Here is a 72,089-nt window from a genome sequence, read left to right as displayed (position 1 = left end):
AACTCAAAAACCTCAGCTTTATTGCTGGCCTGTATTTATATAGCGCTTTACTAGTCCCTAAGGACCCCAAAGCGCTTTACATATCCAGTCATCCACCCATTCACACACACATTCACACACTGGTGATGGCAAGCTACATTGTAGCCACAGCCACCCTGGGGCGCACTGAAGTGACCACAGAAACCGGAGAACAGGAACACACAGGCATAATCTGAGGGTACGACGCGACACCGAGCATGGGAAAACACAGGGCTTAAATACACAGGGTAGTAATGAGGGAATGGGCCAGGGAAGGGAGACACAGCTGGGGGAGATCAGGGCTAACGAGACGGGGGACCTAAGCTGCACACACTAACATAAGATGAAGACTTTCACAATAAGACAGGAAACAAGAAGTACTAAACCAGATGCAGACATGACAGTGAGAGACAGACTAGACACTGAACAGAAACTGCAATACACATGAGAACCCAAAACCTAAGAACTGATCCCTCACCAAGAATAACAGAAACAGATCCATAATGATAATAATAAACAAAGCACCAGAACATCAGAAAACAATCCATAATGCAAAAATAAACCAAAACATAATAAACTCAAAATACTGGGTCCAACGGTCCCAGAACCGTGACACCACAGGACTGTAAAACATGATTGTTGGGCTTCATTTCTGTACTGAACAGTCATTTAAGATTAGCTAGTAAATAACATGTCTGTGAAGGTTCTCAGTCATCCAGGTCATCGTAGTCAAAGGAGCTTGCAAAGAAAAGCGTCTGGACTTCTTTAAGTTACTTGAAGACGTTTCACCTCTCATCCGAGAAGCTTCTTCAGTTCTAAGGTCAAATGGTGGAGAGTCCCAGATATAAACCTAGTGGCAGTAACCCCCCACAGAGGGACAAAAGGACCCCCTGATGATCCTCTAATCGCCTGAGCCAAGGTGTGAAACTGGGTGTGGGTCCCAATCAGCCAGAGTTTCGGGTGAGTTCATTGTGAAACCTGGCCCCACCTTATCATGCGAATTCCTGAGATCAGACGGACTTTACGGACTTCCTAAAATCCACAAGGAAGCTGTCCCACTCAGACCCATAGTCAGTAGCATAAACTCAGCCACTTATAACATTGCTAAACACCTTGCTACCATCCTTGCTCCTCTCGTGGGGAACACCCCACACCACATCAAGAACTCCACCGACTTCACCGACAAGGTCCAGAAACTTACCCTGGATCCAGATGAAACCATGGTGTCCTTTGATGTAGTCTCTCTCTTCACTTGCATACCCACCACGGAGGCCGTGGAGACTGTCAGAAAACGATTACAAGAAGACAGCTCCTTGGAGGACAGGACCAACTTCACACCCGATCAGATTTGCACCCTGTTAGACCTCTGCCTCACTACTACATATTTCAAATATAACGAAGGCTTCTACAGACAAAAACATGGCTGTGCTATGGGCTCCCCCGTGTCACCTATTGTAGCCAACCTTTACATGGAGGAAGTGGAAAGGAAGGCTCTTGGCTTTTTCAAAGTAAGAGTACCCAGCCACTGGTACAGATATGTAGACGACACCTGGGTCAAAATCAAGACACAAGAAGTGGAATCCTTCACTGCGCACATTAACGCTGTGGATAAAAACATCAAGTTCACCAGGGAAGACACAAAGGACAACTGTTTGCCTTTCCTGGACTGCGCTGTGCACATTGAAGAGAACGGCAACCTCAACATCGAAGTTTACCGGAAGCCCACACACACGGACCAGTACCTCCTCTTTGACTCCCATCACCCTCTGGAACACAAACTTGGAGTAATTAGGACCCTACACCACCGGGCAGAACATGTTCCCCCTAAGCCTGAAGGAAAAAAGAAGGAACACACACATGTAAAGGAAGCACTCAAAACGTGCGGCTATCCTAAATGGGCGGTCTTAAAATCAGCAAAGAGGCACAGAAAAGAAGACCAGACACCAGCGAGGGAGGATAAGAAGGACAGACGCAACAACATTGTCATCCCCTATGTAGCCGGTGTATCAGAAAAACTCAGGAGAGTTTTCTCCAAGCATGACATCCCGGTGCATTTCAGACCCAGCAACACGCTCAGACACAAACTGGTTCACCCGAAAGACAAAACGCCAAAACACAGACTTAACAATGTGGTGTATGCTGTACAGTGCAGCGAGGAATGCCCAGACCTCTACATTGGAGAGACCAAACAGCCACTTCACAAGCGCATGGCACAACACAGAAGAGCCACCTCCACAGGACAAGACTCAGCAGTCCGTCTGCATCTAAAGAATGAAGGACACTCTTTCGAGGATGCCAATGTTCACATTTTGGACAGAGAGGACAGATGGTTTGAAAGAGGAGTGAAAGAAGCCATCTATGTCCACTGTGAGTGACCATCTTTGAACAGAGGCGGGGGTTTACGACACCAACTCTCTGCCATCTATAATCCAGTTTTGAGATCCCTTCCCAGACGCCTTAACGCCCACTCACATCCTGGGCCATCTGATCTCAGAAATTCGCATGATAAGGTGGGGCCAGGTTTCACAATGAACTCACCCGAAACTCTGGCTGATTGGGACCCACACCCAGTTTCACACCGTGGCTCAGGCGATTAGAGGATCATCAGGGGGTCCTTTTGTCCCTCTGGGGGGTCACTCCCACTAGGTTTATATCTGGGACTCTCCACCATTTGACCTTAGAACTGAAGAAGCTTCTCGGATGAGAGGTGAAACGTCTTCAAGTAACTTAAAGAAGTCCAGACGCCTTTGACATTTGACCACAAGCAATCTTTTCTAGTTTGACGCCGTCTTTGTAGCCAGAAACCAGCTCTCTCCTCGGCTTCCTTCACTACACGCTTCCCCCACGCCAGTCTCCTCCGTCACTATAAAGGGGAGAGTCATGAGCTCCATCACCCTCACCTGTGCCGTCCAACGTCCCGCCACCAGCCTCCACTGCAGCAGGCCAGAGACCACACCCCTGCCACAATAAGTAAAAGTATATCCTTGCTGTACCCTTAATGCTAAATATGCTAAATTAACCGCTGCTTTTGCCCCTTTGGGATTATTCTTATGTCACTGCAATGTTGACCTTTGACCTTCACATTAGAGAGATGGGCAGACATAATTAGTGTATGAATTTTAAAGTAACAGGTAATAAAGAGAGTGTAGCAAATGTAGTCAGGTTTATTACTCTGTATCACACATGAGTGCCCGAGGGAGGCGGGGCTGACTGGGGAGACACAGGAAACAGAGAGACAGGGCTGACTCGACATGAAACGATGAAACGTGGGACACGGGAACAGAAACTAAACACAGGCTGAAATGAACACTGAGGGAGGGAGAACTAAGATTACTGAGAGCCTGATAAATAAGAAGAACAAAAACTAAGAAAAACAAGAGTCAAAGAAAACCAAAAACACAAAGCATTGGGCCAGGACCCACTGCTGTGACATTTATATGTGATAACAACATTAAAAACTGCTCAGATGTTGAAATCTTTCTACGTATACTTTAGGTTCAGCTCTCCAGCCTGGCATTTGGTTAAGCATGATTCAAACATTTGATTTTGTTTAACTGGTTTTAATTATAGTTACTTTTTGTGAACATTTGTTGCAGCATTTAAAAATACATCATTTATTTTCAAACTTTTATTTGATTTAGAGCATCATATTTGACCAACGTAAATGTTTTAATTTCATATAAAATAACTGAAGCAGTGAACTAAATATCTGAAATCTTTCCTTCCTTAAAAGTTATAATCCTACTTAAGTTATAGTGCAAACGCTTAAGCAACAAATATACTTGATGCTAATTAATTAATTGCGGTCACTTCTGTCTTTAAACAAAATTATATTTTCCAGTTACAGAAATCATAAAGTCCAAACTAAAGTGCTACTGTTGCTATATGCATTTTATATAAATCATGGATGATGGTCCTGACATGAAGGAAGAGAAAGTTACAGGTTCCTTTGACTTTGTCTCCGTGCCTTTGGGGGATTTTCAGAAGGACAGATGTTTCTGTTCAATTCTTAAATCAATTTTTTCAAACACAAACACTATTTTAAAGCTCCTAGAGAGTAAAATATTAATGATAATTATAATTAGAGATGGCACGATACCACTTTTTTATGTCCGATACCGATACCGATATCATAAATTTAGATATCTGCCGATACCGATATGAATCCGATATAGTGTTTTTTAATCAACAAAACTGTTTTTTAAAATATCTTGCTGCATTTTGCAAGTCTGCAAGTTCATACTCAAGTTTAAAACAACAACTACACTAAAGCTATTCTGTTATACCTGTATACAAAAAAAATATTTCATAGTTCAGCAATACTGATCAATCTAATAAACTTAGACCTACACCATCCTCCCTATTCTGGTATTTTAAAGAGTACTTAGCGTAAATATTAAGCAACTCCCAGCAACAACAAAAATAAATAAATAAAAAATAGGGAACCACCCCTCACGCGCCACCTCATGATGCTTAATCGACGTAATCAACCTTAATTTGATGCAGTGTGAAAGAAAATGCACAGAAATCAATTATTTTTCAAGAAATATTAAATAGATTCAACATCTTTCTTCAACAAAATTGCAGACTGCACAGATGGTACCTTCCCAAAGTAAAAAGTACATCAAATTAAAACTTTGGGTGTCAGATAATTATTTATTAAAAGCTAGACATTTTAAATGAGAATAAGAAAGAAAAGTATGTCTTTGTGCCCCCCTTTCCCAGTTAATGCCCTATCGGCCCCCCTGGCTAAACTTTGCTAGATCCGCCCATGCACAGTTACCAGCCGTCAGCTACGTAGAAAAAGATCCTGGTGTAGAAAGTAATATTTAAATAAATTGTAACAACAGCTTATCAAGCTTAAACGTGCTGCTGTTGTTCAGCCGCTGGTTTCCTCTTTCTGGTGCAAAGTGGACCAAAAACAAATGAGAGACGGACTCGCGACAGAAAAGCCGATCAGCTGATCATTTAAGCAGTTTCACGATTGAAGTAGCAGCCCGAGAGCAGAGGCAGTCGCTCGTTAAGCTTAACGTGGGAATGCTTTACAAACATTCAGAGATGGACTTACACACTTGCTTTACTTCTCTCGGGGATAACTTTGTCGGAGATGAAATGCCAAGTTGCTAGCGAAGCTCCACATGCTATCCAGACCACCGACAGGTCCCGCATGCCACAGCCGCTCTATCACGTGATGCATACTGCTCCGACGTGCTAAAGTTCTGAGGCGAGTTACGGCGTGTTGCAAGTTTTGTGAGGTGCTTTCGTGATATTTAATGGATCGGATTACATTTTTTATTTTTTTCCGATATCCGATCCAGTAATTTAGGTCAGTATCGGACCGATACCGATACGTAATATCGGATCGGTCCATCTCTAATTATAATAACAATAATAAAAACATATGCTCTCAGATCCATCAAACCAAGCAGCAGAAAGAACAATAACTGAAGAGAAAACTTTAACCTTGTAGACTTCATTATGTTCCAGCTGCTCTACAGACGCTGTGACCTCGAACTTAAGCAGGTCATAACGTATGTGCAGCTCAATAACTTCATAATCAGACCCTGTGGTATTTAGGCAGCAGAACAACTAAGAATAACAACTACAAATAATGTTTTTAGGTTTCTGTTGTACTGCAAGGTTCTGTACAGGAGAACCAAACCAAGAGCAAATATTACGTCTCATTTACACCTGAGCACGAAGAGCCATCAACATTTAGCAAATTGAATCATCTTTGTTTAGATGCAAGAAGAATCATATAGAAATGAAAAAGTAGAAATAGAAATCCAGAGCAAAGATATCCTCTAATTCAGCGTAGCACATGTGCAGCTGCTGCGATTCACGTAAGCATTCGGCTCGTCGCTGTTGCAGATTTTTCTCTCGCTGTTCTGGCTCACAGCGCTGCAAACACAAAAATAAATATCCCCAAAGGTGTGAAAGGGAGCTAATTAGTAAGAGTATTGTTACTCTCCGCAGGAGTAGTCCAGCAGTAGAAATCAGTCCAATAACAAGGTGTGTAACATCTAGCAGGGTGACAGAAAAACCCAGGGTAACTTCTAAGGACCTCAACGTCTCTCTCACATTGTGTTTTTTAAACATGCTTCCATTTGTCACTTCAGTCTTTACTCTGAAATACAGGAAGAGAAATCATGGCTGAAACAATTTCTCATGAAACCAGGGGTGTGGTCCAACAGTCAGTTTGGTGAGGAAGGTTCCTAACTGAGAGAAGTGACCCAGAAGTATCTGTGTAGCAGCCACAATGAATCCAGATCATGAGCTTTATTAACTGATCAAAGTCTCTTCTTTCATCTTCTGTATCATTCAGTTTGCATTGGTAATGCCCATTATTGTAATGCTTTTTTTAAGACGAGCAAAACTTTATTTGACTTTGGGTTAGCTGGGATAAGTGATGGATGGAGGGAATTTTACTTCAGCCACAGAAATCCTAAACAGGAAGGAGGAGCAGAGTTACAGTGGATCACTATCCAGCAGGGAAACAAGGTTTATTTCAATTTCTTGGCCATGAGTGAGATTTACTGAGTGGGCAAATTAGGGAGACGACACCATCAGATCCCGAGCCCTCCATGTGTTAATCAAGAGACGGCTGCTGTGCTACATCCATAAATAATGAATAAATTAGGAGCTAAAGCTGAAAGGACAGTTTATTTGTACCATCTTCACGTGAACACATTCAAGAACATCACAGATGAAGAAACATTAAAAACTTCCACACTACATAATGCAAGAAAAATAATTTTTCTTTCAGGTGGTTTCAGAAAAACAGAAACATCAAACATCTCCAAGACTCTCTCTGAAAGAACTAAAAACCTTTGTTCTCATGGTCCAATCATGAGTGAACTCCCCGATGAAGCCTTGTGTGCTAAAACATGTCAGAGTTTTAAAGGTTAAACATGAGTTTCCAAAACGTTTTGCTGGAGAACAATGAACTATTGGACTGAGTTTCAATCATTTACAGACGAGCAAAACCAGGACAGAGAAAAAGGACAAAACTGACTCAGTAAAACAACAGAAAAGAAGATCCCATGTAGATCTGTATTATGTAGAAGTTCAGCCCAGCAACCAGTTCAGTTCAACACAAGTTTAAATGATTCTATCTGAACTCTGTGGAGCCTGATCTCAAGCTTTTTGAGTCTGACACAGAAACCAGAGGACCTTTCTGTGTCTTCAGATTCACTGTGATCCAGTGATGGGAGTGATTTCAGCCCTGAGTGATCGCGCTGATGTTTGCACAGAGCAGACAATGAGGTGAATGTTTGGGCACATTGGTAACAGTGAAACAGTTTATTAGTAACGTGGGATCGTTTGTGTGCAGAGTATGAACTGAGATTCCTGAAGCTCTTGTCACACTGGTCACAGCTGTAGTTTCCTTCCATGTGTGCACGTTCATGAATGTTACGACTATGTGAATGTGAGAAGCTTCTCTCACAGTGTCTGCACTTGTGTGGTTTCTCTCCTGTGTGGACTCGTTTGTGTGATTTAAGCTGACCTGCAGTGGTGAAGGATGACCCACACTGATCACAGAGGTTCTTTTTAACCCCACTGTGAATCAGTTCATGTTGTTTTAAGTGATGTGATGTGGTGAAGCTTCTCCCACATTCTTTGCAATATTTCAGTTTGTCTCCAGTGTGTCTACGTTGATGTAGTTTTAGGGTCTTTTGCCGACTGAAAGTTTTTCCACAGAGGTCACAATGAAAGTCTTTCCCACCACCACAGTGATGACAGGGTTGAGAACTGGATCCATCTGTGTCGCTCTGCTTCTAAACAAAGACACAAAGACAGTGTAAGTCAGTCCTTCAACATTTGTATCCTGAACATCGCCTGAAATAAAGAGCATCTCTGCAGACGTCCAACTACATTTGACTGTTTCAGTTAACACACTCAGTTTACTGGGCTGCAATAACTACAATACTACCACCATAATACTACAGTAATACTAAAATCATAACTGAAAGGAAAATCTGAATAATCACTCAGAGCTGCTTTTCCATGCAGTAGAATTGCTAACATGCTAACACAGTTTAATGAGCAGAGTTGTTCCAAACAGTCAGGCTAAAATGACGAGATAACAATATAAATACATACCTCACAGTAGCTGCACTTGTAGAGTCTCTTTCTGGTGTGGATCTGTTGGTGTCGTCTCAGGTCATGTGGAGATTTAAAAGTCTTCTCACACAGGTCACATTGATAAGGTCTCTCCTCAGTGTGGGTAAACATGTGTCGTTGTAAGTGTGCGTCTGTTGTAAACTGTTTGCCACACTGTTCACAGCAGTACACATCATGTCTGGTGTGAATGCGTAGGTGTTCATTTCGGCTCCCTCTCCGGCTGAAAGTTTTTCCACAGATGTCACAGCTGTATGCCTTAATTCCAGAGTGGGTAACTAGATGCCTCTGTAAGCTGCTACTGCGAGTAAAAGCTCTGCCACACTGATCACAGCTGTATGGCTTAATTCCAGAGTGGGTAACTAGAGGCTTCTGTAAGTGGCTACTGTGAGTAAAAGCTCTGCCACACTGATCACAGCTGTACGCTTTAACTCCACTGTGGATGAGTTGGTGTGTTTTTAGGGAACGCTTCCAGGAAAAAGACTTTCCACACAAGTCACAGCTGAACGGTCTCTCTCCAGTGTGGATGACCTGATGCTGTTTTAGTGAAGCCTTCTCAGTAAAACCCTTCCCACACTCGTCACAGCTGTATGGCTTAATTCCAGAGTGGGTAACTAGATGACTCTGTAAGCTGCTACTGTGAGTAAAAGCTCTCCCACACTGATCACAGCGGTATGTCTTAATTCCAGAGTGGGTAACTAGATGACTCTGTAAGCTGCTACTGTGAGTATAAGCTCTGCCACACTGATCACAGCTGTATGCCTTAATTCCAGAGTGGGTAACTAGATGCTTCTGTAAGTGGCTACTGTGAGTAAAAGCTCTGCCACACTGATCACAGCTGTACGCTTTAACTCCACTGTGGATGAGTTGGTGTGTTTTTAGGGAACGCTTCCAGGAAAAAGACTTTCCACACAAGTCACAGCTGAACGGTCTCTCTCCAGTGTGGATGACCTGATGCTGTTTTAGTGAAGCCTTCCGAGTAAACTCCATCCCACACTCGTCACAGCTGTATGCCTTAATTCCAGAGTGGGTAACTAGATGCTTCTGTAAGCTGCTACTGCGAGTAAAAGCTCTGCCACACTGATCACAGCAGTATGGCTTAATTCCAGAGTGGGTAACTAGATGCCTCTGTAAGTGGCTACTGCGAGTAAAAGCTCTGCCACACTGATCACAGCAGTATGGCTTAATTCCAGAGTGGGTAACTAGATGCCTCTGTAAGTGGCTACTGTGAGTAAAAGCTCTGCCACACTGATCACAGCTGTATGGCTTAATTCCAGAGTGGGTAACTAGATGACTCTGTAAGTTGCTACTGTGAGTAAAAGCTCTGCCACACTGATCACAGCTGTACGCTTTAACTCCACTGTGGATGAGTTGGTGTGTTTTTAGGGAACCCTTCCAGGAAAAAGACTTTCCACACAAGTCACAGCTGTATGGCTTAATTCCAGAGTGGGTAACTAGATGACTCTGTAAGTGGCTACTGTGAGTAAAAGCTCTGCCACACTGATCACAGCTGTATGGCTTAATTCCAGAGTGGGTAACTAGATGACTCTGTAAGTTGCTACTGTGAGTAAAAGCTCTGCCACACTGATCACAGCTGTACGCTTTAACTCCACTGTGGATGAGTTGGTGTGTTTTTAGGGAACCCTTCCAGGAAAAAGACTTTCCACACAAGTCACAGCTGAACGGTCTCTCTCCAGTGTGGATGACCTGATGCCGTTTTAGTTTAGCCCTCACAGTAAAACCCTTCCCACACTCGTCACAGGTGTGTTTTTTCTCTCCCTTTCTTCTGTGAGGTTTGTCGGCCTCCTGAGAGCGCTGACTTCTGGCTCCATGTTGGTCCTGCAGTGACAGAGATACAAACAGAGGCAGTGAGTGAAATGCAGTCGTGGAACAAACTCAACCTTCAAACTCCATTAACACTAGTTTTAAACCTGAAGGTGGAGCGTGGCACCAAACACCTTAAAGGTCTCTTATCCCCACCTGCTAGTAGTTCTAACACATTACATCCAACCTGCTGTTAAAGATAATTCATGACTGTTCAAACACTAAAATCATGCACACACACACACACACACACACACGCACACACACATTATTTTATAATTTAGATTATTTTGTTGTTTCCTATTACATATTTCTATAATTTGTATAGATTTATACAGAATTATTCAGTGATAATAAATCCTATGTTTGTTTATTCTAAAGGAACCCCGTTAGCTTCCACAACAGATGTTGCTCGTCTTCCGTCAAATACTCACATAAAATATTACACAATAAAGTGGATTCAAGATATCCACATAATTTCACTCTTACATCCACAGTGAGGTTTCACAATTGTTCAAATATAAGCAATCAATAATTATAATAATAATATCAATAACATTGAGGCACATTACACAAATTTCAAAAACAAATCATGTCTTACAATATTTACAACAACTAAAAGCTCTGTAAATCGGCTTTTAAGTGTTCATTGAAGTTTTGAATAATTCTCTAATTTTTTAAGGCAACTTATTCCACTTAAAAGTTGCTCTAAATGTAACAGTTTTACAAAACGTTACTTTTAACTCGAGCATTTACTAAATTGCAGTTTGTTGAAAACTGTGTAATATGATGATGTATTTCATCTGGATACTGCAGCTGAGCAGAATAAATCTGGTGTGTTTAACAGAATTGCTTTCTTTAGAACTACAAGTAAGCCATAGAATATTTTAGCCTGTACAGGAAGCCAAGAAAGGTTATTATGCATTTTATCAATATTAGTATAGTATGAACATCTTCACACTAATCTGGACGCCTTATTCTGGACTAACTGAAGTCTGTTAAGATCTGTCTTATTAGCTGCTGACCAAATGATTGAACAATACTCCAGATGAGACATTACTAGTGCATTAATGACATCTTTCATAATGAAGAAGTGATACACAAAGAGCATTTCATAGCCATAGCTATGCCTTGTCGGCAGAGTTATGTGACATTAGTGATGTTTGTACTTTCAGCGTTAACTTGGTTTTAAAGCCTTTAAAATAGTCGACCTTAATCTGACAGACAATGTGATGATTTTGTGGATAATTAAAGTCAGTCATATATCCACAAACACAACAAGCTGAAAGTCAGTGATGCTGCTCGGTTTGCAGTCCTGAACATCACGGCACAAGCAGGATTCACTGCACTGTTAATGTTAGCTGTGTTATATTGCTGCCTCTGTTCGGTGGTGTCGAGCCAAACGGACTTTAACGTGTGTTTGAACGAGCTGACGGTTCACTCGTTAAGCTGAAAGAAAGATGCTTTAATCACAGCAGTCACACATGTGTCCACTGCACCATCTGGAACTCTTCTTGTTTACACTCGTAATAACACAAACACTAAATCCTGCTTCTCTGGTGCTGTTGTGTAGCAGTGTGTACACCTGAGACTGTCACCTGTCTGTCTGTCCTGCACTCTCTCTCTGTTTCTTTCTCTCTGATTGTGGAATAAAAGTATGAACATGTGTTTATAAGTTACACTTGTGTTTGAATCCTGCAGCTTATCACACATTTGATTTCCATGTGTGACGACTGCAAGTGTCCAGAGTGAGGACAGACTGAGGGAGCCACTGCTGCACATCATCTGTGAGGCTTTGCAGACCTGATGATCCACCAGGACAAACTCAGCAGTGTGTGAGGAAGAGGAGGAGGAAGAGCCAGCAGCAGCTGACAGATGGAGAGAATAGACAGACTGTTCCCTGTTTGTGAAGGACTGCTAGGAAAGTTTAACATAACTGTCTGTGCTGAATCAGTCTTATTAGGTAATGTTCAAATAATGTGATCATCCCAGTGTTTTCAGTGTGGGAGAAAGTACTCAGGGCCTTCAAGTTACACACTATGAAAGGCAGCAACAAGTTTAATGTTCAGAAACCTAAAGTCTGTATCAGCAGCAGAATGGAGCTAAAAATAAATGTTGGTTTCAGTTCTATGAAGCTTTGAGTATTTTGGATCAGTAGCTGCTGTGTTTGTTGCATCATATTGCTGTAACTGTTTATATGCTTTATATATAACTTTCTGCAGCCATTAACAAACACCAGAATAAACACCCCGAGGCTGCTTTTATTGTTGCTGGCGACTTCAACCACACCAACTTAAAGACAGTCCTCCCCAGATTCCACCAACATGTCTCCTGCCACACCAGAGGAGACAAGACTTTAGACCATGTGTATTCCAACCTGGCTGGAGCCTACAAAGCCACACCCCTCCCCCACATTGGACAATCGGACCATCTCTCCCTGTTCCTCACACCTAGGTATTCACCACTCATCCAACGTGTGAAACCTGCTGTGAGGACAATTAAAGTGTGGCCAGAGGGGACAGAGGCAGTGCTCCAGGACAGATTTAAAAACACAGACTGGAATATGTTCACCCACACAGACCTGGACCAGTACGCCTCATCTGTACTGGATTACATCGCCGAAACCACAGACAGTGTCACCACCCAGAAACGGATCACCATGTACCCCAACCAGAAGCCTTGGATGAACCGGGATGTTCGTCTCCTCCTGAAGGCCCGCAACACCGCCTTTAGGTCAGGAGATGCACACGCCTACAGCACAGCCAGGGCTAATCTAAAGAAGGGCATCAAAAAAGCCAAACACCATTACAAAAAGAAGGTAGAAGGACACTTCTCCAACTCCAACCCCCGACGCATGTGGCAAGGACTCCAGACCATTACAGACTACAGGACCACCAAACCCTCCCCCGCATCCTCTGATGTCTCCTTCCTCAACGAGCTCAACAACTTTTATGCTCGTTTTGAGTGAGGGAACCCCACAACCACAACCAAAGCAGACATGACGCCAGACCACCAACCTCTGACTCTCTCCCCCACCGATGTAGGAGCGGTGCTGAGCAGGATCAATGTCCACAAGGCTGACGGTCCTGATGGCATCCCCGGGCGTGTTCTCAGAGCATGTTCTGGGGAGCTTGCAGGAGTGCTCACAGACATATTCAATCTGTCCTTGGCCCACGCTGTGGTACCGGCCTGCTTCAAATCCACCTCCATCGTCCCGATACCCAAAAACTCCAACCCATCTTGCCTCAATGACTACCGCCCAGTAGCACTCACCCCCATCATCACTAAGTGCTTAGAGCAGCTGGTCCTAGCACACTTCAAATCCTGTCTCCCCCCCACCCTGGACCCCCACCAATTCGCATACCGACAGAACAGGAGCACAGAGGATGCAGTCTCCATCGCACTGCACTCTGTCCTCTCACACCTGGACAACAACAACACCTACGCCAGAATGCTGTTTAGAGACTTCAGTTCAGCATTCAATACAATCCACCCCTCACAACTCATCAGGAAACTGACAGACCTGGGCATCAGTTCCCTCATCTGCAAATGGTTACTGGACTTCCTGACCAACCGCCCCCAACATGTCCGGCTGGATAACCACTGCTCATCTACCATCACAATGAACACCGGTGTACCACAAGGCTGTGTGATGAGCCCTTTCCTCTACTCCCTCTTCACCCATGACTGCAGACCTGCTGATGGTTCCAACACCATCATTAAGTTTGCAGATGACACCACGGTGATTGGCCTCATCAGTGACAACGATGAGGCCGCCTACAGGGAGGAGGTGGATCGTCTGGCTGAGTGGTGCGACACAAACAACCTGCTGCTTAACACCGAGAAGACCAAGGAGCTCATCGTGGACTACAGGAGGAATGCTGACCCACATCCACCCATCCACATTAAGGGGACAGCTGTGGAGCGTGTGAGCAGCTTCAAGTTCCTGGGAGTCCACATCTCCGAGGATCTCACCTGGACGACCAACTGCTCCAAGCTGGTCAAGAAGGCTCACCAGCGCCTCTTCTTCTTGAGGACTCTGAGGAAGAACCACCTGTCCTCAGACATCCTGGTGAACTTCTATCGCTGCACCATCGAGAGCATCCTGACCAACTGTATAACAGTCTGGTACGGGAACTGCTCTGCCTCGGACCGGAAGGCATTGCAGAGGGTCGTGAAAACTGCCCAGCGCATCGCCGGAGCACCACTTCCTGCCATAAAAGACATCTACAGGAAGCGGTGTCTGAAAAGGGCTGGGAAAATCATCAAAGACCCCAGTCACCCATCACATGGACTCTTCACCCTCCTGCCCTCTGGGAGGCGCCACAGGAGCCTCCGGACTAAGACCACCAGGTACCGGAACAGCTTCTTCCCCACAGCTGTCAGACTCCTGAACTCTGCCTCCTGACATCTGACCCACGTTAAACTCATGGACTGAACATACACACACCCACAATGGACAACTGTACCCTCAAACACACAATAATAACATGGACTGAACCACCACTCACAACCACTAGCACTTTATATAGCCTCTGTAGAAACTATCTACACCCTCACTTATCTTAACTGCACTACTGTATAGCTCTGTGTAAATAATCATTCTGTACATTCAATAATCTTTAATCCTACAACTGTTTACAACTTGCATAGTTCCCATTTCTGTATAGCTGTATATCTCAGATTTCTGTAAAGTTATTTATTTCATATTCTGTATAGTTTTTCATATTTATATCCTGTTCATAGCCTGTACATAGCTTGTACTCACTACAGCCTGTACATACTTATAGTTATAGAATATTCACAACATACTTCATACCGTGTACATTATAACATACCATAATAGACCCATTTCTGTAATATACTTACATATCTATACTATTGCTAATATATATTGTAATATACCTATATCACTAAAGCACTTCTGGATGGATGCAAACTGCATTTCGTTGCCCTGTACCTGTGCATGTGCAATGACAATAAAGTTTAATTCTATTCTATTCTATTCTATTCTATATTCTGAGCTAAGTTGATCTATAGTGTTACATCATATTCTATAAGGATGTTATGTGTTTGTAGACTTTCTGCCCAGTTTGACCCATTTAGCAGAAGTCAGCCTGTTTAAGGCTCTGATATCTATTCTGTGTGACTTAAAGCAGTTATGACACGGTCTGATTTTCTCACCCAATAAAGGAATATATCAGTCTGCTCTTCATTCTATCAGACACAGTTATCACAGCTCCTACATTTGCTTTTTACACATATATGTAAGCATTGAGCCACATTTAGTACCAACATATTAAACGAACAATATTTGTCTCTTATATATGATACATCTGTATACACACTGTCACAGATACTTGTCTGTGAGTGAAGTGATTAATATAATAACTATAATATTGGCCATATTATATTTACATTACCACAGTGAGATGACTTTAGTCTCATGAACAACATCAGCTAATTGTTATTTACAGCTAATCTTAAACGACTGTTCAGCACAGAAATGAAGCCCAACAATCATGTTTCACAGTCCTGTGGTCTCAGCCTCAGATACTCATCAAATCACACAGAGCTCATGTAGAAACAAATGAACTAAATATGTTCTCCTTCATTTCTGTCAAACAAAGCTGTATGAAACGTTTCCAGCTGTTAGTATCATGGTTGCTAGGCAACCTGGGCAGCGCGACGGAGGCTAGACGTCCCATTTCACGAGCCTACGAGCCTCGCACTTCGGCCTTAGCGGTCTTTGAGTACGCGGCCCTTGAGGACTTTAAAACTGCAGAACCTGAATCGGGATACAGCCATGATGATCTCCAGCCTCGTGCTCGCCAACATTCTCACCTGAGTTAAGAAGACGATCACTGAAATGGTCTCAGCAGATCCTCTGATGACAGCAATGAAATGCAGCGGTAAGGCTTTTTGGGGATTAAGTTCGTTTTCATGGCAAAGAAGGACGATGCAGTTCATCTGATCACTCCTCATAACATTCTGGAGTGCAGGCAAAATGCTATTATAAAAACTTAAGCAGCAACTTCTCCAGGTTCCAATATTTATGCAATTCTCAAACCTTTTGGCCACGACTGTATAACCTCTTCTGAAGTTTAGTGGATATTATACATGGTTATGCTCAGGATGTGTCGGCCAGTTTCCACTGGAAACGCCTTTTGGTTAAACTGTCAGGGAGGAATTTGCATTTGCACTGTTACATTTTTATATAACTTTAATGCACATAAACAACAGCTGCTTGTTTCAGTGAAAATACATTGATGGGTTTTTAATAAAGTTGTGGAGCTGTAAAGTATTTTGTCTGGTGTCAATTCTATCGTCAGCTACATCGTTATGGCAAATGTTCAAATGTATATGGTGATAAATATCTTTGGTCATATGGTCCTGCTCTGTCTGTCACCTTCTGTGTTGAGCTCATTGTTTCCTCTGTAGTGGCTGAGCTGAGTCCAAGTAGCTGAAAATGTTCCTCTGCTGCTCCGTCAGACTCTCCTCCTCCTGCTGATCAGCTGGGACACAAAACAGATCTTTGTTAGGCTCCACACTGCACTGAAGAGTCAAAGTGTCTCAGATGTTCATCTGACAAGTAAAAGAACACATTTTTGTTTCCCGAGGTGGGCAACTTGTTGGAAACAAACACAAAAGGTTTGAGCACTGATACCTGCCATTGCTGGCATTGAAAGATGCAACGCCAGCAATGTGGATTGTCAAGACTCAAACCAATCATCAAGCAAAGACAACAGGGATCATTTGTTTCTGTTTATTTAGCATTCACAGCATTTGTAGTTGCCTTCTGTGCAGGGGAAGTCCACGCACACTGTGTGGTACCGCCATCCGCAGAAGGTGCATTCAACCTCTGTAAGAGAAACGAGATTGTCTGAGACTGAAATGATATTCACTAAAGAAGTGGTGATTTGTAAAACTTCACATTTTGATCCGGGACGTACTCTGCATGAAAACAAGCGCTCACTCTTCCTGCTCAACAAATGACAAGGGCGGAGCCTTATACCACGTGATACAGAAGCTGTGCCGTGTGATGCTAAAACTAGCAGGGAAAAAACAACGGAGAGCACGTCAGGGATGACGAGAAAGTGACAGGAGAAAATCCGTCCCGGTCAACCACCCAAACATCAATAACGGGAACCTTATACAGCGCTTCCCTATACACGTCGAACTCCCGCAGGCACAAAGACATTATGGAGGCTATCACTTATCACCTGACCAAAGATATGGCTCCATCAACACTGTGCAAAACGAGGGATTAGGAAAACGATCAACACCCTAGACAAACGCTACACAGTGCCGGTGTTCCAGATCAACTGGCGTTTAGATCAACTGGCGTTTAGATCAACTGGCGTTGGTCGAACAGATGTGTGGCAGTCTTGCGTTTCAGGAGCTCCTACCGACAAACCAGCAAAAAAACGCCAAATGTGTCATCTGTGACACTTGTGAGGTTGTCTCAAACACACTCCGTCAGTCTTGATGCTGTTGAACAACAAAATGTTTAAAAATGTGGCGAGTTTACCTGGTGATATCCTCATGCGCGACGCGATCGCGAAAACAGCAAACAAGTAACACCACGCCGTTGTTGTTCACAGGACAGCAAGAGTAAACGATCGGGAGACCCTTGTCGTCGTTATCGTTCCACTCGCACGGTTTATTTCACCGAATTCAGCGTTTTTGCTCCACAACTAAAGCGAGCAGTTTGCTCTGTGCACCAACATGGAGTCGAGTCAACCAGCGCCACCTCTGGCCAAGTGCCACAGCCTACAGCCAGATCAACTGGTGACACACATCTGCAGCACGTTTGAATTCGTGTCATGCACATTTGTACCTTTCAATTGTGTGTTTGTGCGTCATGCAAATAAACCTTTGAAATGAATGAAATGATATCATGTATTTATTATCAGCCTACATTTGTACAAAATGCCAAATGACATACACATAGTCATAAGAATCACCATCCTGATATCAACACTTTTGCCCATAAGAAAAATGTCGTGAACAAATATATGACACACCAATATTTCACCAGTGTTGTAACTCACATGTCGCCAGCATAGTCTGCCTGTGTCTCCCCTCTGCAAACGCACATTTCAGAGTTGGATGTGATATACAGTCTGCATAAGTGTGGTCAATCCCATAACAATCCGTAAGGGGATGGCAACTACGCTGAATGTACAGCAGTCACACAGTGATCAGCAATAAACAGTCCCCAAAACTTGCATATAATCCCCAATGTGGAGCCCATCTACTGACTACCACATAGCAGCTGGACCAGTCCCCAATGCAGGTCAGTCCACTGCTGCCACCTGTGGCCAAGTACCATAGCCTACCACTAGATTAACTTGTGACACACATCTGCACCTGCTGCTATGATCACATTGAGTAAAGGCTGAGTGGCTGCACTCACACGTGGTGCATCTAAATCTACCCACAAATATGTTGAAACATGCAATGCCAGCAATGTGGATTGTCAACACTACAAACAATCAGTAAGCAAAGACTACACGGGTCAATTCCTTCTGTCCATCATCCAGCCAGATATACGTATGACACACATCTGCAGCTGGTCCCATCACCACATTTGAATATGTTACCTGCACAACACATTTGTAATTGTCAATGTTGTCTTTGCCGTCCCATAAACCATGCAACCACATGAAACACAATTGTGTATCCATTTAAATCCCATCATATACATGAAGTTGTAGACATCACAACTCCTTCTGTTCATGTTATTACCCAACAACAATATGCATTCCACACATAGATCACATAGAAATATGTCATCAGTGTGCTCACAACACACCTTGTCAGAATAGGCTGCCTATGTCTCTACTGTGATTCTGTATATTTCAATTGTGCAACTGGAGTCACATGAGGCAACCGTGTGGTGTTTGCTAGGAACACTGGTAGCCAATATAGGTGATTAAGCAGCACAGCTGGAAGGAATTGGTAGTCATATGCAGTCTATATAAGCCCAGTGAGTACAACCAACATCTGTGGGTTTCGTGAGGTGGTAGCAGTCAGTGAATTTACAGCAGTTAGATAGTGATTAGAAGGCAACTATAGCCAGTGTGGTTGGGAAGAGCTTGTGAGAGAGTGGACTCCTGAAAGTGAGTGACTGAGGTGTGCTAGTTGGTTTGTGTGGTGTGTCTGTTAGTCTGTGTGTTTGTGGTACAGTGGAGTAGGTAGATAGGTGGACAGGTGTAGGTGAGGGAAATGGATCCCAGAATTGTGAGGGAGCTTCTGGAGTTCAAGCTCCACGATCGCTATCCTGAAGGATCAACCAGCAGGGAAAGATATACAATCAAAAGAAGAGCTGAGACCTTCAGGATAAATGGTGAGTACAATGGATAATGTCATGTAAACCATCAGAGTGTAGCATTGTGCGTCAATGTGAACATTCCCTCTTGTCTGTTTGTTCTTGTCTCGCCCCACATGCCCAATGGAGATGGAGACCTGTACTATGTATGCAGGCAGAAGAAGAACAGAACGGAGAACCTGGCAAAAGTGGTCTGCACTGCCAAGGAGGCAAATGACATTTTTGAGGAATTTCATTCCAGCCACTTTGGTGGACACTGTGGATGGGAGAAGACCCACTGTGCCATCATGGCACGCTATTACTGGCCTGGCATGGAGGGTGACATTAAAAAATGGGTGAGCACATTCTGTCAGAATGAGCCTCAAACGCATTGTGGAAACCCAAGAACCCCCCCCCCCCCCCCCCCTTTGTTTTTTTCTACATTTGTTTGTTTCTCTGTTGTTCGTATGTCTTGTGTTCGTACCCTGTTGCTCCTAACTAACCCATATAACCTACAGCTCCAAGGCACTTTGCTGATCATTAACATGTAATGTTACTTAATTTGGCAATAGGTTGCTCAGTGCCCACAATGCCAGTGTAAGCGGGCCAATATTAAGGAAAAGAAAGGATACATTCCAATCGAGGTACAGTAACACAGACAGCATATTTGTTACTGTCCAAATACATCAAATGTGACATGTTCTTCTTTACCCCCCTCACAGGTCACAGAGCCCTTTGAGCTCGTTGGAATGGATCTTGTGGGTAAACTGACCTTAACGGATGGTGGTAATCAGTACATTTGTGTGATGGTTGACTATTTCACCAAATGGGCAGAGGCCTACCCACTGAAAAACAAAACTGCAGATGAGGTCACCAGTTGTATTCTGGATTTTTTCTACAAATTTGGTGCACCTAAAAGACTGCTAACAGACCAGGGCTCAGAGTTCTGCAACAAGGTGGGGTATTAGTAGCTCAAGCACATATGTAATGTCAGCTTGGATGACCAATGTGATCACCTTTTCAAGGTCAACTATGGCCTGTGTAAAACCCTGGGCATCCGAAGAAGCCTCTGCTCACCATACCATCCCCAAACCAATGGCTTGGTGGAGAGATTAAATGGCACAATCCAGAGGTACAATACTGTCATTTATATATTGTGCTGTAACTATGTCACAACGATGGCCATTTAGTATATTGTATTCATGCATTGACATTTCAGATCCCTCAATAAACTGGTGAGTGACGAGCCCAAGAACTGGGACAAATTCCTGCAGTCAACCATGTTTGGACTGAGGACAAAAAAGCAGCTGACAACACAATACAGCCCATATTACCTCATGTTCGGCAGAGAGGCAAGGTATCCATCGGAGATCCCAAAGGCATACAAGGTAAAATGGTGTAATGTACAAGAGAGAAGATGTCTCAATCCTAATCCAGTTACTCAGTCATTGTATTTTGGCAGGTTACAGAGGGCATGGTCACTAAACTCATTTCGAATGAAGACGTGTGTGAGGGCCTAAAATCCCAGGAGGTGGTTTACGCTGACGTAACCAAAAATGTCAAAACCACCCAAGACAAGATCCGCAGGGGGAAGGCAGAAAGGGGAGAGGAGGATGGCTTCCAGGTGGGAGACATGGTTTTGCGGAAAAATGTGAGGCAGGAACAGAGAAAAGGTGGCAAACTGGATGCTGATATGCTGGGACCCTTGAGGATTGTGAAGCTGGAAGGCAAAAGTGCTGACTTGGTGTCAGGGAAGGGCAAGCGGACTGTGAAGGTCAACGTTGACCAACTGACGCACTACTTCCAGCCTGAGGAGAGGGTCCCAGCAAAGCTGAAGAACCTGTCACCGCCACCCTGCCAGGGGCCATCAGCACCCCCACTGTCACCGCCACCCTGCCAGGGGCCATCAGCACCCCCACTGTCACCGCCACCCTGCCAGGGGCCATCAGCACCCCCACTGTCACCGCCACCCTGCCAGGGGCCAGCACTGGTGCAGTCTCGCTGTGACCCCGAAAATGGTGAGTAAGCAGACAATGTACAAATGATGTTGGGGGAAAACTCTGTAAAAAACCCAGGAGAAATAAAGACACAATGAGACAAAGTTACTTTCTTTATCAAACGTGTACACGGGTGAGCTGCTAAGAACAACTCACACCATGCACAGTGGCTTGGTAATTTTTATAGGCACAGAGCACAGAGACAGTGAGAACAGGATAACAAATAATAAACAGATAAAATAAAACAACTCCATATATGGTGCTAGTCTCGTCAGCAGAGGGCTAGGGAAGATAAAACAATCTAAAACAATATGTCCCAGAAACAAGATGTGTTTGCTGGGAAAGTCTAAAAAGATAATTCTAAACTAATCTAACCATAGGCAGAGGGCAGACAAAAGGCATCTTTGTACATTTAAAAGAAGGTAAAGAAACATAGAATCATTTTTCCTGTAACATTCCCTCCTGTTTTAACTTATTTTAAATGTATACAACAATTGTCTGTGAAGGTTATTTATTAAGTATCTTAAGCAATTTTTTAATTTTCAAAATGTCAGCATAGCAGAAATGGAAGTCATTTGGTCTAAAGAATAAAACAAAAGAAAATAATAAAAAGAAAAACATAGTAAATGAAAATCATAGTAAATGAAATAACAAGTGGAATAAACAAGAAAAAATAATAAAACTAAAACTACAAAAAATAAAAGGATGAAAACTAAAATGGAAACTTTGTATTTAAAAATGATGAAAACCTAATATGTAAAATGAAAACTTCAAAAAATACAAGGATAAAAACCTTATATTTAAAATGATGCAAACCTTAAATTGAAAACTTTATATGTAAAATGATGAAAACTTCATATTTAAAATGAAAACTTCAAAAAATAAAAGGATGAGAACTTCAAAAAATAAAAGGATGAAAACCTGCATAACCTACTAATGTTTTAATCAGTGCGTGATCACTTGACAAGTCATTTTTAATCACCACGTCATTCATTAGCAGTTATTACAAGTTCTCCTCTAACAGAATTGCAACGGGATGCTGGTCTTCTTCAGGCACGGCAACATAAGCAGTCATTGTAGTTGTTATCATCTTTGAAATCATTACTCTTAGGCATGGCAACACACACAACACTAATATGAGCAGTGCTATCATGATGAGACCTAGAAGGAAAAATGGCTTTGCTACAGCAGCCAGCCATGAACCGCTGAACAGCCAGTCCAGCCAGCCTTGTGCTGTAGCTGCTCCAGGTGTGTGGTCAGTGACATATTTTTGCAGAGCGGTCAAATTCTGCAAAGCTTCATAAATGTCTCCTCCAGTTTCGTATCCATCAGGGATAAAAGTGCAACATGTTTCCCCGATCAGCTTGCAAACTCCTCCTTGTGATGCTGTTAGCAGGTCTAGTGTCAGTGTGTTCTTCAACACCATCGTTCTGATGGCCTTCTGTTCTCCTGCTAAGGCCGTTCCCAGGGCCTTAGTTAAGTTGATGTGTCGTAGCAGAGCATATCGGTTGATTTCCACGTGATCCCGCACCTCGGCAACTCCAATGCCGGGGATCAAGCTCTGTAAGAATTTCACTCCTCCTCAGATGCGAAACTCTGGTTCCTTTACTGCTTGGTGCCGTCCGTGCACATCCTGTCTGGTAATGAGTCTTTGTTTGTAGTATCATTCGGTAGCTGTAGTTGGAGCGACAGTTGAGGCTCATCAGTGTCGCGTTACTGGCACAGGTTTCGTTGAGTGAACAGTCCATACACTTCCTCTCGTTCCTCGGTGGGCAGAAAGTGTATATGTATTTGCATAGCAGTCAGTTTTATTATTCAAGTAAGCTGTAGTGTTCATAAACTGCCACCAGAAATTAGTGGCATAGCCATGGGGAAACTTGGTGTACTTTCCTTTGTCATACAGTGTCTGCCTTTTCTTCATATTGCGTGACTTGTTGTCCCTCACGGAAGCAAAGATGAGGAGCCCGGCCATGGTCAGGGCCACTGCAGTTATTAAGAGCCACCACCTCATGACGACGGGACACACCCTCCTGTCGCAAGTAGACCCCCCGGCCAGGAAAGCTGACCCCTCCACCGGGCGAGATCACAACAAGTGGGCAAGCCTGCTGTCAGCTGTGTTTAGATGGCTTCACTTACTGGCTCTGATGGATGCAAGATGGTCGTTCCGCTATTTTGCAAGCTCCAGTTTTTCCTTTGGAGCACTTTGATCAGAACCCAGTCACCGGGCTGTGATCTGCAAGACACTTGATAGACATCATTACATTCTTCGTCATTTACAATCATCTCTTTATTTTCCTACAACTTAGACATACATTTTGCTACTGAAATTGTATCTGCCTTTTTCACTGGGTAGATTTCTGGCCACTTTGAGAATACATCTATAACCACTAGGGTGTATTTTTACCCTTGGCATTCATTTAGCTCAATAAAGTCCATATGGATTGTGTGGTCTCAGGTTTCCCTGAGCATTATATTTTTGACACTTCATGCACGTTCTGACAAATTGTTTTGCTGAGGTTTCAAAATTTACAGTGTAGAATTTACAGTGTAGAAATGAGAGTTGACAATACTGGTCAGTCCCCCCGTTGACAAATGCGTACAGCCATGAGTCACTAATGCCGCCATTTTGTGGAGGAATTTTGGCAACACTAGCTTGCCATAACACATCATTAAGTCGTTTGTCAGAACTGCACCGTGTTTTAGCCATTTTGCCTGCTCTGCTGTGCTTGCTGCTTTTGTTCATTTTTCAACACATCCAGTGGAATCTGATGTGTGTTTACTGCCATCAATGTGATGTTTGTCTTTTGTGCCGCCTATTTTGCTGCTCTGTCAGCAAAATTGTTGCCTGTAGTAATGAAAGAGTCAGTAGGCTTTGTAAGAGGTTGGCATGCTGAACCGGTTTTCCAGTTGGTGTAATCATTCCTCTGTTATGCCAAATTTTTTGCAAAATGATGTACAGCAGAGAAAACATACTGGCTGTCTGTATGTATATTTATTAGTTTGTCTTTGTGTATTTCACTTTCGCGTATCACAGCTATCAGCTCAGCGCTCTGTGCAGAACATGAAGAAGAGAGTGGTTTTGCTTCTATTATTTTACTATCTGTGGTTACTGCGTAACCTACACAATTTCGGCCTGTGCTGTAAGGTCAAATAAGTTCTTAAGTGGCTGCCTCAAAACTGTTTTGCATTATTTCTCTGTGGCCTACTCCTACAATCTCGTGTGAAGTGACCTTCCTCTCCACGGTTCTAGCAGGCGTTGTCTCTATGTTATCTGCTGTTTCTGCGTGGCTGTCTGCAGCCTTGGTGTTTATGACTTTGCTCGCCTCTCTGTTCCTGATAGCCACCTGCGGATTAGTGTTTTAGCCTGTTGTCAACACGTCAGCCTTATTTTTAAGTTACAGAATGCTTCTTCTTTTTTCTTGGTTTGGGAGAATAGATGCAACACTACATGTTCACGTAAGGCAATTTTAAGTAATTTCTAGTTTTTCAAACAATTCATGGATCTCACACATTTCAAACTTTCAAATTAGGGTTGTTTCCCATTTTTATATATATATATTTATTTATTTAACTTTGCACTGCTCACAGCTCATAGCTCACAGCTCTAAACCTAGGCATTTTTCAATCATATGCCTAATCACTATGTGTCACTGTGATTCTCAAGTATTGTCACAAGTTCGTTTAAATTCGTTTCCAAAACCAACAAAATAATCAAACAAAAACAAAAAACATAAACGTGTCAGGACACAAAAGAGAAAGAAAAATGCTGCCACCCGAACAAGGCAGAAGTCTGCATATGTTGGCTTTTAATATCATGCAGCTTGTAACATGGTAGACTAATGTGCCTGTGTTAATTCAGCTCCATATTATTGTGTGAAGTTGCACTGGGTTGGGAGTGGTTTTGTGGTTGTCACATTTTTGGTGAGCCAATGGCTGGAATGGGGTTGGACTAATTAGAGGCAGGTGTACTTGATTGCACTGATCTACATATAGCCCACACTACAAACACTGCTGTGTTGTTTTGTCTCTCTGTGCAGTCCAGGGCCTATTATATGCCACAGCCTAAAGGCAGCAGAGTTCCAGAGGCTTGAGTGACCACTGACTATATGCTTGCAGGGTGGTGGGTCTCCAAGGACAACTTCTAACCCTGTTAAACTTGGGCGTGTGGCATAGCTGGCTCTGGCCTTGGGACTGTGTGTTTTTATACAATTCATAAGTGGGACACTGGACTGTTTTATCTTTTATCTCTTGATATATTTTTCGTCAATAAATTATCTTTTAGAATTTTATTGACTGTCATCTTTTTCCCACGACTGAGACGGTTGGTCAGACCTAGAGTCTTTCTTTGGGTGTGTTACAGCAGCTTCTGCTCTAAAAGAAACAAAAAAGAAAAAGAAAAGAAAATGTGGAACATGCTCATCAGCTTAGCAGTGTCTACATATTTAATTCAGCTTCTCAATCCTGTAGTTTTAGCTGTTGTCTACAGGGTTTTGCTTATTGGTTGTTATTATAGGTGTGCTCTATATCTCAGCAATGTGTCATTCTAGGATGATAGGTTTCAAGCTGGTCAAGTGCCTCTATGCACTTCATTAGTTTAGTTATTCTCTGTATTGTGTTCATCTCACATGTCATTACACTGAGTTTCAGCAAACCTTAAGCTTGATGCAGACTACTGCTTAACAATTATCCACCTCACATCATAACCGATTAAGGTGCCTCTTCATATTAATATTATGTCATTGTTAATATTATCCTCTTTGTCTTATATGACAGCAATAGCATATTATAATATTTTATCAGTGTGTACCACTATACTACTACTGAGCCAATTTGATAGTTAGGATCATCTTATTCAGCAAACAGATAATTTAGAATTCATCCAATCTGCGGTCACATTTGTTCTCTCTGTTGCATGGCGGACCAGGCAGTTCTATTATAATATATTATTTATATTTTATTTTGTATCCATCAAGGGCTTCAGATGACCTGCAGAATCATCCTTTTCCCAGGGTGGAGACAGTTACCTTTTCACACACTGTCCTTGGCTGAACAGTGACACAGCCTTAATATACTTTATTTATGTTATTAAAATATTTTTGTGTGAATTATTTGCTTTATATTCATTTTATACATTGTGGGCATGGTCATCATGCCAACTGTGTTTCATTGATAATATCACTTTACAGGTTGTTATCCTTGCTATTATTAATTTCAAATACTCTAAAGATAATTTCTACTGTAATTTTCCCTTTGTTTATCTTTATTTCGTACTTTTTATATTTATATCTACTCAGTGGGGTCTGTTTTCAACCCTTTTAAACTACCTCAAACTACTTTGATCTCTAGTTTTCACTTAATAAGGGATTATTATGTTCTTCCTGATATGGGTGTTGCTGCACATGCGGCTGCAGGAATGAGTGATGGTTTACTAAAAGGATTGTGGACACTGCACAGTGTCTTGTCTTCTGGTTTTACTAAACTGGCAGTTGGATTCTGTTCTTCTGACTGTTTATATTTTGTTTTCTTAAATCTCTCTCTGTTTTTGTCCGGCGTCTGGACTTTTCTTTTCTCACCACTGCTCGTCAGCAGGAATGAGTTTTAATTTCACTTGCTTGATTACCCATCTTATTTATGTATTTACTTATTTTTGTTTATTAAGTAATATATACACGATACAGCTGCTATCACCTTCGCTGGTATTAGAGACAAGAGTGGTTGCTCACACGCCCTTCTACTTTCGGACTATTTCCAAAAGCGGTGTGAACTTTACGAGACGGAACTCGACCGTTCTCTCAACTCACCAGCACGTCAGTGAATAGCAGTAAAAGAAAAACACAGTAGGAGCAGCTCAGTCTCTTATTGGACCGTGAAAATTCAGCTTGCTCCGTTAATTAAAACAATACACACACACACACACACACATTCACATTCACACCTATTCGCGCGATCGGAACCCTTATCATAAGGGGAGCTGCCAGTCTTTCTGTAGACGAGCTACTTATTCCCTAGACCCTGTCTAGACCCAGCTGGGGGAGCTACCCAGAGCTCCAAACCTAACCCACAGAAGTGGGGAGCTTCCAGTCGACGAGCTCCAAGCTACCAGCCGACGAGCTACTTTAAACCCACAGAGGTGGGGAGCTTCCAGTCGCGACGAGCTACTTTCGCTATTTTAAATTCCCTGAATTTAAAATACGCTTTTACGCAAGATTGTGTCAGTGTGTCTGTATCTACCTGGTCGGTGTCGCCGGGTCTGGTCCACCTCGATCGGGCCCCACCACCGTGGGTCGCTTTCTAAGACGTTGGCCAAGACCCGAATTTAACGCTCTTGGTCTTTTATCACACACCTAGTATGTGAGCTGTCGACAGGCGAGCAACGTGGACTGGTCACGGAGATGGGACACGATGGAGGCGCTCCGGCTCCGAAGGACCAAGAAATGTTGGGGGAAAACTCTGTAAAAAACCCAGGAGAAATAAAGACACAATGAGACAAAGTTACTTTCTTTATCAAACGTGTACACGGGTGAGCTGCTAAGAACAACTCACACCATGCACAGTGGCTTGGTAATTTTTATAGGCACAGAGCACAGAGACAGTGAGAACAGGATAACAAATAATAAACAGATAAAATAAAACAACTCCATATATGGTGCTAGTCTCGTCAGCAGAGGGCTAGGGAAGATAAAACAATCTAAAACAATATGTCCCAGAAACAAGATGTGTTTGCTGGGAAAGTCTAAAAAGATAATTCTAAACTAATCTAACCATAGGCAGAGGGCAGACAAAAGGCATCTTTGTACATTTAAAAGAAGGTAAAGAAACATAGAATCATTTTTCCTGTAACAAATGATATGTCTGACAAGTTCCTGACAATGTTGTCTTCACAGTAATAACCAGAATCTGGGCTGGTGAAAGGGGAAAGGTGCTGTGGTCCAGAATTGGGCCTTACAAGCTATTTGCGGAGAACATTGCAGATTTGGCCCCTGGGAAAGAGTTGGAAAGTGAGGTATGTAGATGTTTTCCACATGAGTGGTCACCTCATTGGACGGGAATGACAATGTACCGTGTGTGCCCCTAGATCATAAATGCATATTTGACACTGGTGGGGCGCCAACACGCTGTATTGATTATGGACTCCTATTTCGTGACATCAGTTTGGCAGGGGTCCATGAAAGGTGTCAGGAAGGTGAGTTGGCTTTGACATGTAACCATCCTCATTCACGACTATTCATGATGTAATGCCACGATCTTCACTTTGTAGCTGGATCTGCTGAATTATGACGTGGCAGCTGGGGCAGTCTGTGACAACAGACACTGGACACTCATTGTAAGACGCCACACAACCATCAGAATTTGACGTGAACCTACTAGGTTTAACATGATCTCCATTTGTTTTTCAAGATAATGTATCTGAAAGAAATGCGGGCTGTCTTTGTTGACCCATTTGGGGCAACACAAGCACAACTCGATAGGTGCAGGGATGTGACAAGGTACGCACGACAGGCTAATGTTAACCACAGCAGTCATATTTCTAACTTGTACATGTGGATCACATAAGGCTGCTGCACTGGATGACATTCAGTACCTGTTCCTTTTCTTGTTTTTTGTACCCATCTGTTTTTTCTTTTTTTTAACATTTGAAAGAGCTCTGGTTAGACGGAAATGTCCAGCCATCGGCAAATGGACATGCTCAACTGTTGCCCATCCAAAACAGCAGGACCTAACATCCTGTGGCGTCTTTGTATGCAAGGTCAGTACAATGCTCATGGTGTATTGTACCTAAATGGACAGATTCTGATGAGTAGACAATGTTCAGCTTGCAGAACAAATACTTTCGGGGACCAATATATCTTTCCCTGTTGACGAGGAGGGGGTTGCCAGGCTCAGACTGGAGCTAGCGCTCTCTCTGCTCCAAAACTCAAGTATACCCGGGAAACAGCATTTGGACCTCCATTTGTGACAGTTATGTGCGTATCCACATTGTGACATATGTATTTATAGATGACATTTCCCAGCTATGTCGTGCCTGTGGTGAGGCAAGCTCAGGTGCAGAAACCGATGACTGGGTAAGATAACAGAATCAATACCTAAGATGGACGCACCTTGACTGGGTTACTTCAACATCACTGGGTGACATGTCACTTTGATGCACCAACAGTGGAATTCTAGTTCAGGTGACCTGCATGCCTCTGCACTTCAAAGACACTAGAGCACCTACAGGACGCATGGAAACAGCAAGTGATGCACAGATGAGACTGTTGCACAGAAATATGCAGTATCTGTACACTGTGACATGTTTAGTTGTTTACTCAAGAGCCTGACTCCAGATGAATGACACTGACAATCTACTTTTCCTTGCAGATTGAATGCACCTTCTGTGGGAAGTGGTACCACACAGTGTGTGTCGACTTCCCCTCTGCAGTAGGCGACTACAAATGTAGCGGGTGTTGAATGAACACAGAAGGAATTGACCCGTGTAGTCTTTGCTTACTGATTGTTTGTAGTGTTGACAATCCACATTGCTGGCATTGCATGTTTCAACATATTTGTGGGTAGATTTAGATGCACCACGTGTGAGTGCAGCCACTCAGCCTTTACTCAATGTGATCATAGCAGCAGGTGCAGATGTGTGTCACAAGTTAATCTAGTGGTAGGCTATGGTACTTGGCCACAGGTGGCAGCAGTGGACTGACCTGCATTGGGGACTGGTCCAGCTGCTATGTGGTAGTCAGTAGATGGGCTCCACATTGGGGATTATATGCAAGTTTTGGGGACTGTTTATTGCTGATCACTGTGTGACTGCTGTACATTCAGCGTAGTTGCCATCCCCTTACGGATTGTTATGGGATTGACCACACTTATGCAGACTGTATATCACATCCAACTCTGAAATGTGCGTTTGCAGAGGGGAGACACAGGCAGACTATGCTGGCGACATGTGAGTTACAACACTGGTGAAATATTGGTGTGTCATATATTTGTTCACGACATTTTTCTTATGGGCAAAAGTGTTGATATCAGGATGGTGATTCTTATGACTATGTGTATGTCATTTGGCATTTTGTACAAATGTAGGCTGATAATAAATACATGATATCATTTCATTCATTTCAAAGGTTTATTTGCATGACGCACAAACACACAATTGAAAGGTACAAATGTGCATGACACGAATTCAAACGTGCTGCAGATGTGTGTCACCAGTTGATCTGGCTGTAGGCTGTGGCACTTGGCCAGAGGTGGCGCTGGTTGACTCGACTCCATGTTGGTGCACAGAGCAAACTGCTCGCTTTAGTTGTGGAGCAAAAACGCTGAATTCGGTGAAATAAACCGTGCGAGTGGAACGATAACGACGACAAGGGTCTCCCGATCGTTTACTCTTGCTGTCCTGTGAACAACAACGGCGTGGTGTTACTTGTTTGCTGTTTTCGCGATCGCGTCGCGCATGAGGATATCACCAGGTAAACTCGCCACATTTTTAAACATTTTGTTGTTCAACAGCATCAAGACTGACGGAGTGTGTTTGAGACAACCTCACAAGTGTCACAGATGACACATTTGGCGTTTTTTTGCTGGTTTGTCGGTAGGAGCTCCTGAAACGCAAGACTGCCACACATCTGTTCGACCAACGCCAGTTGATCTAAACGCCAGTTGATCTGGAACACCGTCCCGCAACTATTTTTCTATTGTTGCACTACCTGCTCTGTACACGCAGCGTCGAGCAACGGTGGAGACGGAATTTCAAGCAGGACAACATTTTGCTGCAACAACAAAACGTGAGACATTTGTTGTTTTATGTTTATTTATTGTTATGAGAGAATCATGATTTCAATTCTAAGCCAAAAAATGGTGATTCTCATTTTATGCAAAATCGTGCAGCCCTAACATTAACACAAAACTATTGTTTCACCAGAGAAACACACATGAAGAGAGAGAGAGAGACAATAACAGCTACCAAACAGTCGTCATAATTCGTCACACAATGAGAAAAGGACAAATCAACAAGTAACAATGACTAATTAATATTAAAATCTGTAACATAATGTATTGTTTGGAGTTTAGTCTGATTGGTTAAGGATGAGCTGCCATTATCCAATCACACGTCTGCTTACCTGCATCTTTTCTCTTTTTTCTAACCTGAGCACCTGATGGCTTTGAACTTTTGTTGTCCATCTTCCATTGGTTTGAATTTTGCGCTCCAGTACAAACACAAATCCCCCAACCCGTGGATCAGCACAATTAACCTAACAGCAGGCACGTGCAGGGGGGGGGGGGGGGGGGGGGCTAGAGGGGCTTGAGCACCCGCCCCTTTCCTGATGGGTGCCCAAGGTGCCCTTTTGTTGAGGCGACTTTTTAAAAAAAAAATTATTATAATTTTTTTTTTAATGTGTGTGTGCGTGCGGAGTCCTGTCTGTGCCCCTCAACAATAATATTTAACTATTAATCACAGTTTTGCTAAATAAAAGGATCTGGCTTGCATCAGTCACATGATCACATTTAACCAATGATCGCCCTCGACGGCAGAACGCGCTGGTTACGAGCCGGGAACGAGCTCACAAAGAGCACGCGCATTTTTAGCGGTCCGGAGCTGTAGGAGAAACACAAGTTAACTCAGAGACACAGACTGATGCGACACAACCAGTAAGTAGGTGTACTTACTGGTTGTGGATGAAGGAAAGGGGAGGCAAGAGGAGGAGAGACCCGAGGCGGCCGCCGGTCATAGTGGCAGAGGAACTGAACTTCAGGTAAGAAGTTATGACCTGCTGTCTATCTGTGTCAGATAGAAACTAATTTTAGTTGTAGTTTGTTTTCGTTGTGGTGACTTTATACAGTCGCTTAGAATAACTCGTACAGCGTAACTAGCATGACGGAGTTTATATACTGCTGGGCGGGTGCAAGTTACTGATAGTAAATTTTATTTTATGCTTAAGGTTAGTTTCTCAAACTTCTCAAAATCTTAACAAATTGTGCCAATCCATGTTGCACCAGCTGATTTATCATCAAAGGTGGAGAAGTCTGTGACAGAGGAGACAGAAGAGCAGCAGAGAGAGATGGAAGAGCAGGAGAGAGAGATGGAAGAGCAGGAGAGAGAGATGGAAGAGCAGGAGAGAGAGATGGAAGAGCAAGAGAGAGAGATGGAAGAGCAAGAGAGAGAGATGAAGAGCAGGAGAGAGAGATGGAAGAGCAAGAGAGAGAGATGGAAGAGCAGGAGAGAGAGATGGAAGAGCAGGAGAGAGAGATGGAAGAGCAAGAGAGAGAGATGGAGCAAGAGAGAGAAATAAAAGAGCAGGAGAGAGATGGAAGAGCAAGAGAGAGAGATGGAAGAGCAAGAGAGAGAGATGGAAGAGCAGGAGAGAGAGATGGAAGAGCAAGAGAGAGAGATGGAAGAGCAAGAGAGAGAAATAAAAGAGCAAGAGAGAGAGATGGAAGAGCAAGAGAGAAAAATAAAAGAGCAAGAGAGAGAGAGATGGAAGAGCAAGAGAGAGAGATGGAAGAGCAAGAGAGAGAGATGGGAGAGCAGGAGAGAGAGATGGAAGAGCAGGAGAGAGAGATGGAAGAGCAGCAGAGAGAGATGGAAGAGCAGGAGAGAGAGATGGAAGAGCAAGAGAGAGAGATGGAGCAAGAGAGAGAAATAAAAGAGCAGGAGAGAGAGATGGAACAGCAAGAGAGAGAGATGGAAGAGCAAGAGAGAGAGATGGAAGAGCAGGAGAGAGAGATGGAAGAGCAAGAGAGAGAGATGGAAGAGCAAGAGAGAGAAATAAAAGAGCAAGAGAGAGAGATGGAAGAGCAAGAGAGAGAGATGGAAGAGCAGGAGAGAGAGATGGAAGAGCAGGAGAGAGAGATGGAAGAGCAAGAGAGAGAGATGGAAGAGCAGGAGAGAGAAATGGAAGAGCAAGAGAGAGAGATGGAAGAGCAAGAGAGAGAGATGGAAGAGCAAGAGAGAGAGATGGAAGAGCAAGAGAGAGAGATGGAGCAAGAGATGGAAGAGCAGCAGAGAGAGATGGAAGAGCAAGAGAGAGAGATGGAAGAGCAAGAGAGAGAGATGGAAGAGCAAGAGAGAGAGATGGAAGAGCAAGAGAGAGAGATGGAAGAGCAGCAGAGAGAGATGGAAGAGCAAGAGAGAGAGATGGAAGAGCAGGAGAGAGAGATGGAAGAGCAAGAGAGAGAGATGGAAGAGCAGGAGAGAGAGATGGAAGAGCAAGAGAGAGAGATGGAAGAGCAGGAGAGTGAGAGCCAGGGCATCGATTACTTTGCTCGCCCTGAACCTGCCATATTACAGGCCTTCTTAGATTACCACCCACAGCAGAACAGTAGCAGTGCAGTTGTGATGAGGGTGTTCAGCTGTAAAGATGGCACCAACAGGAAGTGGCTTACTTATTGCAAAGAACGCCATTCATTGTTCTGCTTTGTTTGTCTGGCATTTGCAAGGCTGACTGACACCAGCACATTTATAACAGGCATGAGTGACTGGCGACATATACATCTGCGCACAGAGGAGCATGAAAAGAGCAATACACACCAGACCTGTGCTGAAGCTTTTTTCTTAAGGTGCTCAAAAGGCAACATCAGGAGCTTGTTTGCTGGCAGTCAGTTGTCAGCTCACAGAGCACAAGTGAAAAAGAGACGGCAAGTTTTAGAGCGTATAGTGGATGTGATCAAAGTACTTGGGAAGAGGGGACTCAGCTATAGGCATGTGGAGAATGAGGCTGCATACACTTTAGGTGATAACACCATCGATCATGGTAACTTTCTGGAACTGATTGGGTTATTAGGCAAGTATGATATGTGCCTTGGAGAACATTTGAATGACTGCATTGAAAAAAGCAAGAAGTTGCATCAGACCAGTGGATCAAGAGGTAGAGGATCTCTCATCACCCTACTCTCCAAAACAACTGTCAACTCAGTGATTGATGCACTTGGCCATCTCCTTCAAGAGAGCATCGCCAGTGATGTCCAGAAAGCTGGGATGTTTTCTGTTCAGCTAGACACAACCCAAGACATCACAGGTTATGATCAGTGTTCAGTAATCATCAGGTATGTTACTGAGTCTGTGCAGGAGAGGCTTGTCTCCATAGTGAGGTGCGAAGCATCCACGGGGCAGTACTTTGTAAACTTGCTTTCCGGAGTTTTAGAGCATCTGAATCTAGACAAGGCCATGTGCATTGGGAATGCAACAGATGGTGCTTCAAATATGCAGGGCCAGTACAAAGGCTTTTCAGCACTTATGACTGCCCAGTCTCCAACTCATGTGCATGTGTGGTGCTATGCACACATACTTAATCTTGTGATTGCTGACACAACACAAAGTGTCATTGAAAGTGGATCACTCTTTAATTTACTAAATGACATAGCTGTGTTCATCAAGGAGTCCTATCACAGGGTTCATCTGTGGGAGAAACAAACCGAAAACACAAGACACAGACGCCTCAGTCCAATAGGTGAGACACGGTGGTGGGCCAAGCATGATGCCCTCCAGAAAATCTTTGGACATTTTGGAAAACCAGATGATGGCCTCTTCGTTGATGTAGTGCTGACGATGGAAGCCATTGAAAAGAGGGAAAAAGAAAAGCCAGCTGTTCGTGCCAAAGCACGAGGCTTTAAAGAGTGTCTCTTGAAGCATGAAACTGTGTTAACAGCACAGATATTTCTTAGAGTGTTTGAGCAAACAAGTCCTCTGTCAAAGTACCTCCAGTCAAAGGGGATGGACATTCTCTCTGCCCATCATATGGTGACTGCCACACAAGATGGCCTCAAAAGTACTGCCAGGGACTTTCCAACTGTGAAGACAGCTGCAGACACATTTGTGAAACAGACAAATCAAAAACTAGAGGAGAGGGAGAACAACACAGACATGGAAGTGGAGGCTGAACTACCTAAAAAGAGAGCCAAAAGGAGAAAAGGCATGGCCGGAGAGATGCCTGAAGATGAGTTGCAAATCAATGCTGAGAAATCATATGAGGTGAAAGTGCACAACACCATCCTGGACACAGTTATTGAAGCAATCCACAGATGATTTGTCATACATGGCCCTCTTCTTGCCGATTTGGCATGGTTGGACCCCAGGAAGTTTAGCCAGGTCAGAACAGTTTCTCTTCCAAGTAATGCATTTCAGAACCTCAGCGCCTGTCTACTTAAATTTGACAGCAGGACTACAGTTTTTTTTTTTTTTTTCTTTTTTTTTTTTTCTTTTTTTTTTTTTTTTAAATGACATCAGAAACAGCAGTATGCGACATTACGTGATGGCAGAGCTTCAGTTCATCCTTTGTCATTTTTTTTTTTTTTTTTTTTTTTAATAAATAGGACAGGGGGAATGAATGAGAGAGAGAGGGGGAGAGAAAGAAAGAAAACCCAAGGGGAGAAGAGACGGTGAGAAGGGGGGGGAAGAGAGACAAAAAAAAAACAAAAAACTCCTGGGTCACCTGTATGGAGAAAAAACAAACAAACAAACAAACAAACAAACAGAGGAGACAGCAAACAACAAAGAGCAACATAATAATAGAGAAAACAAAGCACCATCACAATAAACTAGCTAGTCATAGATATCAGTATTTACTAAGTAATAAACGATATTGTGCAGCACGCAAGATAGACAGCGCACAGTGTGCTTTGAGGCAGCAGCCAAGAAAGCTTTAGTCCGCGTCTGTGAATACCCATGTGTGCATACCTGTGTGGATCAGCATGCTTGCATTCCAAAGGTTTCTCCATGTAATGATCTGCTAGGGAGTGTGGGGGGGCCACAGCCCCGTCCTCCAGGGTGTGAAGCGGGTATGGAGGAGATCAAAACTCCAGACATCCAGAGGCCCCCAGAACACAAGAGACCATGGAAGACCAACAGAGGGGCAGCCGCGCCACTGTTCCAGTAAGAGCTGAGGAGAGTCCCAGATGAGGGCTCACCCAGCAGCCGCGGAGCAGAAGCCAGGGGGGGTTGCAGTGACGCGCCCGTGAGCTCCGCCGGCCCCCAGCTGCGCCTGAGTGACCGAGCCCTAGGCCGAGAGGCCGGGGGCACCCCACCTCCAAAGGGGCCCGAGCGAGCCCCAGGCCCCAGGCCCCGACAAGCGGCCGCCAAGGAGTGAGCCGGTGTGTACCCGGACGCCCACCCCCAGACACAAAGAACCACCAACACACCGACACCTGAGGGAGTCCGCCACCGGCAGGGGAAGTGGTGGTGGGTGGAGATAGGCCTCCAAACCTTGGAGGGCCTGAGGTGTCCCCAGAGAGGTGGCGTCTGATACCCAACCTGACATATAGACACAGACATACAGGCACACACAGACACAAACATCCATTCCCACCCTCATGCTCTCATATGCACTCACTCCACACTCAACCAACGTGGAGACAGACATAAAGAGACGCTGTACACACAATCACACTCCCCAAGCGTACTCTACAAACCGGGTCTAGGTACCCTTGCCCCTGGAGGGGGGAATTGCACCCAGACCCAGGTGGTGTTACCCTTTTCCCTGCGGTGGGGAGAGGCAGACCACCCCGACTCCGCAGCAGCAGGGAGGCCCCACACCCCAGACCGCAGTCGGACGGCCAACTCCTCCTACTAGCCCCCCCGCTCCAGCAGGCCGCAGAGAATGGGGGTGGGAGAAGACTCCAAACCTCCCTCCACCCGCTCATTGTAGTGTTGATGCATATGTGTTCTAAGGTGCAATTAAAACCCAGGAGGGCATGGAGCTACCTGCCAAGGAGCAGCAGGTAAGCGCATGGTCCCTCCTGCTAGCCCTCAATGACTAAGTGTATTTAAAATTGAGAGGTGGGCAACGACGTCAGGGGTGAGGTATACACCCTGATGGTGATTTGGACTCCGTGATTGTGCCCACCCCCAAGATCCTATATGTATGTGTAATGAGAGTGTGAATAATGTGAATGTCTAAGTTGTGGGATAAAATTGAGGCAGAGGCAGCCAGAAGGGGACAGGGGGGGGGGGGGGGTAGCCTCCTCTGCACCCTGGTGACATACCCCCACTCCAAGGCCCCAGCAGGACTACAGTTAATAACCTTCAGTCAGAACTGAAACGTTTTGCTGAACAGTGGGAAAGGCTTAAGACATCACATGTAGATGAGTACACGACCAGAACAGCAAAGGACAGATCTGAAGAATGGGACGAAGAAAGTGAAATTGTGACCGAAAGCTGTGGTTCTTGCAAAAATTGCCCACTGTGCTGCTATCAAATACTCGGGCGGTTCAACATGCTGTCTGATGCCTATCGTCTCCTTGGGCTGGCATACAAGTACCTGCTGACCCTCTCCCTCACTCAGGTTGCCTGTGAAAGAACGTTCTCTACACTCAAGTTCATTAAAAGCAGACTCCGAAGCAGCCTGTCTGCAAACAAGCTGGAGATGTTTATGCTGATGGCCACTGAAAAGGACATTCTCATGTCATTGGACTCTGACATGGTCATTGACAGGGTAGCTGAGAAGAGTGACTTGCTGAAAAAGCTCCTTTTGTAACCTGGTGAGGTGAAATAAAAATGAGCAAAACATTCCTAATTATCTATTGTTAATATTAAATTCAGCTTTATTGTTATTGCCTAAATGAATACATTTAGTATCTACCTTCACTTCAAACAAGTCAAGTGATTGGTAAATGGTTAGAATTTGTCCATCTTAATAGATAGAATAAATATGAGATTGGAGTATTAGGCATTTTTAAACATATATTCTTACAGTCTTAATCTGTCATTGTTTCATTTTAGATGCTGTCAGTCATTTTAGGAGGACTGAAGTGTGTTCATTTTAAGTAAGTACTATATGGAATATGATTCAACCATTTTTCTAGAGTGAGCATACCAGTACTGTCATCGTCTGAAAAAATCTATTAAGTACAATTCTTTCTCAACCTTCACTGTCTGTCCTTTCACTTCTTAAAGGTTTCCATGTCTTAAGATATGTTCAGTGTTGCTGCTGTGGAAGTGTTGTAGGTGACCTTTTATTGATGAGTGAATAGTCTTTGGTGATACAATTCAATCATAATCTGTCCTTTATAGATTTTAATATTCATCTAATCTTTATTCCTTTCTGTCCTGTTTGTCAGGGTCTGATCATACATTGTTTGTTTAAGAGGTTCGAGACCATTCAACTTTTTAAGTTCATCAACGTAAGTACTAGTGTATATGATTCCTCTAATTCCTTTCTGGAATAAAGATGCCAGTACTGTGATCATCTGAGCAAGTCCATCAATTGCCATTCACAGTTCTTTGTCCTTTCACTTGTGTCCTGTTTTTCAGGGTCCCATATAATTTCTTCAGAAGTAAGTACTGTATATGATGCCAGTATTTTCCCATATTTTCTAGATACTGTATTAGTACTGTGTGTAAAATGCCATCAAAAACTCAATTAAGTGTTATTCTTATTCTTCTTTCTCACCTTTCTTTCTCTGTCTCCTTTCATATTTAAAGGTTGCTGTGTTAACAAAATATATTGTGGTACCATGCTGTTTTCTATTGTTTTGGTAAATAAATACTTTATGAAAATATCCCTAAATCTGTCATTTATTAATTTTAATATTAATTAATGATCATGTCTCACCTCTAGTGTTCTTGGTCTTTGATAGGTTTGTAGCTTGAACCCATCTGCTGGAACGTTAAAGGCAATATAATTACACTGCAAAGCAAGACACAAGTAGGCAAGCTTCTTCATGTTTCTCGTGCACGGGAGAGAACCGGACAGGCGCCGTCCCTTCGCTTGACCCCAGTTGCTCTCGTCCGTTCTCCCGTACCACTGTTCTTTTATTGAGGTTACATGAATATGCATAGGTTCATTAACATATGACATCTACATACACACAAAGAGTACCTTGCCTGTGTGTGTGTGTGTGTGTGTGTGTGTGTGTGTGTGTGTGTGTGTGTGTGTGTGTGTGTGTGTGTGTGTGTGTGGACTGCTGATCAAAGGGTCAAACATCCTTGGTCAGGAAGAGGGTAGCCTCCCCCTCACCCTAGATGGTTCATCCTAGATAACACGGTGAGGAAGTCCTGCAGTTCATCTAAACAAAGAGCACTTAGACTAGAACAGACGCAACTACGTTAATCCTACCATAAAACAATAAGACACGGTACGACCTCTCATGCTCCCAAAGTGCTGTCTAATACACACAAAGTTTGCAGACTATCAAGGATCAAAACCTCTACCAATCTACAACTAATTACAAAACTCTAAGCATATATAAGTAAATATTTCTAAGCATAAATGACAATCAACAACACAAACTCTAACATTCCCCCCTTTTTGACCTTTATGCTTGAAAAGTTCCCAGGTATGAATACCTCATGTCTGACAGTTTCAATGCAAACATTTTTATACTCAGCATATGTCAAATCACCCTAAAGTACTGTAAAGATACACAGTTTAACAAATGTATTAGCAGTTATCCCATTCATTGAGCTCATCTCATGGCAAACTGCATCCCACAAACAAACAAAGAAATTGTTAATTTAATAGTGAAAATAAGAAGATAACATTTTCAAAAACATCTCAGCTTGGTGGTGCTTCCTCCGGTTGTGCACATCACATGTCTCTCTGCAGAGTGGTTTGAGTTCTGCAGGGCGTCATAATGTCTCTTCCAGTTGTTTCATTGTCCATAGGACCAGAGTCCAAATGTATGTAGAATAGACATTCAAACATACCAGTTGGTTTTGTTGTTCGTCAACATGGGTCTCAGCTATTTCCAAGCTGCAGACTTCTCAGCACTCTAGTTTTATGGCCTCTTACCAGCCCCCATCACCTGACTTCAGACCTTCGTCTTGTGAGGGGGATATTTATGACTCTGCCATTGTCCACGCTCTGCAGAAAAAAGCTCTCTGTGGAAAGGGTGCTGGGTTCCGTCATCTTACTGCTGTTATGATCCCAGCAGCCTTCAGAGTGTCATCGTATGCACAGTACAGTGGCACAGCGTTAGGTGATGTTCACAGGAAACTGCTGTTATCACCACCATAGCTTCTGGTTCCTGTGCTTTTCACAGAATCATGATGTCATCGAACTCCTTCTACGCTGTCGATGGAGCCCTCATCCCTCGAGTTTTCATGTCCCAATGCTGCTGAAGATTTAAGGCAGGGCACGTCGCACACCTTAATTGTCTTTCTCAGCATCAATATTGAATCTTTCATTTTATTTAAAATCTTGCTGTGGGAATTCTCCTCTTGATCTCCTGGAAGCTCAGTAGCACGGCTCTCTGTGTGATGTCTGCTGTGCTGAAGATGATCTCTGATCCTCCTGAAGCCTCTCTCCTGGCCTCAGCTCCCATCCTGTGGCCGATCCTCTCAGGCACTCCTTCTCGTAATGCATAGTCCTGATTTTGGGCCTGCTGGATCTGTCTCTCTTAGGTGAGAGTTGTCATGTGTCCATCTCCTCTGCCTTCCTCCTGGTTCAGCTGTTTCCGGCACCAGCTGGGGTCCTATAAGGATGAGCGTCGTAGTCAAGGTAACCAAGAGGGTCCTGGTCGCACACAGGTCCGTCACGCCTCGCACTTGGTTGCCCTAGAGTTGATCAGAGGCTGGAGGTTGAAGTGCGAGCTTACCCTACGGGGGCTCAATCAGCACTCCCCCCTCACCACTGAAACAACCAAGTGTGAGATTTCTCTATTGTGCTGTCTTGAGGGTGCCGGGGTTTCCTGGGACCTCGACCTCTTGCAGTGGCTCTGATAAATCCAGGAGGGTCTCTCGCTATTTTGCAGGCAGTTAAAATGGTCCTTGCTGTGGCTCCAAGGTCTGATCTCATGATGGGCCCCAACCAGCTTGACCTTTGACCTCAACCACTGCCTGGTCCTGTCAGCTATGCGCTTCTCACTGGGCCTCTGAAGATTTCTCAGGAGATTACTGCTGCACCTGTATTTCCTTGCTAGGAAGACAAACTATTTGGAGAGCATGTCAACAATCATCAAACCACATTCTTTAGTTCAGTGAACTTCACTTATAGGCCATCAAAGCCTCATCTGAACATGGGTGCACCACTTGCATAGGTTTAATATTTGTAAATAAAACGGCTAATCACACAAATCACTGCAACAATAATAAAAAACATTGTTTAATGTTAATCCTTGGACCCCTCCTCTTGACGCATGGACACACCCATGCGTCAACTCACCAAACCTGGATTCCCGTCTTAAAGAAAAAGATTAGCAAGATCATATCCCAGGCAACATCAGGGCATCTCCTCCCCTGGAGCAGCACCACCCTGGACCTATAATCCTGCAATAAAAATGTTAGTGTGTTTTGCATATTAAGTTTGCTTAACACCTGGCTCTCCCAGGAGCCTGCATACACACCATCATGGCCTGGAAAGCAAAATCTGGAAGTAAAATCAAACTTCATACCTGTAAACAATTGTATCATAAGAACAAGAAGCATTCAACATCAGCAAGACAAGTGTCATGTGCAGGTTTTCTCAAATCAGTAAACTACAATTATTTTCATAAGTTGCCTCAGACATGGATCATCCCATGTACTCAGGCAACATTAATGTAATCGGTGACTGCTCTTAAGCAAAGTCACTCCACTTATATATTACTATGGGCTCAAAAGTGGCCAGCTAATGAGCCCATATCAAACTATCCCAGAAACACTGTATCTCTTATTTGTTTTTCTCATGTCACTTCCGCTTCTGCTGAATCTTGTACATGCAGTCTCAAAAAAACAAACATTAGCAACACACATTGATCATCCTGGTGGGCAGGCGTCGGCCATCCACATTCCAGAGGTGCCATAAAAACACCATAAAGTTAGCCATCCCTAGCTGTGGAAAGAAGGAACACCAGTTCTCAACACAGGAAATTACACACATGTTATTCACATTATCAAAGTAACCTTCACATTTTCCCATCAACACAATGCAACAGCATCACCACTCATAACCTGTAAACACAGTTTTCCTCACACATAAACCCAGAAATCCTGTAGTAGGAAAAAACATCAACCAGTTGTCACGGTATAAATCGCATCATCAATTCACATGAAGAACTGGCATGCTGTAAGAAAAGAAAATGCAAATATTAGCGCTTGCGCAGGCGTATGCATACTTTGTCACAGTTATCTCTGTGAGCAACACAAGCCTATGAATAACACACCTGATAAATGCACAGACACAGAAAATGGCATTTAAAAGGTTAAACCATCATGCAACCTCGAGTGTTGCTGTCATCTTTCTGCTCCTGTAAAAGGAAACACATGGGTTCATCTGCACCTTTGTCAGGTTGGGGTTAACTTCACACAATCATGTTCAGTCAGTCAGTCAGTTATTTTAAAATTCTCACTCATTCACTCCGTGGTTCCTTCTTTTGCTAATTGTGGAAATTATCATCGCATTCGTTTCCACGCTCAGCAAAACGACGATATTTCAAAAAGAAAAATAATTTAGACTGGATTTCCTCGTTGAATCCTTTTTGGGGGGGACTCTCATTTCCTAATTGTCCCAAATAAGTGGTTTTCTCCTGAACCCATTTTAAATGTGGAGAAACTCACTTGCAACAATTTTCTTGACGACGTGTAACGCTTTTAATTCCCGACTTGCAGATCTGTTCAAAGAAAAGAAATTCACAAGCAAAAATCAGTGCTTGTTCAAAAATGAAAAATAAAAAATAACAGAGATTATCAAACCAAACTCTCAGTGCACTGTGAAAGTATCAAAATAAAAAGGCCTTGTTAAGTCATGACACAAACTCCTCATCATCTTCACAACAGGAGAAGAATCATTAGCTAGATTCACTCCAAACCAACCATCAACTGCACAACACACAACATAACCCTCATGTCATATTAGCTATGAGTTTAATCACCCGGTCTGTGCTCTTCACTCATTTAAGCCACAGATCTATTTTATTCAATTTTTCCTTTTTCCCTTCATCATAAAACATGTGACATGCTGTCATGCACTTCACAAAAGATGTTTGTTCTGACGTATTCAGAGTTGTGTATCTAAATACAGGATTCACTCACACATCAAAACAGGAAACTCAGTGTTTTAGAGTCTCCACTCAACACACAACAACTCCAACACATCTCATTCACTCGTGCTAGAATTCAGTCACCTTACATTAATCTAAAACCGATCAACTAATTTGCATATCAGCTATTAACCCACTAAGTTGCCAGGACGACAGAAAAGCATGTTCAAAATATTATCACAAAAGACAATTTCCCTCATACAGTAAATTACTTGTGCTGCATCAATCAAGCAGGAAGCTTCTCCCAATTTACTATATCAACAACTAAATTTATTGTCTGATCTCTGGTTGGTCAAACCAGGATTTTTTTTCCCCCACAAAAGTTAAACTGCTGTCCTGCAACCTAGAGAGTCAATTTTTTGCATTGTATAAATTCAGTATTTGATAATAAGTGTCTGCTAAATTGACACTATTTTAACACTGATGAAAGATAACAAGCTAATTTTCATTACATGTGTTTGTGTTATTAGGCAGGTTTAATGCATGTCTGTGGGGCTGCATATCCAGCAGAGCATGTTCTTAAAGCTGCCTTTCCTACACACTTCTCTGCTATTATTTAATCATTTCTTAACTAATGTGCTGTGAGTCCACTGGTCTTTGCATCACACGAGGTGACTTGGACAAGATGATAAACAGACTCACACGCATAAGATGTTGTCTAATCTTCATAAGCTCTCTTGTGTTTGTGTTAGTAGGGTTAATGCATGTTCTGTGTGATTCTGTATATGTTTGTATATGTTTCAGACTCCTTCACAATTTTCCAACTTAAGCAGTCAGTTTTCTTTTCCCCAAGTTTGCTAACCCAAATTTTGATTTCCCACATTTAATAACAAAATTTGTGTTCTTACCACTCTCACTATTGTCCTCTGCCACTTCAATAGTCCAATAGCAGGCAGTTTCTCCTTCAGCTTTGTCCTGTCCCTCCTCTGATGCGGTTGACTTTGTGCTAGTGTCTGAAGTGCTGCCGCTGCCTTCTTGGGCGACTTCTTAGCAGCTGCTGCCAGTTTCTTGGCTTTGGCCGCGGCGGGCTTCTTGGCTTTGCTCTCAGTAGCCTTGTTCATCTTGAAGGATCCGGAGGCCCCGGTGCCCTTGGTCTGCACCAGAGTGCCCTTCGCCACCAGGCTCTTGATGGCGGTCTTGACACGGGCCTTGTTCTTGTCCACATCGTACCCTCCGGCAGCCAGAGCCTTCTTGAGAGCGGCCACGGACAGGCCGTTGCGCTCCTTGGAAGCGGCCACGGCTTTCACAATCAGCTCGCCCACGCTGAGGCCGACCTTCTTGGGCTTGGAAGTCATCGTCTTCTTCTTCTTGGCCTGAACCTCGGCGCAGGGCGTGTTTATGATGGAGCCTTTTCCACCACAGCGCTGGCACGTTGAACGCATCATGAAGGGTCCATTTCTTTCATGTCGCTAGCCAGCATGCTAGCCGCATGTGGCTTGCCCGAGTCACTCAGTCCTTTTTGAGCATTTCAACATGCTGCCACCGCCATCTTGCTCGCCCCTCCGTGGAATTCATCCAATCAGACAGGAAGATGGGTTTGCTTTCTTCTGCTGCTGCTGTTTATCCACATTGCTGCTGCTTTGCTGGGACTTTTTGTGCTCAGGACTTGCTGCTGTCTCTTTATCATGTTATTGCTTTGGAGCTGCATTCCTTATCTTCAGGGAGGAGTGAGCTCGCTTGTGAGGTTGAGAAACACATGGCACTGTAAATAAGTCAGCCAGAAACTTGGCCTGCATGTTTCCAATGATGTTAAACTATAACTTTCTTCCGACTGCTGCATGTGGAAAATTGATTCAGGTCTGCTTTTCACCTGAAAGTGACAAACTAAGACATTTCATTATTATCATCACTGCTTAATCAACACACATCTCTCTCTGTGTGTGTGTGTGTTTGTGTGAACAATCCTTTCTTAAAAGCATAAAATGACATTGTAGTTGTTTGTCGGCTGATCAACACGAAACCTTTTTCCCATGGTTATTTTTCTTCGTCTACAATGTAATTTTTGTCTCTTTTTCACTCTTTTTTTTAAATTTTATTTCTTTACAACTACTTGTGATCCGCAAAATCACCGCTCTCACTCACAATCAAAGGCAATTACTTTTGCACAGTGCACAAAAACACTGTGATGTCAGACACATTCACACTCACTTTGTCATCTGCATAAATAAATCATATGGCTGGAGATATGTGCCATGGTGATCCATAGGCATGATCACACATTTATTTAATTATTTTCAACCCAACAAAACAAATAAACAAAAACATGATGCTGATGTTATGAACACTCTACACACAAGTCAAGATGCAGGAAAACTGCTCACGGAAACGCTGCACACTCTCTGTTTCCCCCTCTTTGAGTAGTTCCCAGACAGCTCTTGATCTGATAATGTGTAGCTTGCTCATCAGCTCAGAAAAAAACTGCAACGCAACATCACACAGTAGTTGCATGCTCTGCCCACAGCGGCAAAGTCTTACACTTTCATATTCAACACAGCTCCTCCATCATGTACCTTTAGATGTTTCATACAGGGTTCAGCATATTAGTTGTTTTCACAGGTGTGCTCCATATTTCAACAATGGCTCATAACAAGACGACAGTCTTTCACACAGGTCAAGTGCCTCTATGCACTTCATTAGTTTAAATATTTACCTATATCACTTCACCTCACATGTCATTGTACTGAATTTAAGCAACCACAAGCTTAATGTAGATTACTTTTAACAACTATCCACCTCAATTACGTCTATGGTCTGGCACACAGGCTGCTGTCGATCAGGGCAAGCTAAAGAATAAACATTTTGTGTCAGCTGCCAGGAGCAAAGTCCAGCACAAACGTCTGTCTCCCTCCGACTCACTCTTGGTTGCTTAGAAACCCATGATAACAACAACAGTCGGTGTCACAGACCACGTGTTCTGCTCCGCACACACTCACACAACAACAACAACAACGAGACGACGACGAAGATGACAATAACACAAAATAGGCCTACTCCGGACTCACACCGGACCGCTCGGGACCCTGACCCAGTTGTGGGACGCTCACCCACTCGCGCGACAAAACCCAATGAAGGGACGCTCGGGACACACACCCAGGGCGATTTCAAAACCGGACACTCACCGGACGCTTGGGACCCTTGGGCGATTTAACCAAAACCTCTTTTTCGGGACACAAACCCAGTTATCGCTCCACAAAGCAGCGAACTTCTCAACGCCTCACAAAGTGGCGGAGACTGCACAACGACACGGTTATAGAGTCGGCCTCTGTAAACTTACTTGGTGTTGCTTAGCGTGTAATATCAGCATCGAATCCCGCCGATCGCCATTCATCGAGGAGAAAAGACAGACAGCGAATCCACAGGAACTTCCTGGCTGACGTCAGTCTTTCAGCGTGTCCCTCCTCCCCTCGGTGAATGCGATTCCAGGGCTCCGGCTCTTGAAGGACCAATTAATGATAGGTTTGTAGCTTGAACCCATCCGCTGGAACGTTAAAGGCAATATAATTTTTTATTTTTTATTTTTTATCATTTAAAAAAAGAAAAAAAAAAAAAAAAAAAAGGCAATATAATTACACTGCAAAGCAAGACACAAGTAGGCAAGCTTCTTCATGTTTCTCGTGCACGGGAGAGAACCGGACAGGCGCCGTCCCTTCGCTTGACCCCAGTTGCTCTCGTCCGTTCTCCCGTACCACTGTTCTTTTATTGAGGTTACATGAATATGCATAGGTTCATTAACATATGACGTCTACATACACACAAAGAGTACCTTGCCTGTGTGTGTGTGTGTGTGTGTGTGTGTGTGTGTGTGTGTGTGTGTGTGTGTGTGTGTGTGTGTGGACTGCTGATCAAAGGGTCAAACATCCTTGGTCAGGAAGAGGGTAGCCTCCCCCTCACCCTAGATGGTTCATCCTAGATAACACGGTGAGGAAGTCCTGCAGTTCATCTAAACAAAGAGCACTTAGACTAGAACAGACGCAACTACATTAATCCTACCATAAAACAATAAGACACGGTACGACCTCTCATGCTCCCAAAGTGCTGTCTAATACACACAAAGTTTGCAGACTATCAAGGATCAAAACCTCTACCAATCTACAACTAATTACAAAACTCTAAGCATATATAAGTAAATATTTCTAAGCATAAATGACAATCAACAATACAAACTCTAACAGTCTTAATTTCAGGTTTCTACCACGTGTTGTAGATAGCTCAGGAGGTTAACTCTACCAAGCAGTCTTTTTGTTTCCGCTATAGGGAGAATGGTGTAGGTTTAACTTTATCAGATTGATACATATATACCAACAAGGCAGTGTACATCAAAGCAGTTGTTTTCATGCAAAGGCTTGATGGTTTTTCCTATAGCGATTGACAGACCACGTGACTTTGCGCATTGCATGCCGGGAACTCCTGGCAAAACAATCCAAGTACCGCAACAAATACAAGCATTTGCAATTGCAGCACCGCAAAACGTTCATTCTCCGGTTCCAATACCTTCTTGTTTTTTCTTTGCCGCACAAAAAAGGAATGTACAAAACGACGGAGAACAATGCCGGTCCGTACAAAGACAGACTCGACGAAAAGACAAAGAAAAGATACGAGGAAAAATCAAAGGAGTGAAAGGGTCAGACCCTTACGAGCACACAGAGGGACAAAAGACATTAGTGTGCTGCCCAACTTTCACCACGCTCAGATTTATAATTATACGCCTCTTGGAGTGAGTGCATACACTCATGAAGTTTAGTAACTTCAGGTCACTGCAACAAGCCCAGGTACAGTTTACCGACGGATGGGTACAAGACCTTGAAATGCACCGAAAGACCATCGTACGAACAAAGGTAAGTTTACCTTTGTTCGTCTCACAAATCGTCTTCATAAATACACATTCGTTAACCGTGTATTAATATAACCTTTGAGCTCAACGGTAATTAATTAGTAGTGGAAAAATAATTGTAATATTTGAGCCATTTCTGCTGTCCAACTACTTCTTACAAAATACATTTTTAATGTTAATTAGATTTTTTTTACGGCATAAATAAAGGTTATATAAAAGTCACTGCCACAGACTGATTGCGGCTTCTACCTTGTTACACTAATGTTGTTTGTAGCTCAGTATGACTTTGTGTCATCCATGAGGGATGCATTTGACATATGTTTCACATATTATAGCCCAACAAGTTACTTATAGCAATTTAAATACAAGCAATCAGTTTCTTTGCAAATACCGGAAATCAGTTTTTGGCAGACAATCACTTTTTGGCACAACACTGGCTATTGCAGTTAATAATACAGCAGCTTCTTGCCATTTTTTGTGTTTCTTTTTATCGCTGTGTAACTGAGTTCAATTGAAAGCCTGCATGCGCTAGTACCGCTTGCCAAAAGTTCCCAGAATCCTTTGCGGTTTTATCCATGAATGACGTCACATTTTTGGTGGGCCGGTCTCCAGTCAAAATGCCCGGGCCGATTTTTTGTCCCAGTCCAGCCCTGCCTGCCCTCCAGGACTATCCACAGCAACCCCTCAACAGCAACATTGTACCCATCAGGTAAAGCATCGGCTATGTTTGCTTTGCCTTGTTGCCCATATTAGATTCTTGATGAAAGTGTGTTGTTGTTATTCAGACTGGTTCAATGTGCCCCTTTTTAACTTTGAGCACCCGCCCCTTTAAACCTCTCTGCACAGCCCTGCCTAACAGACCTACACCTTAGTTCACAGATTCACTTTGTCTAAGGTTGATTTCTGGGATTTCACACAACCCAGGATTCAGATCGTGAATCCATGATGGGCTTGGATTTACATCATTATAAATGAAATGCGCTCTACTTGGAAGCAGCCGGCCCCGCCCCTTTTGACGGGTTGTGTGAGACTTTAAATCATCAAACTGTAAATTATAAATTTTAATTGTTATTAATCCTTTACCCCGAGTCCTAAAGTGTAGATTTATTTTCTTACTCTTCTTATATTTATTGTTTGTTTACTTGCACCGCTGTAACTGCAGCCTCGTCGTCTCGTCTCTCTATATGCTGGACTGTCTGTAGCGGAGATGACAATAAAGTTTACTTTGACTTCAGCAGCGCGCAGGCGCACCGAGGGCTCTCGCGCTCACTTTATAGAATTTAGAAAAAACATCGGTGCAGATTATAAGTCTGTATCATAATATCTGTTTGTTGTGTTGTTTTTATTTTGTTTTGCGAGTTGGTTATTAGATGCCGCTCCAGCCAGCCAGAGACTCCCCGCCCTCTCCTCCCTGTGCCGCCAGCAGCAGGCGCACCTCGCAAACGGAGGGCGCCCTTACTCCCAGCAAATGGCTGATAGAAAACCGATCGGTGCCTACGAATTTCCCAATATGCGCTGGCATGACGTCGGGGAAGCATGGGTACGACCGATTATTTTATTTTTTTCTTGCCAATGCCCGTGATGCCCCCCCACCACGATGCATTCTATTGGTTTGCACACTTACACACACCCAGCTGTGGTTTCCTGTTTTGCTGGACTCTGGAGAGCCCCGCCTTTAACGCTCTTCTCTCACAGAGAGCAACAGAAAACTTGGAAAAACTCCAGATTGACTGAACTCAGTTCAAAGTTACCTTGACACCTTTAGATGTGAGACGTAGTGATGGTCCGCTTGAAGCTGCCGCTCCGGTGCGTGTGTCAGAAAGATCAACGCGCTGCTTCAGAAGCACCGTGTCGAGGCTTGATTCGTTTGGCCAGAGTCACGTGATCAGTGACGTCTGAAGCTTCGTTTAGAACGTATCTCTTTTTAAATCGAACTTTATTGAAACACAATGAGTATACAACATACAAACAGATGAAGTTTACAAAAGAACAGAACATGAACATACAGAACCAGGAGTAAAAAATTATGATATGAGTAGGCGAAAAAAATCAACATATAAATATTGTTCTGAGAGGCTTTTTGTTGGTTGAGTCTGAAATTGATTGTATGTACAATTCATATCCTTATAAAAAGGCAGAAATATGGTGTTTTATTAATAAACTTACATTTATGGATATAAAATAGCTAAAAGTATTAACAAATTTTTTATAAAAAAAACATTTATCATTCTTCCTGGGGAACTTAAAGAAAAAGAATAAAACATTTTCCATCGTAAAGAAAACTCCCTTAAAATATGGACAATAACAAAACTGCTAAATTCTTCCAGAATCTCTGTGTAGAGGAACCAAAAGACATGTGCCACAGTTTCTGGATGATCCCCACAGAAAGTTCAATTAGTATTTATGTCTCTTTTAAATGTCACCATATAGTGACTGGCTGGGTAACATTTATGAAGAATTTTATATGAGATTTCCTTCACCTTGTTCACAATTAGATATTTATGGGATCATCCAGACTGTCTTCCAGGTGATATCTGGAACATGTCGGTTCCAGTGAGATATTCTATATATGGGAGTGTTACGTTTCGGTGTTGTCAGTGTTTTGTTTTTTGCGTGACTGTCATGTATTTCCTGCTTTACTTTCAAAGTCTGTGTTATCTTAGTGTGTTCACTTTACGTTTCCTTGTCTCGTCAGGTCTAATTTGCCCCAGCTGTGTTTCCCTCCTGTGGTCCATTCCATAATTGCTCCTATGTATTTAAGCCTTGTGTTTCGGTATGTCATGGTCGCGATCTCCCCCCGTGTTGTAAATAAATAGTTTGTTGTAAATAGCTGTAAATGGGTTTTGTCAATACTTTCATTTGAGACACTTCCGTTTTGGGGATTTTGGTGGAGAGCCTTAGTGGGTTTTTTTTCATGTGTTTTTTCCTTATTTTTATTTTCCTGCGTTGCACGCCGGTTGCCTAGGCCGGGGTGTAACAGGAGAGACATGATATCTTCTTGGAATAAACTACGTATTCTCTTATTGCTGTTACCAAGTTCCTGTGAAAAGCAGATTTTTCCCACTGCTGACTCAGCTGGATCAGGGAGAGTGACTGAGGCAGATATTGAGCTGTCAGTGTTTTTATATGACATTAAAGTCCCTGAGGGTATGGCACCAAGCACCATTGAGAATTCCCCAACACTGTTTGACAAGTTTGACGAGCATCTTGACTTTTGGTCTTTGGATATTAACAGTCCTGGGCATGTGACTTCTTGTTTAACAGAAATGTTACAGAGAGCATTTGCAGTGCATCCTTTAATTGCTAGTAATTCACATTTTTTTTAGATTTCGACATAAAGCAGATGCCTCAGAGAAATCACTAATAACACTAAGGGCTGGACGGATTTGATTTGCATTCTTCAAGAAGAGTGTGGTGTCATCAGCTAGCTGGCTGATGATGAGCTCCTTATCAGCTGTGCTGATTCCTTGTATAACAGGTCAAATCTCTGGGTGGAGTCTTAATCATTTTAATTGAGCTATTGCCATTCGTGTACAAGGTTTTGATAGCTTTACAGAAAAATTACGGACAATACCTACAACCACGATTACCGACACTAACAAGCTGATCTACAATACGGCAGCAGTGATCAGTGAGATGCTTGGCTACAAGTTGAACAGCCACAAGGGGCAGTACCCTCCATGGAGAAGGAGGCTAGAGGGCAAGATCAAAGTAGCACGGAGGGAGGTTAGCCAACTAACGGAGTTGCAGAAAGGTGCGACAAAGAAGGTGCATAAGAAATACAGCAAGCTGTCCATACCTGAGGCCTTGGAAACTGCCAAGCAAAGACTCACAGCCTTGGCCAGCCGCTTGAGGAGGTACACCAGAGAGATAGAAGGCAGGAGAATAAACCAGCTGTTCTCCACAGAACCAGCAAAGGTGTACTCTCAGTGGCAAGGGAACAATAATAAGAGAACAGCACCACCAAGGCTGGAGACGGAGCAATACTGGAAGAGCATATGGGAGAAGGACGCAACCCATAACGGCAATGCTCAGTGGCTAGTGGATCTGAGGGCAGACCACAGCGACCTCCCTGAACAGGGTCCAGTAACCATCACAGTGGCAGATATCCAAGAAAGGGTCTCCAGTATGAAGAGTTGGACAGCACCAGGGCCCGACATGGTTCACGCCTACTGGCTAAAGAAGCTGACTGCACTCCACGAGCGTCTGGCAGCACAAATGAACCAGCTGCTAGTTAATGAGAGACACCCGGAATGGTTAACCGAAGGTCAGACGGTCCTGATCCCCAAGGACCCCAAGAAGGGACCGGTCCCCTCCAACTACCGACCAATAACCTGCCTCAGTACTACATGGAAGCTCCTGTCAGGCATCATATCGGCTAAGATGAACAGGCACATGGGTCAATACATGAGTGGGACACAGAAAGGAATTGGCAAGAATACCAGAGGCGCAAAACACCAGCTACTGGTAGACAGAACAGTCAGCCGAGACTGCAAGACCAGACTGACCAACCTGTGCACTGCCTGGATTGATTACAAGAAGGCCTATGACTCAATGCCCCACAGCTGGATACTGGAATGCCTAGAATTGTACAAGATCAATGGGACCCTAAGAGCCTTCATCAGGAACTCAATGGGGATGTGGCGTACAACACTAGAGGCCAACTCCAAGCCCATAGCACAAGTCACCATCAAGTGCGGGATCTACCAAGGAGATGCTCTGTCCCCACTGCTGTTCTGCATAGGCCTGAACCCCCTCAGTGAGATCATTAACAAGACTGGCTACGGATACCGACTACGGAACGGAGCAGTTGTCAGCCACCTCCTGTACATGGATGACATCAAGCTGTATGCCAAGAGTGAACGAGACATCGATTCACTGATCCACACTACCAGGCTATACAGCAATGACATTGGAATGTCGTTCGGACTGGAGAAGTGTAGTCGGATGGTAACAAAGAGAGGGAAGGTAGTCAGAACTGAGGGGATTGAACTACCAGAAGGCAACATTGCAGACATAGAGGACAGTTACAAGTACCTGGGGATCCCGCAGGCAAATGGGAACCATGAAGAGGCCGCTAGAAAGGCTGCAACCACCAAGTACCTGCAGAGGGTCAGGCAAGTCCTGAGGAGTCAGCGGAATGGTAAGAACAAGATCCGGGCCATCAACACGTACGCCCTGCCCGTGATCAGGTACCCTGCTGGGGTAATAGGCTGGCCAAAGGAGGAGATAGAAGCCACTGACATAAAGACAAGAAAGCTCCTTACCATGCATGGAGGGTTTCACCCCAAGTCCAGCACCCTGAGGCTGTACGCTAAGCGGAAGGAAGGGGGCCGGGGACTGGTGAGTGTCAGCACCACAGTCCAGGATGAGACAACGAACATCCAAGAATACATTGGGAAGATGGCCCCAACTGACCGAGTGCTCAGTGAATACCTCAGGCAGCAGAAACCCAAGAAAGAGGAGGGAGACGAGGAACCATCATGGAAGGACAGGCCCCTGCACGGTATGTACCACCGGCAGATAGAGGAGGTGGCTGATATCCAGAAATCCTACCAGTGGCTGGACAAAGCTGGACTGAAAGACAGCACAGAGGCACTAATCATGGCAGCACAAGAACAAGCTCTGAGTACAAGATCCATAGAGGCTGGGGTCTATCACACCAGGCCAGACCCCAGGTGCAGGCTGTGTAAAGATGCCCCAGAGACAATCCAGCACATAACAGCAGGGTGCAAGATGCTAGCAGGCAAGGCATACATGGAACGCCATAACCAAGTGGCCGGCATAGTGTACAGGAACATCTGTGCCGAGTATAACCTGGAAGTCCTGAGGTCAAAATGGGAGATGCCCCCAAGGGTGGTGGAGAATGACCAAGCTAAGATCCTGTGGGACTTCCAGATACAGACGGACAAAATGGTGGTGGCTAACCAACCGGACATAGTGGTGGTAGACAAACAGAAGAAGACGGCCGTAGTGATTGATGTAGCGGTTCCGAATGACAGCAATATCAGGAAGAAGGAACACGAGAAGCTGGAGAAATACCAAGGGCTCAGAGAAGAGCTCGAGAGGATGTGGAGGGTGAAGGTAACGGTGGTCCCCGTGGTAATCGGAGCACTAGGTGCGGTGACTCCCAAGCTAGGCGAGTGGCTCCAGCAGATCCCGGGAATAACATCGGAGATCTCTGTCCAGAAGAGCGCAGTCCTGGGAACAGCTAAGATACTGCGCAGGACCCTCAAGCTCCCAGGCCTCTGGTAGAGGACCCGAGCTTGAAGGATAAACCGCCCGCAGGGGCGTGCTGGGTGTTTTTTTTTTTTATATATTCTACTTTTCTAAATGATTGACTATTTCAATGGAGAACCTAAATGACACGGACCCGTGTTTGTTATTACATATCTCTATTTTGAATGTGACAAGTCTATCATTCCCTGTTATTCATAGGTATTAACTCATTCACTGCCATTGACGTCTATAGACGTCAATTGAAAGCATACGTTTGAAAATGGCTGGCAGTGAATGAGTTAACAGAGTTTTTGGCCTTTTTTCCTCTATAAAAGTTAATTGACTCTTTACAGGGGACGTAACATAAATTGGCGGCTTGTCCGGGATAAAGGTCCTGGTTAATCCATTTGTGGATGGTGAAGGTTTGGAGTTGTTTGTTTCTGCTGGTGTATTTGGCAGAGGTAGTTAGTATGGCAACTGGTGTTTTTGCTTTGAGTGCATTTTTGAGTAATCCTTCTTGGGAGTAGTGTAGAAATGTGTGTAGAAAACGTGATTTGTTTGCTATAGCAGCACACTTTGAGTTAAATGTATCAAGGCAAATGGTGAAAGAGGACTTGAAAACTGCTGTTTCAAACAAACTTGTGGAAGAAGGCCTACTTCCTGTTTCTAAATCACCTCGTTTGCCAGTTCCTCTTGACAGGACCCCTAATGAAGGAGTGAAGCCTGCTGTGGTAAAGGACGAAGGGCAAAACCCTGCTGCTGTGGAGCAACAAACGGTGGAAAATTTAAGCACTAATGGCTCACCTTCTTTTGCTACTCCATCTTCTCCTCGTTCAAGACAAGTATTATTCAAGGTACGTTTGGCTAAATTACAATTTGAGGCTCAGGATAAAGCCCAAGCTCGCCAGGCAGAGTTGGAACTTCGCAGGTTGGAGTTGGAAGCAGAGACAGAAAAGGTGTTAAAGCTGAAAAAGTTGGAGCTGGAGTTGCAGATTGAAAGGGAGGTCAGACTGCGTCAGTTGGAGTTACAGGCACAGACTTCAAGAAGTACTACTACTCAACCTAGTTCTGCAAATTCATCTGTTGGTGAAACAACCTCCTCCCATGTAAACCCAGGTGGTTTCAATGTGAGTAAAAACATTGTGTTGGTACCTCCATTTCGTGAATCAGAAGTTGATACATATTTCAATGTGTTTGAACGTGTTGCTGCCTCATTGCACTGGCCGAGAGAAGTTTGGCCATTGCTTCTTCAGTGCAAATTGGTAGGCAAAGCACAAGAAGTCTGTTCTGCTTTGTCTTTGGAAGAAAGTTTGAAATATGATGTAGTGAAGTCTGCTATCCTTGCTGCTTATGAACTTGTTCCCGAAGCGTATAGGCAACGCTTTCGCAATCACAAAAGAACAGCAAATCAGACTTTTGTAGAGTTTGCTCGTGAAAAAGCTACTCTTTTTGATAGATGGATAACAGCAAGTAAAGTTCCTGACTACAACTCCTTACGTGAACTGATACTTCTGGAAGAGTTCAAAAATGGCCTGCCAGAACGCATTGTTGTACACCTTAATGAACAGAAGGTTTCCACTTTGAAAGAAGCAGCTGTGATAGCTGATGAATTTGTGCTGACTCATAAAACTGTTTTTGTGCAGAAACGTGAAGTTACCACCAGAGAACCTCCCCCACGAAAGGATCCTTCAAGCCCACGACAGACTTTTGCTCCAAGGACCGAAAGGGAATGTTTCTATTGTCATAAACTTGGTCATGTTGTTGTTGAATGTCCCGCTTTGAAGCGCAAGAACCAGTCACCAAAAGGAGTAGGTTTAATTAAAACCATTCGTGCTGAGAGAAGGGACCAAAGTGAAGGAGTTGATCCCTGCTTCAAACCCTTCCTCTTAGATGGCACTGTGTCATTGACTGGGAAGCCTGAGGATGAAAAACCCATTCGAATACTCAGAGATACGGGAGGGTCACGATCTGTGATTTTATCTGATGTATTACCCCTGAGGGACCATTCCCCTTGTCATGGCAGCATTCTGATTCAAGGAGTTGAAATGGGCTATGTTGAAGCTCCTTTGCATTATGTACACATCAAGTCAAAGTTGGTTAATGGCATCTTCTCTGTGGCAGTACGCCCCCTCTCTTCCCATAAAAGGGGTGCAGTTCATTTTGGGAAATGATATTGCTGGTGGAAAAGTGCAACGTGTTCCCGAAGTAACAAATGATCCAAAATCAAACTTGAAGAGCAACGACCTAGCAACATATTTCCCATCTGTTTTTCCTGCTTGTGTTCTCACCAGGGCTCAAGCAAGACTTAAAGCAGAAATTGATTTGTCAGACTCTTCGTTGGCTCAGGCTCTGGCTACAGATGATTTGCAAACCCTAGTTGATCTTAAAAGTGGCTCAAAGGATACTACTGAGAAGTGGAAGGATCTACATCTCCCACAGTTAGACTTGCCAGTCACACGTGAAAGCCTTGTTGCTGCTCAGAAGTCTGATCCCTCATTGACTAAATGCTTTACTTCTCTTTCTGAAACAGGAAATAAAAAGGCTTCTTATTTCTTGGAAGATGGGGTCTTGATGCGCAAGTGGACTGCCCACCCAAGTTTAACAGCGGACGTAGAGGGAAGCTGTTCTGATGACTGTGACTGGAGCACTACTTATCAGATTGTTGTGCCTCTTGAGTATCGTCACTACGTAGTCTCCCTTGCACATGAGCACCCTCTGTCTGGTCATTTGGGAGTTACAAAAACGTACAACAAGATACTCAACCATTTCTTTTGGCCAGGATTGAAGGCTGATGTAGTTGAGTTTTGCCGCACTTGTAAAACATGTCAGATTGCAGGAAAGCCAAACTAGACAGTTCCTATAGCTCCTCTTCATCCTATACCAGTACTTGGTGAACCTTTTGAACGTGTCATTGTGGACTGTGTTGGTCCATTGCCCAAGACAAAGAATGGTAATCAGTTTTTACTGACTGCAATGTGTACTTCGACTCGTTTTCCAGAAGCTGTCCCACTTAGAAGAATAACTGCACCTTTGGTGATTAAAGTTTTGACAAAGTTCTTCACTACTTTTGGTTTACCAAAAGTACTTTTGGTTTACCAAAAGTAGTCCAGACAGACCAAGGAACTAAATTTCTGTCTAAACTTTTCAAGCAGGTCATGCAGACTCTGGGGATTAAGCATGTTGTGTCAAGTGCATACCATCCTGAGTCTCAAGGAGCATTAGAGCGCTGGCATCAGACACTCAAGGCAACGTTGCAGAAATACTGCTTGGATACTGGAAACGAGTGGGATGAGGGAGTACCCCTGATGGTGTTTGCCATGCGCGAAGCTAAGCAAGAGTCCCTTGGGTTTAGCCCAAATGAACTAGTGTTTGGTCATTCTGTTCGGGGACCTTTGAAGTTGTTGCAAGAACAGTTCTTGTCAACAGACCATGTTGTGAAAACTAATGTTCTGGATTATGTTTCACAGTTCAGAGAGCGCCTCCATAAGGCCAGGTTGGCAGCTGCAGAAGCCCTCTCCTCTGCTCAGGGGAAGATGAAGAGTTGGTATGATAAGAAAGCCGTTCCTCGATCTTTCAATCCAGGTGACAAGGTTTTGGTTCTTCTACCAACTGCTAGCCTTGCATTGTCTGCCCGCTTCTGTGGACCATACCAGGTGGATAAGAAAGTAAATGACACTGACTATGTGATTAAAACACCAGACAGGAAGCGTAAAACACGCTTGTGCCATGTCAATATGCTCAAATCTTTTCATTCTAGAGCTGACTCTTTCTGTGGCACCGCAGATAAGCCTGTGGCATCTCCGTCAGAGCCAATCTCATCTCCAGAAACTCTTTTGTTGAACTCTCCCTCAGGATTGAGGTCGAGCTTAGATGAAGACGGGCTCAAACTTTGTGATGCCAGCTACCAGAATGCCAGAATGCTTAATTCTGAGGTACTGTCCCGGTTGTCTATATATGTCTCACTTGACCCGTGAGCAACAGTTGGACATTGAAAGGCTCATCACCATTCATTTAACACTCTTTGGGGACATGCCTTCCCGTACTACTGTAATAGAGCACGACATTGATGTTGGGAATGCCGTGCCTATTAAGCAGCATGCTTACCGTGTGAATATGGCAAAAAGGGAAATGATGAACACAGAAATAGACTACCTTCTAAAGCATGGATTGGCTATCCCAAGCTATAGTCCATGGAGTTCTCCGTGCCTGGTTACGCCAAAATCAGATGGAACACCTCGCTTTTGCACAGATTTCCGCAAGGTAAATGCAGTAACCGTACCTGATTCCTTCCCACTGCCCCGTATTGAGGACTGTATTGACAGCGTCGGATCTGCTGCTTATGTGAGTAAGCTGGACCTTCTTAAAGGTTATTGGCAAGTACCTCTGACAGAAAGAGCATCAGAAATCTCAGCTTTCGTAACACCTGATCACTTTTTACAATATACAGTCATGGCATTTGGAATGAGAAATGCTCCTGCTACATTTCAGAGGTTAATGTCAACTGTATTATCTGGTGTGGCAAACTGTAATGTTTATCTTGATGATGTGGCCATCTATTCTTCCAGCTGGTCAGAGCATGTTGACACCTTAACCACTGTGTTCAAGCGTTTAGCTGATGCTTCCTTGACCCTCAACTTGGCTAAATGCAAGTTTGGTAAGGCTACAGTGACCTACCTTGGAAAGGAAGTTGGGCAGGGCAAGGTTCGCCCTATCAGTGCAAAGGTTAATGCCATTCTTAACTTTCCTGTGCCAACAACACGCTGCGAGCTGCGCAGATTTCTGGGGATGGTTGGTTACTACAGGTGTTTCTGTAGGAATTTTTCTGAGGTCGTAACACCACTGACAAACCTGTGCAGCCCTAAGGTACCATTCATTTGGAGTCCTGAGTGTCAACATGCTTTTGAATGTGCAAAAGGTCTTCTGTCGAGTTCACCTGTTCTTGTCGCTCCAGACTTTTCTAAACCTTTCAAGCTTGAAGTGGATGCCAGTGAGGTGGGGGCTGGAGCTGTTCTTCTCCAGGATGATGGACAAGGAGTGAGTCATCCTGTCTGCTTCTTTGGCAAGAAGTTCGATACTCATCAAAGGCGGTACTCGACAATTGAAAAGGAGACTCTGGCCATGCTTCTGGCTCTTCAGCATTTTGACGTGTATGTGGGGTCTACTTCCCAACCTGTAGAGGTCTTCACTGATCACAATCCTCTCGTGTTCCTCTCTCGTATGTATAACAACAATCAACGATTGATGAGGTGGGCTTTAATTTCACAAAACTACAACATTGAAATAAAGCATAAGAGAGGATGTGAAAATATTGTGGCCGATGCCCTCTCAAGAATGTGATGGTGTAAGGTTAACAAACTTATACGTTTGTTTTTCTGGGTGGGGGTGTTACATCCCCCAGGAGGATGTCTCTTCTCCCTATTAACCCTTTGTTTTGTCCAGGCTCCACCTCCTCTGTCCTGATTGGATGCTGTGCAGAGTCCGGCTAATTGGTAATCAGCAGAGCACTATTTAAGGCCTGTGGAGCTGTGCTTCTGGGCCCTCCGGCCATTTTGGTTGCCATACTTGTGCAGGCTTGCATGCCTTTGTATTTTGTGTGAGCATTGTTGTTTCATGTTCAGACTGCTTGTAGGGGAGAGCTGCCTTTTGTTTTGACACCCTGTTTTCTCCTGTTTATGTGTTGTTAGGTAGGTTATGGTTATAGGTTGTATATTTTGTTTCTTTGGAGTTAGGTAAGTTTCTTTTATTTCTACGTCAGGGATGTTTTGTTTGTTATGTTGGCCTTGGCTCTCCCTGACGTTACACCTCGGTCTGAACCCCATCACCAGTATTCAATAAACCTTTTAAAATTACCATCTTGGCTCCTCCTTCTCTATCCACATTTATGTTCGTCCCTTCAACCCCCTAGACTAGCCAGGGGACGTAACACCTGCTATGGTTAATAATAACATGTTCAGTCATGAGTGAAATCAAAGCTTTTCTTCACTTTAGCATTTAACATTCCCAACAATATAATGTGATACCTTAATTAAAACACAGCTAATAAAACACAATTTTCTTAATGCAAACATCAGTGACTCAACATTAGCAACCAAAGGGTTCAGTCTGCAGCTCACACTCATGTGAAGCTACAGCCTCCCCCTTTAGTCTCTGTCATCCTTCTGCTCCTGCAAAAACAAAACAAAGAATAGAATAGAATAGAATTCAACTTTATTGTCATTGCACATGCACAGGTACAGGGCAACGAAATGCAGTTTGCATCCATCCAGAAGTGCTTAGTGATATAGATATATTACAATATATATTAGCAATAGTATAGATATGCAAGTATATTACAGAATGTTATAATGTACACGGTATGAAGTATGTTGTGAATATTCTATAACTAAGTATGCACAGGCTGTAGTGAGTACAAGCTATGTACAGGCTATGAACAGGATATAAATATGAAAAACTATACAGAATATGAAATAAATAACTTTACAGAAATTTGAGATATACAGCTATACAGAAATGGGAACTGTGCAAGTTGTAGACAGTTGTAGGATTAAAGATTATTGAATGTACAGAATGATTATTTACACAGAGCTATACAGTAGTGCAGTTAAGATAAGTGAGGGTGTAGGTAGTTTCTACAGAGGCTATATAAAGTGCTAGTGGTTGTGAGTGGTGGTTCAGTCCATGTTATTATTGTGTGTTTGAGGGTACAGTTGTCCATTGTGGGTGTGTGTATGTTCAGTCCATGAGTTTAACGTGGGGTCAGATGTCAGGAGGCAGAGTTCAGGAGTCTGACAGCTGTGGGGAAGAAGCTGTTCCGGTACCTGGTGGTCTTAGTCCGGAGGCTCCTGTGGCGCCTCCCAGAGGGCAGGAGGGTGAAGACTCCATGTGATGGGTGACTGGGGTCTTTGATGATTTTCCCAGCCCTTTTCAGACACCGCTTCCTGTAGATGTCTTTTATGGCAGGAAGTGGTGCTCCGGCGATGCGCTGGGCAGTTTTCACGACCCTCTGCAACGCCTTCCGGTCTGAGGCAGAGCAGTTCCCGTACCAGACTGTTATACAGTTGGTCAGGATGCTCTCGATGGTGCAACGATAGAAGTTCACCAGGATGTCTGAGGACAGGTGGTTCTTCCTCAGAGTCCTCAAGAAGAAGAGGCGCTGGTGAGCCTTCTTGACCAGCTTGGAGCAGTTGGTCGACCAGGTGAGATCCTTGGAGATGTGGACTCCCAGGAACTTGAAGCTGCTCACACGCTCCACAGCCGTCCCCTTAATGTGGATGGGTGGATGTGGGTCAGCATTCCTCCTGTAGTCCACGATGAGCTCCTTGGTCTTCTCGGTGTTAAGCAGCAGGTTGTTTGTGTCGCACCACTCAGCCAGACGATCCACCTCCTCCCTGTAGGCGGTCTCATCGTTGTCACTGATGAGGCCAATCACCGTGGTGTCATCTGCAAACTTAATGATGGTGTTGGAACCATCAGCAGGTCTGCAGTCGTGGGTGAAGAGGGAGTAGAGGAAAGGGCTCATCACACAGCCTTGTGGTACACCGGTGTTCATTGTGATGGTAGATGAGCAGTGGTTATCCAGCCGGACATGTTGGGGGCGGTTGGTCAGGAAGTCCAGTAACCATTTGCAGATGAGGGAGCTGATGCCCAGGTCTGTCAGTTTCCTGATGAGTTGTGGGGGGTGGATTGTATTGAATGCTGAACTGAAGTCTATAAACAGCATTCTGGCGTAGGTGTTGTTGTTGTCCAGGTGTGAGAGGACAGAGTGCAGTGCGATGGAGACTGCATCCTCTGTGCTCCTGTTCTGTCGGTATGCGAATTGGTGGGGGTCCAGGGTGGGAGGGAGACAGGATTTGAAGTGTGCTAGGACCAGCTGCTCTAAGCACTTAGTGATGATGGGGGTGAGTGCTACTGGGCGGTAGTCATTGAGGCAAGATGGGTTGGAGTTTTTGGGTATCGGGACGATGGAGGTGGATTTGAAGCAGGCCGGTACCACAGCGTGGGCCAAGGACAGATTGAATATGTCTGTGAGCAAGACAAAACCTCCACCCTTCTTCTACAGGCTGGGTGAATTGTTGTGGACGTTCACTAATCCTAAAGTCGGCACCGTTTTTGTCTCAGTATCAAGTGGTTACATAATTAATTGTGTAATTAATTATGCAAAATGCAAAACGCTCAGCTGTGTCTCCAATCAAAGCTCTGTAACTTCAGAGGTGATGTTCATATGTTGACTAATGGTTTTCTTTCATTTTTGATGTACTGCAGAATATTTGTATAAAATCCAGGCCAGGAAAATCTCCTTCATGTGTTTCTGTGTTTTGTCTTCAGCTACGTTGACACAAAGGCCTCTGCTGTGACGCTCACACCTTTGATAAAGTCTGGAGAGTGTCAGCTTCCTGTTTATAGATACAAAAATATGTAATGTTGTGAACTCTGGCCGCAGCGGCGCAAGAAAAAGGAGAATTACGGGAAGCACTCACAACAGGTAAAATCCAAATAACAAAGTAAAGTACGATAAAATAAAAAACAACAAAAGAACAACACAATATACTTCCCCGTACTGTTACTGCTAACCTCTGTTAACCTAGTAACTCTTACCTTCTAACTGACAGCTGGTCAATAAACGAGCTCCATAAATGCTCCATATTCACCTTTACATGGAATATAAAGGGAAAAGAAGAAACACAGTGCTGTGTCAGCGTTAGACATATAGATATATCCTTGCTTTTAATACATTTGAAGGTGGGTGGGAGAGGTGCTTCTCCGCGTAGTCTACGGTCTCTTTGGGATCGGTAAAGCTTTTCCTCACATCACCATGGGTCACTAACAGCTTTGCAGGGTATAGCAGTCTGTACCTGACGCCGGTCATCCCACGTAGTCTTCCTCTCATATTTGCAAATGCGGGTCGGGGCTGTACGAAGTCACTTTATCTCTACAGGACTGTAAGCTGTCGTCTGTGAGGCGTGAGCGTGTTTGTTTGAACACAGTTCACGGTGGAGAACAGCTGCTGACATAATGTAGATCCGAAGATCCATAACTGGCCTACCTGGGGCTGAAAGTCTCCATAAATGCAGGCGTTTCGGCGGCTACACCGGCTTCCACGAGTGTGACGCTTATTTTGAGAAAATAATAGAATATAAATGTATTTTTATATTTCAATATCACAATAATCTTCCAATGTAGAACTACAAGTTAAAAAAGAAGTAACATAAATCAAATCCACTTCAGCTAAATACTTCTCATTTATTTCCATCTTACATGCTGTGACTGCAGCCATTCCCACATCTCTGTGAATGGGACTCATGGACATGGATCAGTGGTTGTTGATCAATGGTCCTGAGAATCTGCATAATTAAGATGAAGGAACGGAGCTCCCAGCCCATCGTTCCTGCAGCTGCTTTCAGTCTTTATGCAAATGTCCTGTTTGTAAGACTGAAACCTGCAGCTGAGACTGAAGACGTCACCTGATGATGACGACACGTTTCTCCCACAAAACGCTGCGTCCAGATGAACAGAACCAACAGACTCACTTTCCTGGATGATTGAGATGCATCAAGACTTCATTGTGTGTTACTTCTCATTCAGCACAGACACATTATTCCTGTTAGGTCATGTCAGCTGTCACTCAGTACAAGCACAACTGTGAACAACACAAACTTCTCTTCAATGTGTCACAGAAACACTAAGTGTGAGAGCCTGTATGACACACAGGACAGACTGTAAGCTCTGCTGGCTGCACAGCACTTTGTAGCAGTTTTCCAACATGTCCTCCACCCGTGATGTCAGTGGTGGGACCCCAGTCACAGCACTCAGCACCACCTCCTTTAAATGGATTTTATAGCAGTTCCTCCCGTTACTCGGTGCAACGCTTCTTAAATGTGTTTTTGCAGGATAAAACACAGCAGGTGGTGTAGAGAGGACGTCAGCTGACGGAGCAGAGGGAGGCAGACTGTGGATAAATGACAGAGTGAGAGGAGAGCAACCATGACAGAAGCACAGGTGTGGCAGATAGAAGTGGCTTTATAGACACTTATTGTCAGTCCTCGTGCATGCTGTGGAAATAAGTGTCTGTGTCATGAGGTGACATGTGAGCTTATCTTTGGTCAATAAAGCTGAACGACCAGTTTTCACTTTGCTTGTTACGCTTGTTTAGTGACGTCTGGGTTTCTGTGGAGCCCGAATTTTGATGAGTTCTGGTGAAATCATCTGAGATCATCTGAGCATCGGTGAAGAGTCAGCAGAGAAAGTGTGGGACAGAAGTTTGCTTTGGACACATGGACTGAAATCAAAAAGTAACAAACAGGATTTCCAATGGACAGTATGGAGAAGTGAAAGTACACAAAGGCTGTGCTGGAACACGTGTGTTACACTTTTTGACAGCTGAGAACAAAACACAATATTTTGCATCATCTCTGCAGTGTCTCTTCTTTCCTCTGCTGTTGTGCTTTTAGCTCCAAACTGTTTCAAATGGTTTGTCAGCAAGCTGACCTCTGACCTCTGCAGTACTAACTCCTGACCCGTACAAAGAGCGGGCGTTTCTGACCTTTGACCTGCAGCTGTATGTCTCTCAGTCTCAGTCCTTCTCTCCGTCACTGATGGAGCAGGTGTAGTTGCTGCTGACAGTCAGTCGTTTGTTTTCTCAGAGTGAGGCTGAAGTCTGAACTGTTCAGAGCATCAGGTCTCATCAACGTGCGCTGCTGTAACGCCGCTTTGTCCTCTGAGATCACCAGGTATGAAACCTGAGTGCTGACAGAGCAGCAGGACAGATGTTCCCCCTCATTCACCTCCACCACCACAGCCAAGGCATGCTGGGAAACTGAGGACACACAGACGGAGAACTGAAGTGTCTGCTGTGTGTTCATCTCAGAGTCCTCACAGGTGACACATTAGCTCCAGAACACCAAGCCAGGTGTTTGAAGCCTGACAGGGATTCTTCCCATCCAGAGGGAGGATTTAGCTGCACAACAATGAACATTAGTGTGTAGTTTAGAAACACAGACTGTGCCTGCACTGCATCTAGTGAAGAAAAGTGTTACTGCCAGAGAACGAGGCTCCTTTAAAGCAGCTGATATTAAGGTTGAAAAATCAACAATAAGCTGATGTAATCAACGTTTCACAAAATGGTCAGCAGCTAAAATCTGGAGCCGTTCTTTGGTGGTAATTAACAGTTTGTTCTTGTTAGCTAATTATGTAATTAAAGGTAGCAGCAGAAGCCTTGTGTTGAAAGCCCATTCACTCACACATTCACACAGTATGTGTGTGTCTGTGTTACACTGTGGACATCCCTTCTGTTGGAGCGCCATCTTGTGGCAGGTTTAAGAAATGTTCTTCTTGTAAATCCAAACTGATGCACCTCCATAGCAGACTGTGGAGGCTTTCAGTGACATGAAGACTTGATTTATACTGTCATATTCTCCTGTTACACAAAGCACAGCACGCTGAACATGGATGAACTGAAACTCCCAGCATCTGACTGAGGAAAAGCACAAATCATTCTCACACTGACTCCTGCTTGATTTTAGATTTGCTTTCAAATCCTCACACTTTCATATGAAGCACTAAATGGGCTCCAGACTGTTTATCTCAGCTTCCTGTCAAACACACTGCTGCTCACACCGAGGCTCAGTTTACTCCTCCAGCCTGGCTTAACCTGCTGTCTGTTAAAAACAGTCCCACACTCCTCTGTTTAATCCTTCTGATCAGACTCTTTGATTTTGTATTGTTTTTACCTGAAGTTGTGTTTTTGACATGGTTCTGTCTGTGAAATAAACCTCACACACACACTGCTACAGTCCTTCATACACTTAGAAACGAAGCTGCTCCTTTCCTCAGTGCTGACACATAAAGAAGAGTTGGTTTTATATCCAACACGTCTCTGTTCCAGAAAACAGCTTCAGCAGCCTCTGAGTCTGAACTTGGAGTTGGTTATAAGCCACAGGCCTGTGTGCACAGCAATGAGGAAATATAATGCAGTAAGTGAAACATGGATGTGTGGAACAGATTATCCCAAAGGTTGATTCTGTTCATCTGGACGTTCTCAGTGAAACATTTCGTCTCTCGGTCAGGTGACTCCTTTAGTCTCAGCTGACTGCAGGTTTCCAAACCTTTGTCACTGGATCACTCACTTCATCTCCAACGTGTCCCTGACACAGACAGCTGGAGCCGTTACAGCAAAATCATTGATCATCGTTTTTAGAACATTAGCTGGTGTTGGTGGGCAGGCTAGCAGTGCTAATTGTTAGCACTAGTTCTGCTGCTCTCCCTTTGTCTCTGTTATTGTTGGTCTTTAGTGAACAATATAAAGTGTCTTCGTGAGACTGTTGCCTAATGTTCAAATGTAGATAACACCACCTGCACCAACCTGTTACACAGCACAACCCTCTGGTGTAGCTTTGGCTGGAGCACATATTGGCAGCTCCAGTGACATCACCACTCCATGGTGACATCATCTCTACAGACTGTGGCTGTTACATATCCTCACCTGGTAATAATAAGACTGTCCTCAGCTGCACACAGCTCCAAGATGAACAAACTGAAGTAAATACAAATTAGAGTTACGATAGATTGAAATCTTGTAATCAGAGCTAATTCTTAGTGAAACTCTCACAACATCATATCATGATCCTGGGTTAGTGTCTCGGTCTCAGATCACAACATCAGCACAGGCTTGGCTTGGGTGAGGTATTGAGTGGTTCTTGTCCATGACAGCTGCAGGTACAGTGCCATCAGCCATGCTGCACCACATGTCTGCCCAGGAACATTAGTGTGGCTGAGTCTCATGTAAACATTGTGCTAAAGTGGTGGGAAAGTGGCTGCAAGCTGGCTGCACTGTGTCCAATACTCTCAGTATGATATCCACAAACCTCTGAGTGTCACAGAGTGGGCCTGTGCTCAGCTCACTGTGCCCCATTCAATTCTACTTGCATAGTTTTACAAGTAAAATTAAATATACAAGTTGCTCAATGATAAGTTATTGTAGTAACAACTAAGTCCATGGTCATTATTTGTTAATAGGAGCTTAAAGCTTCTGCACCAATCATGGAGCACCAGGTTTAGAGCATGTGGATCTACAAAAGTAAGTCCCAGTAAGATGGGCTGAGCCTTACATACTAGAAGAAACATGTCATTCCCAGCAGATGAAGCGCCCTTTAAAGCAGGATCTCACTTTCAACCTAAAGAACTTGCTATGAGCATGCAGTGCATTCATGGTTATTATTCATACGATTGTGGAGAGCTAATAAAGTGCAACTATCACATTACATTTTATTATTAAATTGTTGTTAACAATCCCTTCACTTCTGCTTATCTAATTCATGGTTGCAGGATGGCTGACAGCTTCCATTAGGCAGGAGGTAATGTCCATTCTGGCCACAGTGCAACCCACAATGTGTAACTGACACTATTATATTGCATTATGTTACATTGTTACATCTTTTTAATAAATGATGACAGTCAGCTGAATTTGCTGCCCCCTTGGTGGAGGACATCAGGATCAGCAGCTGCTGCTCCATAACAAACACCACAGAAGAAGAACAACACTGGATCAGATTATCTGGACGTGTTTGACAGGGACAGTGTTCATGTTCATGGACATCAGGACAAAAACAGACGATGGAAACCTGCCAGATTTGAGCTAAACTGCTCATTTCCATGTGTAGTCCCTGGGAGGTCACATGACCAACAAAGACACACAAGCTGTGTCCCAAAACGTCGGCTGCATCCTCCGGAGGCCGCATTTGAAGGCCGATGACGTCACAGCCAGGCGACGAAGGCTGTCCCGATTCCTCGACTCCTTCAAATGCGTCCTTCATTCCCCCGAGTTTGAAGGATGGGTCGGGTGTGTCCTTCGTGGCCCACCATATCCCAGAATTCATAGCGCGGCCCAGCCAAATTTCAGCTGCCAACAATGGCGGCCGCTACTAATTTTTAAAATTTAACGAGGGAGTACTACTTACTTACAATGAATTCCTTACACTATATAATTTTCCCGTCAGTGTTGGGGAATTCTCAATGGTGCTTGGTGCCATACCCTCAGGGACTTTAATGTTATATAAAAACACTGACAGCTCAATATCTGCCTCAGTCACTCTCCCTGATCCAGCTGAGTCAGCAGTGGGAAAAATCTGCTTTTCACAGGAACTTGGTAACAGCAATAAGAGAATACGTAGTTTATTCCAAGAAGATATCATGTCTCTCCCATATATAGAATATCTTACTGGAACCAACATGTTCCAGATATCACCTGGAAGACAGTCTGGATGATCCCATAAATATCTAATTGTGAACAAGGTGAAGGAAATCTCATATAAAATTCTTCATAAATGTGACCCAGCCAGTCACTATATGGTAACATTTAAAAGAGACATAAATACTAATTGAACTTTCTGTGGGGATCATCCAGAAACTGTGGCACATCTCTTTTGGTTCCTCTACACAGAGATTCTGGAAGAATTTAGCAGTTTTGTTATTGTCCATATTTTAAGGGAGTTTTCTTTACGATGGGAAAATGTTTTATTCTGTTTCTTTAAGTTCCCCAGGAAGAATGATAAATGTTTTTTTTTATAAAAAATTTGTTAATACTTTTAGCTATTTTATATCCATAAATGTAAGTTTATTAATAAAACACCATATTTCTGCCTTTTTATAAGGATATGAATTGTACATACAATCAATTTCAGACTCAACCAACAAAAAGCCTCTCAGAACAATATTTATATGTTGAATTTTTTCGCCTACTCATATCATCATTTTTTTACTCCTGGTTCTGTATGTTCATGTTCTGTTCTTTTGTAAACTTCATCTGTTTGTATGTTGTATACTCATTGTGTTTCAATAAAGTTCGATTTAAAAAAAGGTACGTTCTAAACGAAGCTTCAGACGTCACTGATCACGTGACTCTGGCCAAACGAATCAAGCCTCGACACGGTGCTTCTGAAGCAGCGCGTTGATCTTTCTGACACACGCACCGGAGCGTCAGCTTCAAGCGGACCATCACTACGTCTCACATCTAAAGGTGTCAAGGTAACTTTGAACTGAGTTCAGTCAATCTGGAGTTTTTCCAAGTTTTCTGTTGCTCTCTGTGAGAGAAGAGCGTTAAAGGCGGGGCTCTCCAGAGTCCAGCAAAACAGGAAACCACAGCTGGGTGTGTGTAAGTGTGCAAACCAATAGAATGCATCGTGGGGGGGGGGGGCATCACGGGCAAGAAAAAAATAAAATAATCGGTCGTACCCATGCTTCCCCGACGTCATGCCAGCGCATATTGGGAAATTCGTAGGCACCGATCGGTTTTCTATCAGCCATTTGCTGGGAGTAAGGGCGCCCTCCGTTTGCGAGGTGCGCCTGCTGCTGGCGGCACAGGGAGGAGAGGGCGGGGCGGCGGGGAGTCTCTGGCTGGCTGGAGCGGCATCTAATAACCAACTCGCAAAACAAAATAAAAACAACAAACAGATATTATGATACAGACTTATAATCTGCACCGATGTTTTTTCTACATTCTATAAAGTGAGCGCGAGAGCCCTCGGTGCGCCTGCGCGCTGCTGAAGTCAAAGTAAACTTTATTGTCATCTCCGCTACAGACAGTCCAGCATATAGAGAGACGAGACGACGAGGCTGCAGTTACAGCGGTGCAAGTAAACAAACAATAAATATAAGAAGAGTAAGAAAATAAATCTACACTTTAGGACTCGGGGTAAAGGATCAATAACAATTTAAATTTATAATTTACAGTTTGATGATTTAAAGTCTCACACAACCCGTCAAAAGGGGCGGGGCCGGCTGCTTCCAAGTAGAGCACATTTCATTTATAATGATGTAAATCCAAGCCCATCATGGATTCACGATCTGAATCCTGGGTTGTGTGAAATCCCAGAAATCAACCTTAGACAAAGTGAATCTGTGAACTAAGGTGTAGGTCTGTTAGGCAGGGCTGTGCAGAGAGGTTTAAAGGGGCGGGTGCTCAAAGTTAGAAAGGGGCACATTGAACCAGGCTGAATAACAACAACACACATTCATCAAGAATCTAATATGGGCAACAAGGCAAAGCAAACGTAGCCGATGCTTTACCTGATGGGTACAATGTTGCTGTTGAGGGGTTGCTGTGGATAGTGCTGGAGGGCAGGCAGGGCTGGACTGGGACCGGCATTGTTCTCCGTCGTTTTGTACATTCCTTTTTTGTGCGGCAAAGAAAAAAACAAGAAGGTATTGGAACCGGAGAATGAACGTTTTGCGGTGCTGCAATTGCAAATGCTTGTATTTGATGCGGTACTTGGATTGTTTTGCCAGGAGTTCCCGGCATGCAATGCACAAAGTCACGTGGTCTGTCAATCGCTATAGGAAAAACCATAAAGCCTTTGCATGAAAACAACTGCTTTGATGTACACTGCCTTGTTGGTATATATGTATCAATCTAATAAAGTTAAGCCTACACCATTCTCCCTATTCGGGATTTTAAACAGTACATAGATAAGATAAGATAGAACTTTATTAATCCCTCGGGTGGGTTCCTCTGGGAAATTCGATTTCCAAAAAAGCACAGCACCGACAGAAGTTACAGAGTTATACACACACACATATATATATAAATACAGAGACAATATAAATAAAATATACGAAGGGGATAAATAGAATAAATAGGAATAAAAATAAAAATACAAGTGAATTGCACATTTCAAGTATTGAGTCTATTGCACCGTTGACTATTTACAAAAGTATTGCACAAAAGGTATTGTACAGTGAGGTGAAGAGGCACTACAGCTTAGTTGTTCCCTCCTTTGTCCTCCTTTTTCCCCTCCCTCTCCCCACCAGAGAGGAGTTAAACAGTCTGATGGCGTGTGGGACAAAGGAGTTTTTAAGTCTGTTAGTTCTTGTCTTTGGGAGAAGCAACCTGTCACTGAACAGACTCTTCTGATTGTTTATGGCCGTGTGCAGAGGATGCCTGGCATTGTCCATAATGTCCATCAGTTTCTTTAATGTCCTTTTCTCTGCCACTGTCACCAGAGTGTCCAGCTTCATGCCGACCACAGAGCTAGCCCTCCTGATCAGTTTCTCCAGCCTGGATGAGTCCTTCTTTGCTGTGCTGCTCCCCCAGCACACCACAGCATAGAAAAGTACTCCAGCAACCACCGACTGGTAAAACATCCTCAGGAGCTTCCTGCAGATGTTAAAAGACCTCAGCCTCCTGAGGATGTACAGTCGGCTTTGGGCTTTTTTATACAGGTGCTCTGTGTTGCATGACCAGTCCAGTTTATTGTCCACCCACAGCCCGAGGTACTTGTACTTGTTGACCACCTCCACCTCCTCCCCCTCTATCTGAACCGGCAGTGGACCTGCTCTAGACCTCCCGAAGTCCACAACCAGTTCCTTAGTCTTTGAGGTGTTGAGTTGCAGGTGGTTTGTGTGACTCCATGCGACAAAGTTCCTCACCAGACTTCTGTACTCCTCTTCCTGATCATCCCAGATACACCCCATGATGGCTGTGTCGTCTGCAAACTTCTGAATGTGGCATAATTCAGAGTTGTAGCAGAAGTCAGAGGTGTACAGGGTGAAGAGAAGAGGGGACAGCACAGTTCCCTGTGGTGCTCCTGTGCTGCTGACCACTGTGTCAGACGTGATGTCCTTCAGCCTGACGTACTGTGGTCTGTCAGTGAGGTAGTCGGAGATCCAAGCCACCAGGCAGGGGTCCACCTCCATCCTGTTCAGTTTTTCTTGAAGCATACAGGGCCGGATGGTATTAAAGGCACTGGAAAAGTCAAGAAACAGTATCCTGACCGTGCCTTTTCCCCCATCCAGGTGTGAGTGGGCTCTGTGTAGGAGGTACAGGATGGCATCCTCC

At 43.8% G+C, this 72,089-nt stretch overlaps 2 protein-coding genes across 2 annotated transcripts in view; one reads left to right on the top strand and one right to left on the bottom strand.

Annotated features, from left to right (window-relative positions):
* Window positions 1-40,593: 40,593 nt before the first annotated feature.
* Window positions 40,594-44,594, bottom strand: LOC147336840 (histone H1.5-like). Its single transcript, XM_086286228.1, has 2 exons — window positions 44,061-44,594; window positions 40,594-40,668 (listed from the first exon to the last, which is right to left on the bottom strand). Exons 1-2 carry the CDS (start codon window positions 44,592-44,594, stop codon window positions 40,594-40,596), a joined length of 609 nt encoding a protein of 202 aa, XP_086142354.1.
* Window positions 44,595-69,148: 24,554 nt separating this feature from the next.
* Window positions 69,149-72,089, top strand: part of LOC147336839 (uncharacterized) — a 21,778-nt gene continuing 18,837 nt past the window's right edge. The window contains exon 1 of the mRNA XM_086287693.1: window positions 69,149-69,280. The gene's annotated coding sequence lies outside the window, so the exon portion shown is untranslated. The remainder of the gene's footprint in view (window positions 69,281-72,089) is intronic.

The sequence above is a fragment of the Aulonocara sp. 'chitande type north' Nkhata Bay genome, linkage group LG3, assembly GCF_057382095.1.
Source record: "Aulonocara sp. 'chitande type north' Nkhata Bay isolate Kocher_YH1m ecotype deep benthic linkage group LG3, A_spYH_male_GT1.1, whole genome shotgun sequence".
Classification (NCBI taxonomy): Eukaryota; Metazoa; Chordata; class Actinopteri; order Cichliformes; family Cichlidae; genus Aulonocara; species Aulonocara sp. 'chitande type north' Nkhata Bay.
This window is presented reverse-complemented; position numbering and strand designations above follow the sequence as displayed.

What these genes read in the sequence shown, in the direction of transcription:
- LOC147336840 (XM_086286228.1), bottom strand. Translation starts at nt 44,594, where the DNA reads ATGCGTTCAACGTGCCAGCGCTGTGGTGGAAAAGGCTCCATCATAAAC. An exon ending in AGAGGACAATAGTGAGAGTG is followed by an intron (nt 40,669 to 44,060) that starts GTAAGAACACAA and finishes TCATCCTTATAG; the next exon opens with GACCCCAGCTGGTGCCGGAA.